General features: G+C 28.8%; 3 protein-coding genes across 4 annotated transcripts; 1 reads left to right on the top strand and 2 right to left on the bottom strand.

The window, feature by feature from the left end:
- Nucleotides 1-739: 739 nt before the first annotated feature.
- LOC129960729 (leucine-rich repeat-containing protein 49-like) lies at nt 740-14,943 on the bottom strand. Of its 2 annotated transcripts, none has more exons than XM_056074327.1 (10): nt 14,863-14,943; nt 14,100-14,243; nt 12,252-12,335; nt 11,758-11,951; nt 10,824-10,940; nt 8,361-8,604; nt 7,662-7,844; nt 5,985-6,094; nt 5,114-5,234; nt 740-1,246 (listed from the first exon to the last, which is right to left on the bottom strand). In XM_056074327.1, the coding sequence occupies exons 2-10, from the start codon at nt 14,157-14,159 to the stop codon at nt 1,022-1,024; spliced, it is 1,338 nt and encodes a 445-aa protein (XP_055930302.1). In that variant the 5' UTR covers nt 14,160-14,243; nt 14,863-14,943; the 3' UTR covers nt 740-1,021. The 2 variants fall into 2 exon arrangements, with proteins under 2 accessions (XP_055930302.1, XP_055930301.1); XM_056074326.1 differs by lacking the exon at nt 14,863-14,943 and adding an exon at nt 14,401-14,798.
- A 31,451-nt stretch (nt 14,944-46,394) lies between these two features.
- On the top strand, nt 46,395-49,436 carry LOC129959669 (uncharacterized). The gene is made up of 2 exons (XM_056072557.1): nt 46,395-46,404; nt 48,763-49,436. Exons 1-2 carry the CDS (start codon nt 46,395-46,397, stop codon nt 49,434-49,436), a joined length of 684 nt encoding a protein of 227 aa, XP_055928532.1.
- Nucleotides 49,437-60,975: 11,539 nt separating this feature from the next.
- On the bottom strand, nt 60,976-70,035 carry LOC129960564 (cytokine-like nuclear factor N-PAC). Its single transcript, XM_056074054.1, has 3 exons — nt 69,900-70,035; nt 63,185-63,247; nt 60,976-62,639 (listed from the first exon to the last, which is right to left on the bottom strand). The coding sequence occupies exon 3, from the start codon at nt 62,608-62,610 to the stop codon at nt 61,042-61,044; it is 1,569 nt and encodes a 522-aa protein (XP_055930029.1). The 5' UTR covers nt 62,611-62,639; nt 63,185-63,247; nt 69,900-70,035; the 3' UTR covers nt 60,976-61,041.
- Between the last annotated feature and the right edge of the window lie 2,054 nt (nt 70,036-72,089).

The following is a 72,089-nucleotide window of genomic DNA, read 5'->3' as shown; positions in this document are numbered from 1 at the left end:
TATGCTACAAAATTCACGCAAGTCGCATTTATTTACTAGTTGCTTAAAAAGATTTTTCCATAAGTTTGACGCATGTTAAAAAGTAACACCAAAAACAGCTTAATTTGAAAACAAAAATACTTTGTACTTTTCAGAACATAGGAGTCTTTAGACAGAAGCTAAGAGGAAGAATTCTGTTAGAAAATAAAGGACATGAAAAGATATTACCAAAGAAGATGCTATTACAGCAGACTGCTGCTAGATGCTTAATTGAGATACTATTGATAAAAAAAAGAGATAAAAATGTACTAGAAGAAGTAAAAAAGAGAGAAGAAAAACTGTCTGCAGGCAGTGAATACAGGTCAATAACTGAAAAGATTTAAGATTTAATAAATACAAAAACTTAAATATTAATTTTTCATTGAAATAAAATTGTCATTTTTTTTAATTACTGTTACAGTATTTACAAAAAAATCGAATTTAAATTTGCTGGAAAAGTGTAAATGGTGGATAAAAAATGACGTCATTTACTTTTCAAGCATACCATGAAATTAAGACCAACTAAATAAAACCCAGGAAGAATATATATATTTTTTAAATTTCAAGCATGTGTTATTACTAGTAATTATAAGTTAAGAATTTAAAGCCCAATTTTCTCTCAATACAATAAAATCACACACACACACAATATGAAAGTTTTTTAATTTACAAATGCTTCATAACTCCTAACATAAGAAAAACACATTCTTATTTTCTAATTTATACAAGGAAGCTGAAATAAAATGGTCTTTTCTTCTCAATTGTTACAAGTATTAAACCTGAAAAGACATTCATTCAGAAAACTGAGATAGATAAGCTTTATATAGAACAAAATTCATATTTAACAAGATTTAAAGTGATACCCGAAATAGCAGTGTTTATCTAGATAGAACTTCGATTGTCTAAAAACAATTGAAATTGAAATTTCTTTTATATGAAAAGGTAAACAAATTGAATCAGATGATAAGGAAAACATTGTTTTAGCAAAAAGATTAATTAAAACTTAATCAAGATTTTCTTCTAGAGATTTGCCCTTTTTAAGCAAGCTTTGCATGGACAGTTTCATATGGCGATTAAGATCAGTATAATCTTCTAAAGCATCATTGACTATTCCTAAAAACATGGACGGCCAAATCCTGTCGAAAAGAAATCGTTTCTTCATGATTTCTTGAACATATCCGATGTTTTTCTCGATGATTTTTCTTGATTTGGGTCCAGGTAGAGAGAACTGAAATTAATAAAAATTCAATTGACATATACTATAGCATAAAAAAAATAAATCAATGAACAACATTTGAAATAAAATATAATATAAACTGAAAGAAAAACTCCTTAATTCAAGTTTGTATATTTGTCTTTGAAATTCATTTTAGAACAAAAAGTTTGATTATTAACTTGAAATAACTAATTGTAGTTGGGAAATGCAGTGAACAACTTTATCAAAATAAAAATAATAAATTCTATGAATAACATACCATCTATATCCAAGTTCTATATAGCAGTAGAAAAGAAAAGAAAAAATAAATCTTATATACATGTTATATTGTGTTTAAGTTTTCAGCAAGTAGCCCTGGTCTAACTTTAGGCAAGAACAAATGAAATATTACAAAGAAAATAAAATCATTCTTTTTTTTTATAGATGATCTTTGAGATCTTAGTATGAAATAATATTTTATTATTAAATCACTTTGCAATGAGCTGATGACAAAAACATAATGATTTCATGCATTTAAAATTACACAAAAGATTTTAAAATTTGTAAAAATAAAAAAACCTTCATTGCAATAGAAAATTTGTAATCAGCAATCCTTGAAGAACGATACAATAAAAATTTAAGGTGACTGACTATATGTTCAAAATTGCATTTTTCAACCATATTGAGTAAATAATGTTATACAGTAGACTCCCGATTATCCGCGCCTGCCGCACAAAGTTTTTTTTTTGCTTCCAAGCAAACAGAAAATGCTTCCAAAGCAAGAAGCAAACACAAATGTCTGATTTCTTCAAAAACGTGTAGTTTTACAGTTATTCTTTTGTAATTACATAATTCATTACAGTATTAAAACAGTACATATGTATTAATTTTTCTGTGTATCCTTGACGCCTTTCGTAAGTACAAAGCACTTTCATGTTTTCATTAACAAAATGCATTTTAGGTTAGTTTTGAGTGATATACTAAAATATTAAACGTTAGTTAAACATTTCCTGCTGTTTATTTTACGTTTTATTGTGCATAAAACGATTTTTCAAAGTTGGAATGATTGTTTTCTCTTTTGCTATACCCGTTTTTAGCTTTTTTCGAATTATCTGCGATTTTTGTTATCCGCGGCGGCCGCACCACTCAATTCCGCGGATAATCGGGAGTGTACTGTATATTCAAAAATTAAAATATTTTCAATCAAGCATTTTGTGTTCAAAACCGTTTTTCTTTTCATATTATGCCATCTAGAAGGTGATTAAAAAATATAGGTAATAACGAATTGGTGCTTACTGCTAAGTTGACTGGATGTTTGAGTCTACAGCTGGAAATTGCAGTTTTTAGCTTATTTTTTACCATTTTTTAAAATTTTAATTCAGAAATAATATTTTTTAATGTTATTAATACACAGCCATAACTTTTTGAATGTATTTTTTTTTTAAATTTCTGGACATTAATTGTCAACATCTTTACTTTTTTGAGCATTTGTTTACTTTGTATTTTTTATTTCATGTAAATTTGTGTAAAAATTAAAAAAAAAAAATCAACAAAGAAACTGGGAGGGAAAGGCTAAGTAAAAAATTTTCATAAACAAATCACAAAACTATGATGAGATTGCAATTTGTAGCAATCCTGATAACCTTAAAAGTATACAAGCTGGAATCATTGCAACTTTTTGTAACTGCTTTTCAAACTCTAAACATTTTATGCATGAATAATGTTTAGCTACAGCCAACAGCTGGTGCAAATATCAATAGACAAAGTACAGGGAAAAGCATTTATTGAAAAAGACTCTGGACATATTCAAAATATTATAACACCAGTATACAAGAAAGAGTTATCAAAAATTGCTAAAGCATCCTTTATATACAATGATGGAAAATTCCAAGTGTTTAATCATATTATCATCCTGTTATAGAGCTATAGTAAGGATATTGGGCTGGACCACACAATTTTGAACTTCGGTCAGATCACAGGGGCGTCACCTGAACTGACACCTAATTTTCCAAACTGCCCCACAACACCAATGGGAGGGGATTTTGCTAAACGGTTTTAGTTTGCATTTACAATGAAATCAGGTTTAGAACTTGGAACTCTCCAGCCCTGATGCCGAAAATCTGATCACCAGCTCACCACAGAATACCAGAAGTAGTTTGAATGTTTTAATGGTTTTTACTCTGAAATCTAGCTCTGAAACAACTTTTCTTTTAGCTTTTTTTTCAGTTTAATGAAGGTGGAGCTGGTATAATAAGTGTTCAAATAAGTTGCTAGTGAACATTAGCAGTTATGTGCAAGCAAGTCTAGAGTATTTTGATTATGAATATATCAGCACTTCAAAACGACACTTTTTATCACCTAAAAAAACCCATAGAAATAAAATACAAGTTCAGTTACAGAAAAATGTTGGATATATGAAGAAAAAGAAGATTTAATTTATAAATGGGGAAGATTTTAGATTATTTTTTAAAGGGGAAATACTTCATAATAGTAACTATAAACGTGTTTTTCTCAAAATAATCTTTTTTGAAATTAATTATCAACCATTAACATGATATCAACAAAACTAATTAAAACTTGTTAATGAAATTTTCAAAGAATATTTCCTGTATTATTTTTAATGAATTAAACTAAAAGTTTTGATGTATGCTGCATACTTTATTTATAGCTTTTTTATTAAAAAAAAAGTGGAAAATTTAGAAAAATGTCTATATTGTAACATATAAATATTTATAATATTTTTGCATTTTAGTCCATCTTTTAAATTTTAGTTCATTTTGAAGAAAATTGTGTTATATATTAAGAAATTTAAGATTATCCTATTAAAATTTTATACAGACTGTTATCCATTTTAGTCAAATTGTATTCAAATTTGTCAATTAAAAAAGAGTTTGTACAGAATTTTTTAAAAAGATTTTTATTATTTTTATATACAATTTAATTAAAAACATCAAACAAAACAAAATTAAAAAAAAAATGGCTTCGAATATAGGCAGTCACCTTAATGCAGACTTTATCAACTTTTGAATTAGAAGATAAAAGGGAAGAGAAATGAATTTTACAGAAGATTAATATAAAACTTTTGTAACCTAATTATGTCTATATTTTATAAAAAAAAAATAATAATCTTACAACAATTTTGTATGTAGACTTCTTAACAAAATAACTAATGCAGTCATATTTCTGAGCATAGAACTTCCATATATTAAAAATTTCTAATATATGTAAATATGAAATAGAAAAACAGTTTCTGATTATCAATAAACAGTGTCTTTATATACCTATTGTAAACAAATTTCATGATTAATTTCAGTTACGAGAAAGAAATGCAAATTTCAATTTAAAAAAATGCTTTCATTGATTCAGGTTGCAATAAGGAACAACATGAATTATCCTACAAGCCTGGAAGGCATCGACTTGCATTGAGTTGTATATTAACTTGTATTCTACAGATCTCTTTCCTAAATTGAAGCAAGGTTTTTACATTAAATTCAGATTTGCTTTAGATTATTTAAAAGTGAGGTTGGCTCATAATCTTGGAATTAAAATTATCAAGCATGACAAATAACAGAAAAAGGATTAAAAAATAAATAAACAAGCAGAAAAAAGTATGAAATTGACAAATACTAATATCAGCAATTTTGAAAATCATTGTTTTTCACACACTATAAAAAATTTGATATTAATTAAAGCCAAATTAATTGTGCAGTTTTTAAGAAAAAAAATACTCTAAAATTTATAATAAGTAATTATTGAAAATTTTATATATCAAAAGTATTTTCAAGGAATTTTTAAGTTTCATATATATAGAAGTCTAATTGTATAAAAAAGAATCAACATTTTGGTAAAATATAGGAAATAAAAATTAATTAAAGCTTAATACATTAGAATAATATATACCTCAAAATCTGGGTTATAAGTAAATGCTGATTTCATCACTTCATTTGCCAACTGATATTTGGATTTCCTCTCTAAACTGTTCGAAGAAGACTCCTTTTCTTTCAAAAACATTTGTTTTACTCTATTTAAGTAAAAAACACAATCTTAAGGAATTTTAGACAGAATTAAAACTTCAGACATTCAACCTTAAAAAATATCAGTTTATATTATAATTTTAATTTAAAAAAAATCACTATGAGCATTTTTGCATAGAATTTCAATTTTGTTAAGAATTAATTGTCAAGTACACATTTAAGTGAAATTTAATCATGGAAAAATGATCCAAAATATATCAAACTCACGAGAAGGTCATTCTCTTATATTAAAAAGATGGCAAGATATTACACGTACCTTTAATTACAATATTTTGTTTTATAATATATAAAAATATACAGTTAATTTATACAAATATTACTTTTCTTTAACACAATATAAAGGGGGAAAAATCAGTATTTTTTAATTTTGTAGAATTTTATGCCTATATTCTATATATGTAGCATATTATCTACATTTCTCAGAAACAAAAATTCTATAAGTTTCAATAAAAGGGTTTTTGTTAAACTTCTTTTTATAGATAATGTTAGAAAATATGTTTTATATCTTCTATACATTAAACAAGAAATATTGACATACACATAAATTAAATCATAGTAGAACATTCAAAATCTGTTTATATGGATGACTAGCAAAAGGAAATAAACCATAGAAAAGAGATTTCAATAAAATATGACAAAAGTTCTATAAATGTTAGAGGATCCACTTTGAAAGATATTTTTTTTATATTTTATCAAATCTCAACCCCATACCTAGAAAAGAATTACACAAAACTTACCTTGGACTATTTAATAAAGAAGATAATCTATACTTTGGCAGAAATAAAGATGCAGCAAAGCCAAGACCACCAAATATATCTTCCGATTGGTTTCTTTCCAATTCAGTCACCTAAAAAATAATAATAAAAAATTATATTAATCTGTAATTAAGGAAATTATGAAACGCTGAAGGAAAATATTTCATTTTCTAAGCATATAAAATAATAAAATCTTGAGTACAATATATAAGAAACAAATTATTTTCAGAATCTGAACTTCTGAAATTTAAATCATTTTCACGGTACTTTTTTCCATCAGTAGACCGCTAAGTTTTTAATAAATTTATTACTATTTGTATGAATAAAAAGGTCAACTATATATTTTTTAATTAATTATAACAGATATTTTGTATTAAGTTTGAAATACTGCTCCTTTTAACACAAAGCTATTTTTTTTTATTTTTTATCTTTTACCAAATTAGAATTTTTTCTCACAATAAATAAACCTGTTTCTATAGTTTAAGCATTGAACAGATTTACCAAAATAATAATAAAAAAGTAACTGTCAAGAAGTAAAGATGGAAAATAATGAATTACAAAAAGTCCAGGTAAATGTTTCCTATTTCATATAATGCAATAGGAAAACATTCTTGAATTGCACTGTTATTAGAAGTGCAGATGAAATCAGCTTAAGAAATAAACATTCTAGAATGCACCATTATTAAGTTGAAAATTATTAGCAAGAAAAATTATACCATACAGAATTTTAGAGGGAAAAGTATTTAATTGACTTCTTGGGATTAACAAGATATTAAAGTTTGTGAACTGTGGCATTGGGATTTTGAAATCTGATCATTAAAATTAAGTTTAAAATCTATTCACAATTAAGATCAGAATCTGTTCACTAAATATTAAAATCAGTTCAATGAAGTTCGCTGTAAAGGCTGAATGATATTTTTCACCAGTAAAGGAATCTATTATTTTATTTTTAAAATTAGAACCTAAATTTAATTCAAGTTCCTTATACTTTGTTTTGCAGGAGAACATGGGAAATAATTATTCACGTGAAATATTAAAGATTCAACATATGCAAAATTAATAATAATGTTTACTTAGATTCTCCCTCTCCAAATACCCATATGGAATTTTATAACATTTGAAATTCAAAACTGAATTCTAAATTAAGAATAAATTTCATTCTTTCAATTTGTTCCAAATTAAAACATATATCAGAAATTCAAATATTTACAGTTGTTACTAATATCACCAGTATTTAAATTTGCAATTATTTTCAAAACTGTGAATCTTTATTTACAAAATTATATGATCTCATTGAATATAATTTAGAACTGGAAATTTACAAAATACTGAAAAAAAAAAAAAAAAAAAAGCATTAATTATATAAAAAGCAACACATACCTCCATGTTTTACATTTTTCTTAACAAGCAATGAAACAAATGGATACATAGAACTTTAATATGCATTCAGTGTGTGTTATTAGCAATATCTTTATAAAGCAATAGCCTTTTCAACGATAAGTTTTTCAGATTTTCTTGTTTATTCAATAAAGGATAGGATTAAGATAGTGTTTCAAAATAGCAACTGAGTTTAGGAATTATAAATATGAAATTTTGTATATAATAGTGACAGGTTAGTTAAAGTAATGGATAAATAAATAAGCAGACAGTATTACTTGCCATTGATCCATTTATTTGTTCAATGGTAGGGCTAAGCCTGTAAACTGCGTACAATCTCCACTCGGGTATTAGTAATATAGGATTACCTTCAGTCTCAATTGCTAACTTTTTGAGTCCTGGGATTTGTCCTAAAGCGTTCAGCTGTGCTAGAGATTCCAAACAAGCACATTCAAATGATGCTGCCTACATAAATATTTAAATGATAAGAACATTAATATTTTATTCATATATTAACATCATGCATATTTTGAATGAACTAAATTTTAACAAATATTCATTTTATTATTGTTATATCACAACAATAACATTGTATTGCAAAATTATAGTTACAAAATACATTTTTGTTTAAAATACATCTAAGTACTTATTTTCCTGCAACAATTTTAAAATTAACTTGTTGCAGGAAATTAACTTAATATTTCATGAAATAATTGCATTTTTTAAAAAAATCACATTTAATTTTCAGTTAAAATGTTTTATACTCTGCAATATGTGGGCGATTATTTTTGAGTTTGCTTTCTGCAATACTTGTAATAATAAAGCTAATAAGGTGTATAATAATCATTGGCAACATAAATAATAAATACAATTCATGAGTTGTTTTTGAAACAGAGTTATTAAGGAAGAATATCAAAAAATTAGTAATTTCTAAAAATATTTCAGTAAAACAAATTTTAGAATTATTAAAATAATACATACTTCAATATTTGGGAATTGAGTTTTAAATTTTCCAAGCAGATGAGCAATATCATCAAAAACCACAAAGTGGAATGACACTATCTGTATAAGAGAAACAGTTTGGGGGGCCCAGGCATGACTTATAGTAGCTGCAACAGCTCCAAGGCCATACAGATGCAAATTCTCACATTCAACTTCTGCCAAGTATGTCAGCTTGGAATCTACAGTTTCAAGATCCAAGGATAAACAGGGTCGTATTCTTTTACTGAAAATAAATAAACTATAGCTTAACACAACTACGCTAAATTATGCTAAATTTTAATTTAAATACATTTGTAAAATATCAATGACACAAGGAATAAACTGTACTCAAATAATATTAGATTTATTAATTATTGGATAACACACTGGCTGAAAAATGTTAAGGTACAATCAGTCTAATGTTTAATTTAAGAATGTACGAAATAAAAACAAGGAATCTGGAGGAAATGTGCATTAACCAGTTCCGAAAAAAGAAATGAAAAACAGACATGGAATAATCTTAGTACCAACTAATCTAACAATTTTAGAAGGAAATTTAAAGCAGTCACTTGCCTACCACAGTAGTACCAAAGATGCACTATCAGAATCAAGTCTGAGGATCAAACTAGCCATTCCATTTGCTCCATACTGTGACTCTCAAGATAGTCCTCAAAAAGCCTACCATTAAGAGTGGCATGAGCGGATATATGAATCAAGGATTTCATCTTGATATCTAACATTGTTCAAAGTTCTTCCGTGGAACAACAAATGCATTCAAGAGACACCCCCAACCAAACCTTACAACCACCATCTCTGTAACTGAGGCTTTCAACAATGTTGAATTAGTTGTATCTGGTGTACTGTTGCCATTCAGATCATTTGACAACCTGAATTATTCTATCATATGAATTTGCACTCATCTGTGAAGAATACAGAAGCCTGTTGCTGACTGGTCCAGGAGGCATATTCTCTTGACCAATGTAAACGGGCAAATCTACGTTCTGGTTTCAAGGGACAGCAGTGCATCTTGCAAACAGACCTATATTATGAAGGTGTCTTTGCACTGTAGTAATGGAGATACTTGTCCCTGATGATACAAAATGATCTGTCATGAGCCAAGGCACAGTAGCATTTCTCTTCATTTGGGCCAAAAGGGCTAAATAATAACTCCTTGCAGATATTGTAACTTGTGGTTTGTCTGAAACATGTCTTCTAGACAGAGAATCTTCAAAATGAAACGGACACCATTATCACTTGGCCATACCATGAAACACAAAGACATCTTGCAGCATCAGCATGTGACAACCTCATTTCCATCCATCGAACTGACCATCACTTTAATAAATTGGGCAAGCGACTTCTCTTAAATATTGGTAGATTCTCCTGGATATTGTCAACAAAACTGTCTTTAATTATTGAAATCCATAACATGCAAACTTACACATGAAATTTACAATGGTTAGATTTTTACACATTTTCTCACACTTCTATATAAGTATACAATTCTTTAAAATAAAAACAGTAGCTGTAATTTTTGCATAAATTTTATTAAAGTTTGTTATTATTATGCATATAAACTGTGATTTAATGTCACTACTGTTCTTTTTTTAATGATGAGGTTAAACATATATGGAATACCTTAACTTTTTTTTTTGGAAGGAGGCAGTATATTATAAAACACTGGATTAATAGGACATTAAAATACTAATGTAGGTATGTAAAAATATCAAGCCTGATAAATGAAATCTTGCATTAGAATTTCCTTTAAATAAAACTAGAAAGATAAAAAATTTCAAAAATTAATAAAAAATAATTTAATTGTTATTTTGACAATTCCTTCATAGTTATTTAGTAAAACAATCCTAAAACGAATGTATGGCAATCAATTCCGGGGAGAAAAAAACAACAACCCTAAAATGATTTGTGAAAACTTTTTTTTAATGCAAAAATATCAGTTTCTCTTTCCTAACAATTCAAACTGAAAGAAAATTTTCTTATATGCTTTCAAAACTACAGAGTATCAAATAAATATATTAAATTTCTTTTATTTAACATTAACTATGAAGTTAATTAAAGCATTAATTACATAATTTGTTTTTGCATTAAAAGGTTCATAATTAAAAACATTAAGATTATTTCATTTAAGTAATTACAGTCATTAAGTTATTGATCAAATAAAGAATGGTACTCTTGGAAAATATTTCAGAATATTTCTATTTCAGTGTACAGATAATTAATCAATGAAGATAAGCCAAGACATATTATTCATAAAAGAAATTATCTGTTAAAAAACAAGCAAAAATGATAAAAATGAAACTACAATAAATTACAGAAATTTTTAAATATATATTTTGCATAACCAGCATATGCTAATTTATAAATATAATTTTATTTTGCATTTGGGTAGTATTAAGATATTTATTTCACATGAATTAGTTGAATAGTAGAAAAAATCATTCATACTTTTTCATATCTTGGCTTCGTTTCTGAGACCTTGATTTTGGTATGTTTGATTTTGGACTTGAAATAATTCTAGTTTTTCCACTATCACACTCACTGCAGTCAATACCTTGACCTCCACTGATAAAATAAATAAATATTTTCTAAAAGCTGAAAGGTGGTGAGTGACAGGCTTTTATAGAATTGTTGATATGAGAATAATAAAACAAAAAAAAATTTCAAAACATGACTGCTGTGGTACATGCAAAAGATTATTTTGTTAAAATACATTAAAATAAAATTTAGAATAAAATTAAAAATTGAATTTTTTAAAGATAAACATTTTAAATTACACACTGAACAAATAAATGAAATCATTACCAAAATGCATCAAAAATTAACTCTAAAACTGTTCAACAATTAAAACTTAATTGTTATAATTGATTGAATGAACTTAAAGAATGCACAAGCAGAAATTTATTTACAAATATTTATAGTTGATAAAAGCAAACACAACCTTGTCTTCATGAGACTACTATAGCTCGAACTGATAGAGCAAAAGGAAAATGTAAAATTATATGCCACAAATCAAATAGATACTCAACCAGATTCAGTAATTTTATCTTTGCTCAAACACTGATGATTTTATGTCATACAAACTCAACAAAAACAGAATAGTAGCCGACTGATTGGCAATCACAAAAAAACTTTTAAACATTCTCAGAAGATCTCAAATTTTCTAAAAGAGAAATGAAATGTCGCAGTAAAAAGTATATTGTTAACTCTGTCACCATATTTAAATTCAAAAACCTTGTTAGTAGCTAAAACATAATAGAAGCATGTTCAATGCAACATAGTATACTGTAATAAATGCTTTTACACACATATAACATTTCCTCTAACAAACAAAACAGAATGCAACTTCACATTCATTTCAATTTATAAAGACAATACTTACCAACATGAACAAAACATATCATCTTCTTCCTCGCTACATGAACGGCTATATCTTGAGGCAAGTAAGTGCAAAGGAACTGCAGAAGCAATATATGAAACTGAAGAAGATGTTTCTTGGGGTGTCTGAGAAGACGGTTCTTTGCAAGAAGTTTCCCATAACTGTCGAGCTGTGGCTATAGCTTTCACTTTGGACTCCTAAAATTCAAATTTGTAAAAGTAGGTTATGGTGGGAAGATTTTATGTGAAAATTGTTTTAAGTTTGTGTTACCACTTAAGTTGATACAAAATATATTATTAAATACAGTAAGGGAAATTTATTATTAATGCTTTTAAAAAAATTCAGCACAGAAATGACAAGACAACCTGGTAGATTGGAATCGACTGAGAGTTAGCTATCCTTATTTTCTTTAAATATTATACATGATATTTTAAAATTTATATGTTTTTATAATTTTTAAATAAAGCAGAAAGAAGAATTTTAAAATCAAACTTTACTTTGATTTTTCCCAATCGAATGCCTTCCTGTCTCTTTTGCTCTTCCTTCCTCATTAAGGAATGTGCTGTGTGTAGCTCTTCATCCTTTAAATAACAACAACAACAAAAAAAAAATTGATAACTTTTTCTTACTTAAATAATCATACTGACCTTTTAAAAGAAAAGATTTGTTTAATTATCAATTTAACTTTTATTTTATTCAAAGTTAGATTTATTTTCAACTACAGCCTTTATAATGATAAATAAATAAAATGAACATAAATGACTAAATAAATACATTCAGAAGTTTAATCAAGTCAAATTTATTTTTAGTAAAACTTACAAACATAAAACAAATAGTCTGTTTGTTTTATGCTAATAGAAAGTGCTTTAGGAAAATCGTATTGCTTTAGAATATAACTAATTGGTTTAATCATAAAACTATGCTTTATATACCATAATATTAGGATTAAATAAAAAGAAATGATAAATCCGCAACAGATTACAGGTAATAAATTTATGAGGGGATAGTCATGGTGCAGAATAAATGAACAAAATCAATAAGTGCTTCATGTTAAATGTGCAATATAGTGCAAATTAATACATTAATCTTAAATAAATTATTAATCAAAGCAGAAAAATCAATTATAAAACACGTACTGCAGAATTATCATGTATTTTAGGCTATCATTATTTAGAAAGGTCAATATTTTAATTATTCCAAAAAAATAACTTTTCAAGTTATCTGAAATATGAAATAAAGAACTGTCATGATTTCAGAAGTTTTAAATTTCATTAAAATCCACTTCATCAAACGGTATCAAAAAGATAAGCAAATATGGATAATATATAAAGTCATTATATTAATAATAAATTTATAACATATTTAAAATTGTTACTTGTATCGACCATTATTTTCATTACAATAACCTGCAACAGAAATTTCAATATCTATTGCTAATTACAAAAATGAAATCTCACAATTAACCAATGTAAAATCAAAATGATTATGAAGAAAAAGATTTTTATTTTTATAAAGGAAATAAAATGAAAAGGGAATTACAAAAAACACAGAAGCAAACATTTTATGATTTATAAGGCTTTTGAATCTTCATTATTTCATATAAAAATTATAAAAACTAAATAATTTATTGACTTGTGCCATCAAAAAAAAATTATTTAAAAACTTTTTAGCTGGTGTGGAAAAATTCTAAAATTCAATATATATCTGTTAATAGGAAAAAATTTAGAATTTGACTTATCAATAGTCATTATAATCTTTCCACTCATGATAATTCTGCATGAGGTTAAAATAGCAAAATATTAGTAAGTGAGGATGTTATATCAAAGTTTGTCTTGAGTCCAGCACTTCCAATTGGGGTATATTATACATGTCGATAATTTGGAAATGCAGTTAAAGGATAGCCTTCTAAAGTTAAATCACAAAGTAACGGAATGTTGCTCACACATTTCATATCTTCAAACCTAATAGCAGTTTATACACAAGGCATATTATTTCTTTTTTACAAAGTAACAGTATAAACCTTCTTTATTATACAAAGCACAAATTTTCATCAACGAAGATCACACAGATTTAATTTAAATAGAATATAAAATATTTGTAATTAATTTTTGACCTTTTCCATTATAAAAGGTTTGATAAATTTAAAAAAAAAAAAAAAAAAAAAAAAACAATTTTAAACCTTTCAATCGAATTTTGAGAAAGAAAGAGCCTTTGTAACCAAGGTAAAATATTGACCTTTGTAAAATGTCACGAAATCACTCTTTAATTTAACTATAATCAAAGTTTAATTTTTTATAAAAAAGAATAAATAATAATGAATTATTATTTAAAAATTGATCACTCACTACTTCTGTAATGAAGTTCTTGGATAAATTTAATTCTCCCAATGATTTTAATCCACTCATTCTAACTATATGTGTTATTTGATTTGATGACAAATTCAACACTCTCAGCTCGCAGAGATGATTAATATTAGAAATTTCTTTAATCTAGAAAGAGAAGAATGTAATATAAACAAAGAAATTTTTGCTATCCAGAAATAAATGAAATGAAATATAACAAGACATTAAAAATATATGCAGAGTTAAATCTGATTTTAAACTATATCATTTATGTATATCAGAATAAAAATAAAGTACTAATTACAGGTAGTTATTTATTTCATATAAAGTTTCATAAATAGTGCCTCAGGACATAATATTACTTTCATTTAGTAAAATTCTTAATAGAGTGAAACAGCTGCATAAAAGTTGCTTATTATGCCTGAAAATGTATGCTCTACACTAGCAATAATAAAGGAGCTTTTATAGTTGTGGCTTGATATGAAATATGATACTAGAGTCAAACTTGTTATAATCGGAAAAACAATTTTTGGACAAGCATTTATGTAGTTCTGAGGTACAAATAATAATTAGCTACAAAGTGAATTCCGAGAAACAAAACTATTTATTTTTAAAGCAATTCAGCCTTTAATCAATATTAAGTGTATATTAGGGTAAAACGAAAATGGTCTTGAAACTTATTTTTTAGATTTTAGTTTGGTAATAGTGCGGAAAAGTTGCCTTATAGGTTCAAAAACAATATTTAAAAATTTGGTTGTAATCTTACATTATCTTGAGATGCCGCAAAGAGCTTGAAAAGCGAGCGCCTTTACGTCACTGCCATACGTGTTGCCATCGCTTGGGACCTAAATCTATCCCACACGGGCCGTCCAGCATTACAGATGCATAATCGACGAATTTTTGAATAACAAATAATTTTGCTATTGTTATTTTTAAATATTTGCTCCAAATATCTGTTATTTCAATCATATTGTTAATTAACAATTATTACTTAATATTAAATATAAAATTTATTAATTGTAATTAATACTTAATTTACTGATTTAAGTAACGTGTGATTGAATTAATTTATCTATTTCAGCTTACTTCTTAAATTTGATTTTTTTCAAAATTATTTATTTAATTTCTTTGTTGGAGTAAACCATTTTCTGAAAAATTTGAATTAAATATAAATGTTATTTCTTTAAATTGTTTAATTTAGTTCTATATCCTACAAATAGATGGCGCCAGCAGTAAATGGAGTATATGCAAAATCAAGTCACAAGCAATTAAAAATGATTTGTATGGCATAATGTATCATCAAATGCGAATATCGGAAAGTCAAGATCACTCTCATGAAGTGGAGCGGCGACTTCACACTTTCCAGTGAAGTCACCGCTCCGATAAATTTCAGTGATATACAATTCAATGATACGATGATTCCAATAACCGGTCCGTTCACTTTTCAATCCATTCACAGATTCTCCTTTTCTGTTTTGTTCGGGAGCTTCCATTGGACAGATCGTATCGATTGTTACTTTCCAGTGAAGTCACCGCTACGCTAAATTTCAGTGATATCGTATCGATTGTTACTTTCTTCGTGATCCAGAACCTGTAATCGAAATATCGCCAGGAAGATCGTAGCAAGGATTTGAATCCCACCCCTTTTTGAAAAGTATTGATCACTGGTATTTGTGACTTTATGATATTGGTTACGTAATAACCGCTCGTAAAATATTCGTCATCCCTATCCAGCATACCAGATGTCTCCGGCTGAGTTGAAGTTGAGAACAATGAGGAAAGAAAAAAAGAAAGCGCAAAAAAAGAAAAAAAGATTAAAAAAAAAACCCTCGCAAATTTATAATGATGAATGCTTAAACTAAGCACAATTTTTTCATTTATTAGCAGCAGTTGATGTTAAGATCGGGCCTTCGTGAAGTCCTTAACATGATATCGATCGTTGGGGTTAAGTCCAAAATATCTTGGGAACAACTTTAGACCTGTACCAAATTGAGTACGCTGCATAGCCACTGTATCGCCGAGATTATATTTACAGGCAGGTTTACGGCTTTCATTGTATTGCTGTTTATTTTCCTGCTGTAATTTCGAATGTTTCTCTTCGCTTCGACGCTTAGTTTTTCTCTGTCATGAATAATGTGTTCATAGTGTAATATCCTCTTCAAGTAGCGTTTTCATCTCGATACCCTCTTTTTTTTTCATCTGAATAGCAGCCAGCGATTTTAATCCGCTAATAACTTCATCAGAAGTATCTGCTAGTTTCCTTAAATTAACAAAATCAGGATTTATTATACAATGGGTTGTTCTAGGAATGTTCTTACAAGTGGAGTAACTATTTGATTTTTATGATCGTACCGGGACAATAATTTACTCCATGCCTCAACATATGTTGTTTCTGAAATCGGAATATGCTTAATGATATTAGCTGGCTCGTCATTTAAAAGTCCTATCAAATACTGAAATTTCTGAATATTGGCCAACGAATGATTATTATGCACTGTTGCAATATACAAATCTTTAAAATTGAGCCAATCGGTATATTTACCATTGAAACTAGGAATGTTTAAACTTGGCAGTTAGGTTGACATGGTCTAACCGATCTCTAGAAAGTGTCAATTTCTCTCTCGTTGAGTTTGATCTTTATAATTTCATAATGTCCAAAATATCTTGGGCGCAACTTTAGACCGCTACCAAATTGAGTACGTTGTATCGCCGAGCTTATATTTACTGCTTTTATTGTATTGATATTTATTTTCCTGCTGTAATTTCATGATGTTTCGCTTGGCTTCGACGCTTAGTTTTTCTCTGTCATGAATAATGTGTTCATAGTGTAATATCCTCTTCAAGTAGAGTTTTCATCTCGATACCCTCTTTTTTTTTCATCTGAATAGCAATTAAAAGTTGAAGAGGTGTAAATTTTGTACTACGTGTTGTAGTGCTGTTTAAAACTCGTTGTAACCGTGGTACATATTCCCTAGTAGCCCCACAATATTATAGAGATGCATAATCCACGATTTTTTGAATAACAAATAATTTTGCTATTGTTATTTTTAAATATGCGTTCACTTTTCAATCAGTTCACAGATTTCTCCTTTTCTGTTATGTTCGAGACCATTGGACATATCGTATCGATTGTTACTTTCCAGCGAAGTCACAGCTCCGGTAAATTTCAGTGATATTGTATCGATTGTTACTTTCTATCGTGATCAAAAACCTGTAATCGAAATATCACCAGTAAGATCGTATCAAGGATTTGAATCACACCCTTCTTTAAAAAGTATTGATCACTTGTATTTGTGACTTTTTGATATTGGTTACGTAATAACCGCTCGTAAAATATTCGTCATCCCTACAATATTGTATAATATTTCGGAAATATTGAACAGTATTGTGAATACCGAATAGCGTATCTACAATATTATACAAAAATAATATTAAAGATGACCTAAAATATTTGTAAGTACTTTAAACCTAAGATTTCAGTTCTAATGTATTAGTTTTTGCTTAATAATTCAGTATATTTGAGACTTTGAAGAAATTCACTGGCACAATTTTCATTAAAAAGCCGACAATTGTGTAATTTTGTACAGTATTGTGTAAACTATATTTTAAACACAATATTTAGCATGTTAAAGTATATTGCAAAAACTATATTATGAATTCTACGTAAAATAACATCGATCAACGTTGTGATGACAGTATGTTTAATTTTGTATTTAATGTTATGATACAGAATATTACTTTTATCTTAATATGTTTTCAAATGACTAGGCAATTTGATTTTAAAAAATATCCTGTTTTATTAATAAAAAGGATTTATATTGCCATGTATATTGAAAATAAAATTAATTAATGTTAATTTTAAATAAACTAATTAGGTATATTTGTTTATAAAATATTGAAAAACTGTGAATTTCCTTATTTGAACATGCCAATTTTTTTTGTCTCGTCTGGCCAATGCGTGTTATAATATACAATAGTGTAATTGAATTCTATTTTGACCTGAAACAAATACACAAAAGCAATTTCGTTGCTTTAAGCTGTTATGCTGAATTCCAAAACAAGAAATTTAAAATTGCGTATTTTCACAATTTGTCACGAATGGTTTTTGTCCTTTTCCCTCCCTATAAAAGGAAAAAGACAAAAATTGTGAGGTTTCATCAGAAAATTTTAAATTTTTGACTTTCAACATGCACAAAAAATAATTTAAGTACCCAGAAATAAAATAAAATATAGGAGATACAGGTTTTGAAAATTAATGTGCGTTCGAAAAACAAATTATTTATTTGCATTAAGCATTACTTACAAATTCTGCAAAATTTTTTTTAACATGTAGCATGGTTTTAACTCATTTATATCTCTGAATGTTTTTTTCTTTCATTTTTATATGATATCATTAATGAAAAGGCAACTTGTAACTTGGGGTTTCTTTTGTAAAATTGTTGAAATAAAGAAAAATAGGTAATAATCAGTTTAATTATAGAAAAATCTTAATGTTGTTAGCTTGAAAAATTAAGACATCTAAAGGAAAATATTTTTTCCCTTTCTAAAATGTGAAAGTTTTTCGAAAAACAAATTCCGATTAGAGTTTAGTTTCGAACTACATTCTGGTTATGTTAGAAAAAAGTTGGGGAGTTAATTGGTCAGACAGTAAGTTAAGATAACCAGATGGATAAAAATCCATTTTCCCCACTGTGTTAATTGGACCCCTGCGGCTGGGAAGGAAAGGGAGTGAAAAATGCTGTTTGTTTTTCGAACTCTCACTCGCGTGAATCTGATTTTTTATTAAATAATCTTTTGTCGAATAGTGATAAACTTTAGAGAACCATACTCAAAATAATTAGGTGGTCGGAGGGTAAAATTAAGATAATTAAGTATTTCTTTGCTAATTTAATTTTAAAAAATCATTTAATTTTAAATAATTATTAGTAGTAATCATTTTGAATATTACATAGTATTATGTAATAAATTTTGCCTCCAATTTTAGACAGTTATAATTAATATACGGGAAAACATTTCTTAAAATACTTCAAAATTATCGTGAATAAAATTAAAGTTGAAGATAACTTTATAATTAATAGTAACAAAAAAGTTTTGGATTTTCTAAAAGATAACAATATTAATAAACTTAATACTTATGATTTTAAAAATTTATACACCAATCTGCCTCGTGAAAAATTTATAAATGTCTGTACTTTTATATATGACGAATATTTAAATGAAGATGTTATTACAAAAAATAACTGGCTAGCTGTAACTGTAATATTACCGAAAATTACGTTTTTAATGGAATTGTTTTTTATAAACAAGTAAAGGGCATACCAATGGGAACAGCTTTCTCAAGTGCTTTAGCCAATATTTTCCTACATTACGATGAGAAAAAAAATAATTAAACAAAATGTAATAAATGGTTGGAGATATATTGATGACTTACTTTTGGTAAACTTAGATAATACTAATATTGTTACTAATTGTTATCCACAAGATTTAATTCTAACTGAAACAAATAAAAATCAACTTGAAGCTACCTATCTGGATTTTAAAATCGAAATTTCTAATGCTAAAACATTAATTGGTATCTACGATAAAAGGAATGAATTCAACTTTAAAATGATTAAACTCAGTAATTATCATTCTAATATACACTCCAAAATTTTCAAAATTTTAATTTTCTCACAATTTAACAGGATTAAAAGAGTTTGTAATAACAAAATTTCCCATATTGAAGCAACAAATAATCTCATTAAAAACTTTACTACTAATGAATTTCCAAGAAACTACTACAATATAGAAATTTTAATAAAAGAAGGGCTGTTTCACAACACAATAGAAAATAGACCATAGTAACTAACTCAATAGAAGGCGCTGAGACCCTCCAATTATTTATTACTTTGAATGATGTTGCATTTCTAACAAGGGGAGGTCACGGAGTTGAAATCTGAGATCAGGATGAGATTTAGTATAATGATAGAATACATTTAGAATGTTCATTCATGAAAATATTAAAATGCAATGGCCAGCCAATTTCGAGAAAATGATCCTCAAACTTTTGATAAATCTTAGATATTATACTGATAACTTGACTCCCGTTCCGATGATCTCGATGGCATGGCTGTCTAGGTAACCGTCTCGTATAAGGAAGGACAGCGTTCGAACCTGGCTAGGAATTTTTTTCTTTTTAATAACAAAATTTACAAATACTCTTAATTAATACGTTTTTAATTTTTTTCATCCTAAATAAATATTTATTATTGAAATACATAATAATAAAATTAAAATTTTAAAAGAAAAAATTATAAATACAGATGCATTTTTTAAGCAAAATAAAATTATTTAAATTTAATTAACTATTTACAGATAGTTTTAATTAATATGCTACTTATTTTTATGCAAGGAAAAATGCTTATTCTTTTAATACTTAAATTATAATTTAATGTTTAAAGGAAAAATAATTAAAAACATAACATTATTGTCTAAAGGTAATTTAACTTGTTTGCATCATTTTCAAATAATTAATTTTCAAATTCTAGGATTTTAATATTAATAAATTATCAATTCTAACTCAACGAAGCTGTATTTATATCAAAAATTGAAGGGAGCAGCTGATGTTTGTTAAATATGTAAGCAAAGTTCCCCAGTTGCAGTAATCAAAAGAAATAGTAGAGAGCAGGTGTTAATTTATTGAATGCGTAGGTAGATGGTTCATAACGTATTAAGCGTATATAAAATTCTTATTTAATCGAACATGATCAAGAAATAAATTCTTGCGAAGATAGTGTAAAAATTCAATCAATTGTACACCATCAATTGTCATCACCAATTTTTAATAAGATGATAAGGTATGCATGGTACGCTGCCCAACTTTCTGATGAAAGAAAGATTTTGTAAATGCAAATGAAGTTGTTTTTCCATAGATCTCTTAAAGAAACCTTGCTCTTGTGGACAATCATCATTTATCAGTTTGCAAGATGCCGAAATATATTTTGTTTCCAATGTTTTTGCTATAATTACCGTTCTGGTTCTTGTATATAATCGAAAGTAAATGTATATAGGATAATTTTTTAGAAATATTGAATAAATGTTTTTACGATATGAGTATTTATAATTAATAATTTTCACCACTTATATTATATTTATTACTATTTTTTAAAAATATTAAATTACAATTTAAGTATTAAAATAATAAACATTTATACTTGCATAAAAATAAGTAGCGTATTAATTAAAACTATCTGTAAATAGTTAATTAAATTTAAATAATTTTATTTTGCTTAAAAAATGCATCTGTATTTAAAATTTTTTCTTTTAAAATTTTAATTTTATTATTATGTATTTTGATAATAAATATTTATTTTGGATGAAAAAAAAATTAAAAACATATTAATTAAAAGTATTTGTAAATTTTGAATTGAATAAGAGTTATTCAAAAAGAAAAAAAAAATCCTAGCCCTGTTCGAATCCCGACCTTCTGTATACGAGACGGTTACCTAGACAACAAAGCCATCGGGATCATCGAAACGGGAGTCAAGTTATCAGTATATAAGCTTTACCAAAAGTTTGAGGACTATTTTCTCGAAATTGGCTGTCCATTGCGTTTTAATCTTTTCATGTATGAACATTCTAAATGTATACTATCATTATACTAAATCTTATCCCGATCTCAGATTTCAACCCCCTACCTTTTTCTTGTAAGCAGGAACAGAATAAGACGCGGGAAACAAGAAAGAACACGATGGGGCACTTTTTTTGTAGATGTTTTACCTGTTACTGGTTTGAACTTTCCTTTTTGTTTTTATAATTAATTGTGAGTGTTCTTTTATAGTTTATAATATATTATTGTAATTTTCGCTTAAATTGGAGGTTGTATTTTATTGTTTTATTTCTGTAAAAAATGGTGTATCTCATAGGCCTCAATTTCAGGGGATTTTCGTGTCACGAGGGCTCAGTATTGTTGGACTAAAAAGTCAAATTCCTCACAGAAAAAATCCCTTGTTTTGAAACCCTGCCTGAGGGTGACCCTTGAGAAAGTCTTCAGGCCGGAATCTTATTTTACTTTTGATTCTATTTTTATTCCTTTTTATTTTTATTAATTTGGTTATGTTCATCTGTGTTTTAGTAGAAGCAGCATTAGAGCTCTCTAAATACAATTATGCTTTATTAGTTTGATTCAGAAATATTTTTAGTTTTTTTAGATTGCTTCTGTTTCTGAAATAGTTTTTAATTGGAATTTTCATAATGCTTTTATTTTTTATTACATATATATAAATGTTAGATTGATGTTTAAAAACCTCATCAATTTAAAAAAACCAAGTTAATTTTATAAGTCCCTGCCGTATTTGAAAAGTGTTTTTGAAAAAGTGTAATACTATTCCTCTTTTTATGATCAAACCCATTCTATTCAAATTTATTAATTCTACAACACATGAACTATATTGGTCATGTTAGGATAATTTTCGAGCAGAATTGCGAGATAAAATGCGGCAGGGTCTATAATCGATATCTAAACAAAACAAAACAAAAAAAAATTTCTTAAATTATCATTTCTTAGCCATCCGTAATACACATAATTTTTGTTTAAGTTGCTTTCTCGTAGCTACACTTCATGGATGCTGCCTGAATATGTTCTATTTATGATCATATTGCATAGGTTAGCAATCTTATTCTCTGGTATAAGCTTATGAAAAAATTTATAAGCCACAATTTCTTAAATTATTTTAAAATAGGAATAATATGTCAGTAATTAGAACTACTTTTCAAAAGTTGCAAAAAAAAAAAAAAAAAAAAAAAAAAAAAAAAAAAAGGAAATTTAATCTTTTGAATTATATTTGACATAACAGTAAATATTAAAATTTCTATATAAAATGTATGCAAATTTTAAAACAATCGTAGTTAAAGCGGCATTTTTAAAGTTAACTCATCTATCTAAATATCGTTGCCAAGTTTTTTGATTAACCATAATTGTAATTTTTTTAGGCAGGCTTTTACTGGCAATTGAGTTTCAGTTTTTTTGTTTATGAGTTGTTTGTAAAATTTGTAAATTTAATATTAATTATTTCACCCTGACAAAAATTTCTTTTTCCGCATTTTTAATCTAGAAAGATTCCAGTTAAAAATTCCGCATAGTTAATCTACAAAGAAAAGATTCCAGTTAGGTGTTGAAAAGCGCAAAAAACAAACAGAGAAGGAAAAAAGTACAGAAAAGCAATATAATTTCTTAGCAGCTTTTAGCGTACAAATAAATACAAATATAAGAGAAAATTCAATACTTAGCACTGAGGATGAATAAACTTCGCATGCAAATATTGAAGTAGGAACTTTTTGTGAAGTCAGAAATGAAGATGAATTTGTGATGGAAAAGAGGACTCCGAAGTATGAAGGATGTGTTATAAAAAATTAGGCGTCTGATTCTAACTAAAATAATCGAAAAAATAGGTGTCACTGATAATTCAAAAGAAGTAAGAAAAGTAGATGTTTCTGATAATCTTAAAGGAGTAGAAAAGATAGGTATATCTGATAATTTTCCGAATGATATCGCTCTATGGCCTCATTCTATATTCAATGCTGAAATAGATTATTATTTAATAAACAGGCTACCGAATATTCGAAATATAAAAATACATACGGTAACAAGGTATATCATAGAAATATATCAGAATCCCATTTTTGCTGTTTCAAAGCTAACGGTCAATAGGAACATTGTGAATGGCTAAAATTGTCAATATTATATATGTAGAGACATGTTAACTCTGGCTCGAAAAACAGGCCTCTACTAATCGGATCAAATCAAATATCTCTCACGGGCCCTAAGGGAAAGCTCGGTTGAGATTAATGCTTAGAGATGGCTCATATTACAAGAATCACACACTACTTTAACATAAACGAATTTAATGAACTGGACGAACGGTTGAGACACTTTTTTATCGATGAACGCTATTACATTACTGAATACAGTTTTAATGGCGGGAATTAGATAGCTTCTTATTGGCTGTTGAGTGATGACGCAAGCGCCGCCTGGAAGACGCTCCGTACACTACAATCGGCCGTCCTGATGAACTTGATGTCCTCGTCAATCTAAGAAAGAATCTGAAAAACTCAAAAAAGAAAATTTTAAATTTTTGCAAAACAGAAAAAAAAGTAGGTGCTTTATGCAGTTGTATACCAAGGCTTCGTATAATCTGCTGCTGTAGAGGTATGGTTGGGGCCTTTGTGGATTCCCACTTTCTCCACTAGGTACTTCTAGTGTGGCTTCTTATCTGTGATGCGATAGGGACCATGGAACTTCGGGCGAAGCTTCAAACCGCTGCCGAATTGGGTCCTCTATATGGCCACTAAGTCATCTGGATTATATTGAGTAGCTTTCTTCCTGTGCTTGTTGTAAGCTCTTTTATTCTCTTCTTGAAGGCTGTAATGTCTTGAGAAGGAAAACATAGTTTTAAAAACCCACAAGACATTTATTCACAGACATAGACTCAATTAAAATTAAACATAAATAAAAAACATGTTTAACATTTTAAAATCTCTGGGGTTTTCAAAACCAAATTAATTTAAAATCGCTAAATATTAAGAGAGTTCAAGATTCGGCCATCACACAGTGCAAAAACCAAAATCTCTCCTCTCTCGTCTCATCCTTTCTTTTTATATCATCGAAGCTCAGCTCACTTCAGTTGAAGTTCCAATAAGGCTGAAGTGGTTCGAACAAATTTGACTCCAGAGCGACTTGATTTCAATTGAACGGAGGACGGTACAAGGCGCAACATGCTCTGTCGTGCTTCTTCACGAATGTCCTCGCGGCTGTGGATGATCATTTGCTCATATTCTTCCTGTAGGGTGTCGAGAATTTTCTGGTCATTTTTATGCCTCATTTGCACACCGATAATAAGTTCGAAAGGAATAAATTTTGTGCTCCGTGGAGCAGTATAGTTAAATACACGTTTAACTGCTTGAACATGAGTGTACCACTTCGAGGGATCATTGATGGAAAGTTTGGCAAGCAGGGGAATAAGAGTTCCACGAACCCTCTCCACCTGTCCATTTCCTCGAGGTATTCCTGAGGTAATTTGAATGTGATTTAAATTATGATTCGCGCAATAGTCTGTGAATTCCTTGGAGGTAAATGCGGAACCTTTATCCGTAATGATACGCACGGGATTTCCGAACACTGCTTCCTGCAATTGCAGTTTCGTAATTGCATCATTTGCAGTGACACCTTTAACGGGATATAACCAAACAAACTTTGAGAATGCATCTATTACGCTGAGAATATGATTGTAATTTTTATTGGTTGACACTAAGTGTCTAAGAAAGTCAACATGGTAAGTACTTAGAGGAAAGTTTTCCTTCGGAATCGGATGTAAGAACCCTTCAGGCTTATCACGCTTTCGGTTGACTAGGATGCATTCGACACAATTCTGTATTACCGATTCAATACTTTTTTGCATATTCGGGAAAAAATAGTCCCGTTCGATAATGTTTTTAGTTTTCTCTATGGCGAAGTGCCCTTTTGAACGCGCATTCTTAATTATTTCGCGTTTCATTAGTTCAGGTATTACAAGCAAGCGACGGTTGTCCTGACATTTATACAAAATATTATTTTGTACCACGAAATCAACTTGGTTGTTATCTTTACATAGTTCTTTCACTTGTTTTATGTATTCATCTGACATCTGTGCCACTTGCATTCATACTGTTAAATCCTTACAAAGTGCAGTCATGACTGTTGGGTATCTACTAAGTGAATCAACGTGACACATTTGACTGCCTGAGCGATGTACTATCTCATAATCAAAATCTTCGAGGAATAAAACCCAACGCGCTATTTTAGGAATTAATTCTTTTTTTTAGAAATAGTCTGTTTGAACGCAGAGCAGTCAGTGACAATTTTAATTTTAGTTCCTAAAATGTAAGTACGGAATTTTGTTAATGTTTTAATAACAGCTAAAACTTCTAATTCATAGCTTGATAAATTTTCTTCGTGAAGTGTTGTTTTTTACTCACATAAGCTATAATATGTAAATTATCCTCGTCGTCAGCTTGAAGAAGGATTCCACCGTAACCTAATTTGGAAGCATCTGTATGAACTTCCAGTTTGGAACCTGGTTTGTACAGATGTAAAACTGGATCTTGCGATAAAGGGTCTCAAACCCTTTTATTTGAGGGGGGGGGACCGAATTCAAATGTTACATCATTTCTAAGTAAATCGCTTAGAGGTGTAGCTATTAAAGCATAATCTTTAATGTATTTTCGAAAATACCCCGTTAAACCCAAGAAACTTTGGATTTGTTTTTCATTACGTGGTTGAGGAAAATTTAGTACTGCTGAAGTTTTTTCAGTTGATGGTTTATTCAGTTCCTAATTTATCCATTTTCAATGACTTGACCAAGAAAGTTAATTTTTTCTTTCAGAAACTGACATTTTTTTAGATTTAACTGTAGGCTAAATTCAGAAGCTGTGTGTAAGACGCGTTCCAGTTTTTGAATACCTTCAGAAATGGTTTGGAAGGGAATGATAATATCATCCAAGTAAACAATTAAAGTTCTGTCATGTATTAATTCTTGAAAAATTACTTGAATATAATGTTGAAGCATAGCAGGTGCATTCGTAAGTCCGAAACAACATTTTTTAAACTGAAATAATCCTTCATGGCTAATAAAAGCCGTGTACTTTCTGATGCCTGGAGTAAAATCTATATGAAAGTAAGCATTTTTGAGATCTAATGTGGAGAAAATTTTGCCTGAGTGTAATTTATCAAAAATATCGTCTATGTTTGGTAGAGGAAATTTATCTTTGATAGTTTTTTGTTCAAAGAACGGAAATCAATACACAGTCTGTGTTCGCGATTTTTACGTTTCACTACGAAAGCTGGAGACGCATAATCAGAATAGCTTTTTTCAGTGATATCCTGGGCAAGCCATTCCTCGATTTGTTTTGTAACTTGTTGTTTTTCTATGGGAGCAAGTCTACGAACCGGTGAGGTCACAGGGATGTCATCAGTTAAAATAATAGACATTTGCAAATCTGTAGTACAGATTTTATTTGGAGAATAATTTGAAATTAAATTAATTACATGATATTTCATATTTTTATCAGATAAATACCCTATATCAAGATCATTTTCAGAATAAACATTTAAAACATTTATGCATACTTCCTTCACTAACCATTCAGAATTTACATCAGAAAAACGTTTTTCAAAACAACTATCAGTTATTAAATTAACATCAACAAATTTATCTTTATTCAAAGATATATCCTTACTCTGTAAATAAAATTCAAAGTCAGCATTCCTTTTCGAACAAATAGTAATATTTTTATTTCATTTAGAAGAGAAGTTGAATAATTATCATTTTTTATACAACAAGCAGAATGAGAAGAAATATGTTTTCTTTCTTTTTTATTCTCATGGATTAATTTTTTCGATTCGTTTCCGGTATCAACAGAAGGAATTATGCAACGTTGGTATTCTTTTTCACTTGATTCATGCTCGGATTTATTTTCAGAAACGCATTCAGTTGTAGGATTTTTGTTGGAAAAAGTATTTTTAAGATCTAAATAGCTATTAGATGGTATAATACATTCAAAAGAAATATTTGTATTGCAGCTGCTAAAACTCTTTTCGCTTTTGATTTTTTTATCAACATGATTAATATGTATCGCCACTAACGGAAGATTGACAATTGAACTGTTCGCTAATTTAATCGTTGTGCTACGGCCTACATAATTTAATTTCATTACGTAATTAGGATTAATAATCATTAACACGTTTCCGCTATTAACCAAAGTTTTAATAGGAACTTCGTTTACAATAATGTTTATGTATTCCAACTCAGCTATTATTAACTCTTGTGGAATTTCGTTTGATTTAAACATGGAGTTTACAGGATTTGAGTTATGGGATCTTCCCTGATTGTTATGTTGTCTAGCATCAACATTTTGGGGACGGAATTTTATTAAATGCAATGTAGAATTACATTTAAAACAAGTTTTCCTATCAATATTTCCATCGTGTACATGACCGTTATTTTGGCGGGAATTATTGACGCGCGACCTTGAGCTGTAGTCATGTGTATTTCTGCTCTCTTCCCAAAACAAACTTCCGTTTCTTGCGTGGAAGTAAATGTCTATTTCTTTTGCTAACGTCAGCGGTTTTAACCAGTCAACCAACCTTGTTTGTTCAAAATGTGCTCGGATATGTCCTTGTCAAAATTGCTGGTTAATTTATCGGTTACAATTAGTTCACAAAGGGTTGCAAAACCTTTCACTTTTCTTAGTTCTAAATAATATTCTAAATTCGCTTTTAATCTTGAGATGAATTGCACGTGATTTTCTCCTTTAAATCTTTTGGCGGCTTAAAATTTATCCCAACATTCTTTAGCAGATGGTTGGAATTCTCTTACACTATTCTTTTGATTTTGTCATAATCTTTTATTTCGCTCCCGTTCACGTATAACAAAACATGTCGGCATTTCTCGCCAAACAAATTTAGAAGAACTTCGGCTTTGTATTCAGTTTTCACCTGTTTTGTTTCGAAAGCACGTTCCAAAATATTGAAAAACAAATTGAAATTTTCTGATTTAGTTGGTATTGGCATTGTCAATGTGTGGATGCTTTTAATTATTTGCTCGATGGACTCCGCATAACTTTCTAGAGGAGGTCCGTTAGGACTACTTATTCCGGTCGCTTGAACGTCTCTCAGACTTTCTTCATGAGATAAAGTTAGTTTTAATTTTTCTAATTCAAACTGTCTTTCCTTTTCAGCCTCTATTTTTCCGCGTTCCTCTGCCTCTATTTTTTCGCGTTCCTTTACAGTTGAGATAATAATGTCTTTAACAAATTCCAAATCATCTTTAGCCGCTTGGTTATATTCTATAATTTGTTTAAGCTGCACAATATTTGTTTTTTCCGGAACTACCTCATTTATTGCTTCAGCGACAATAATTAAATCTTTCTTTTTTTGTATTTTTAAACATTTTGAATATGCTCTTATTTTTCCAAATAACAAATGTTAATATAATAACGATAATAATAACAATGCTAATATTTCTTCAAAACGGAAATTTCTAAAATATACTCGTTCAAATAGTTTGTTTTTCTTGAAAAAGTCTTTCTCAAGTGTAAAATCTTAAAATAAATGCTTGCAAGATTCTTTATTCAAAATGATATAGAAAGTTCTCCTACCTGTTCTTCTTCACTTGTATCCGTTGAGATAATATTCTGCAGGAACTTCACAATTTGCAGGCCACTGCCGAACAGAAGATTTTCTTGAACAATTTTGCCGGCCACTGCCGAACCGAAGATTTTCTTGAAAAATTTTGTCGGCCACTGCCGAACCGAGAATAATTTGACAAAAACCCATGGTGAAATTTCTGGATTCTTACCGGATCGAAGATGATTTTTCTATTTCTGAAGTCATTGCATCCAGGACCGAGCCCCCATATGTAGAGACATGTTAACTCTGACTCGAAAAATAGGCCTCTATTACTCGGATTGTGCATCAAATCAAATATCTCTCACGGGCCGTAGGGGAAAGCCCGGTTAAGATAAATGCTTAGAGATGGCTCATATTACAAGAATCACACACTACTTTAACATAAACGAATTTAAGGAACTGGACGAACGGCTGGGCCGTTTTTACATCGATGAAAGCTAGGAGAATTACAAAATTCCCTCGCCGCCAGGATGACGCTCCGTACACCATATATACATATGTGTGTGTGTGTGTAACATTATTTTATGTTTGATGAAGAATGCAATTTGAAGACAGTAAAGATATTTTTGTTTTGTGACGTCGTTTCATTTCATTTTGAAGAAGCAGGCATATGTACAAGCGATGAGCACACAGAACGACACAGAAAGGAAATGAGGAAAAAGCTCTTACCCTCATTTTATCCCTGGTCTTATATAACCTATGATTTTGATAAGGAAAATATTTCTTTACAGTGCTAATATATTATTAAGATTTCGATAGGGATTTTCGTCACACACGTCGAAGAGGTAGGGAAAACACAGGGAGATTTTAAAAAAGAATTTGTCCAGTCAGCGGTATTTTGTCTCTTCACGCGTAGTGTGGGAAAGTTAGGCTTTTAGCCGATTCAGCAATTTTACAAAGCTCTCTTGAATTAATTAAGTAAAGACAGTGGAATTGGATCAAGAAATAAGAGAATATTTTAGAAAATTGGTTATTATGGGCTAAATTAAGATAAAATCTTGGAAATTAATTAAATTGAAATTAAAGTTTAAATTATCATTGCACACACACACGCACGCATATAAGCATTATTTTATGTGAAGGAGGATGCAGTTTTGAAGACAGTGAAAAGACTTTCGATTTCGTGACGTCGTTTTATTTTATTTTGGAGAAGCATGCATATGTACAAGCGATGAGCACACACACAACGCAGAACGACACAGAGAGGAATTTATCCCTGGTCTTATATAACCTGAGATTTTGATAGTGAAAATATTTCTTCATAATGCTAATATATAATGAGATTTCGATAGGGATTTTCACTACACACGTCGAAGAGGCAGGGGAAACACGGGGATCTTTTAAAAAAGAATGTGTCTCGTCAGCGGTATTTTGTCCCGTCACGCGGAGTGTGGGAAAGTTAGGCTTTTAGCCAATTCAGCAATTTTACAAAGCTCTCTTGAATTAATTAAGTAGAGACAGTGGAATTGGGTCAAGAAATAAGGGAATATTTTAAAATAAAGTTACTATGGGCTAAATTAAGATAAAACCTTGGAAATTAATTACATTGAAATTAAAGTTTAAAATATCATTATATATATATATATATATATATATATATATATATATATATATATATATATATATATATATATATATATATTGCTTTTTTTGTAAATCGTTTTCAACATCGAACAGCAAAACTAAATTTATAACAGCTTAAAACCATTTAAAGAATTTGTCCCGATTCCTAAGAGAGCACGAAACTTCTCCATATCACATCGAAGCAATGTTCACTTTGAAGAAGTGTTTTACGATTTTAGGACGCATTGATACTCAACTGGCCAAGCAGTTCAATTCACAACAAAACTACTGGCAATAAGTCCTGACAGTGACAAGTTCACAGTGGCTATAGTGAAATTATCTAATTTGGGTATCGCATTTCGAGGACACCGGGAAAATGTTGATTCTAAACGAAAAGGCTACTTTTTGAGCTGCATTCAGTATCTTTCTGAATTTGATAATTTTTGTAAAGAATCACAGAAAAAGATACGATAATGCAGGTTGAGGAAATGTGAATTATTTGTCATATACTGTGTGTGTTGAATTTATAACACTAATAGCAAGTGAAGTGAAACAGCATTTAATTACAGAAGTTAAAGAAGCCATGTACTATTCAATTACCGTTGATTCTACGACACATCAGTTAACGTTTATTTTGAGATTCGTCGACGAAAAAGGAAATATAAAAGAAAGATTTTTTGAATTCCTTCCAATTGAAAATCATAGAATCTTCTTATCTTGAAAATATTATTTTAGAAATTTTAAGCAATTTTTAAATTGAAGTAAAACACAGCAGGGGACAAACATATGATAATGCATCTAACATGTCAGGGAAATATACTGGCTTACAAGCCAGATTGAAAGAACACTGTCAAACAGCTACTTACGTTCCCTGTGTGAGCCACACTTTGAATTTAATAGGAAATCGTGCAGCAGAAGCTTGCACGGCTGCAGTGAGTTTACTTTAAACTCATTCAAAAGATATTTGTATTTTTGTTTTCTTCGTCTACAAGACAATGTAATTTTCTGCTACAAATTCTATAAGACAATGATTTGAAAAGCGTCAAAAGATTAAGTGATACTAGATGGTCTGCCAGAGCAGATGTAGTAGCAGCGTTGAAGCGAAATTATAAACAAATTAAAAATACTTTAATCGAAATAAGTAATAATGTAAATGAAAAACAAATATATAAATTAGAGGCTAAACACATGCAAAGAAATTTGATGAGTATGAAACTGGATTACTGACCGTGATTTGGAACAAACTTTTGAAAAGAATAAATTGTACCAGCAAATAAATATCTGCAAGATATTCAAGCAAATTTACTAAAAGGCTCATCTCTCCTTAAATCCTTATTAGATTTCATATTGGAAGTTAGGAAAAACTTCCAAGATATTGAAACTGAAATCAATCAGATTACTGATAATAGGAAATATAAAGAAAATAGAAAAAGGAAGAGAAAGTAACTCTTTGATGAAAAGAAAGGAGAAGAAACTTGCTTTAACGAAAAACAATCATTCATAATTAATGTTCATAATGTAATATGTGATACTCTTATGTCAGAAATTTCTGAAATTATGAAAAATTATGAAAAATTATCTACAAATTCTCCAAATTAAAAGCAAGAAAAGTAATTTTTTTTTTTACTTGTTTCTATATTTTCTTGTTATTAAATACTTGTTTCTGTATTTGTAGAAATTTTATTTCCATTATTTTTTGCGTTTGTTTCATTTATTACCCTTTATCATTTTAATATTATCTAATATATATTTTTGTCCTTCCTAGAACAATATAACTTCTTGTTATTATTTAGCTTTATAATTTTTATCATCACCATCCAAAAAATATAAACCTAATTTTATTTTCCATATCAGAAAATATGTGAATAAATTGAATTTAAGATATCAGTGCATTTTGTGATATATTTTTGTTTTATTTTGGAGTTTAATTTTGGAGTTAATTTGGAGTTTTATTTGGAGTTAATTATTTTGGAGTTTAATGCCCCCCCCTTTTTTTTAATAATTCATGACTTTTTAGAAGATAAGGTGAAAATGTTTTTAGTGATCTGTTTGGTAGAGTTTCAACTGGATAATATTTTTAAGAACTATTTTAAAATTTTTCTAAGTATTTAATCTTACAAGAGATAATTTTATTTATTTTCTTTTTTATTTGCATTGTTAATAGAAAATACCACTCAATCCTTTGGCCAAAGGATGTTGACACAGTTTCGAATATTTGAAATCAAAAGAAATAGTCTTAGAAGTATTTTCTTTAATACAAACATTTTAAGTGAACGGTAGAATTAAAAGTGAAATATCAAAATGAGAATGAGATTGAATATTCTGTTGCTGCAGCAACAAGCATAAAGAATGAAAAATACAAATAGAAAGTGGCAAGAAGCAAAAAACATTGATTTTATACCATAAGTTCATGATTTGTTGCATCAAGACACATTTCTCGAATTCATGAACAAAGGTCCAATTTATAATTCATGTTACTTTTTTCTGATCCTTTACAGTAGAACACATTTAAATATGAACACAAAGTGATAATTAAATTTAAAAAAAACTTGAAAATATGAAAGACAAACAAAAATATACACACCTGATTAATGTCTTAAGATTAGTTTAGCCCCTGCTTTGCATTTCAACTAAGTCCCCTTCATAACTTTTCATACCTATAAAAAGAAATGCAAAAATACAGATTAATATTAAGTTTATTAGAGAGAAAGCAGATTTCATTCTGCTTAATTAATATGTAACAGAGATTTTAGATATAATTAAAATTCAAATGTAATAACAACTGAGCATACTTTTCTTGATATGCCAAAAATAATAAATAAACTTTACATTTTCAAATACATTATATCCTAAAAAAGCAATATTTTTAGTTTTTAATTTTATAAAATGGCCGAGGAAAGAATATACTGGAATGAGAAACATAATCAGTCTTAATAACACACAGAAATATTCGAATATTTGTTACAAATATCTAATATTTTGTTGCAGCAGCAACAACCATAAAGAATGAAAAATACATATAGAAAGTGGCATAAAGCAAAAAACATTGATTTTATACGATAAATTCATGATTTGTTGTATAAAGATACATTTCTGGAATTCAAGAACAAAGGTCCAATTTATAATTCATGTTACTTTTTTCTGATCCTTTACATTAGAACAAATTTAAATATAAACACAAAGTGGTAATCAAATAAAAAAACTAGAAAATATGAAAGACCAACAAAGACAGAATACAAAAAACAGAAACGTTAAGTCGACGCACGTACTCTAATTTAAAATTAATGTTAATTATTTCTCATTGCTTACATAAGAAAACATTTAAAATTAACAAAGTTGTGATTGTGGTGAATTCCATATAAGCCAGTAACAGCGCTTCTGCCCGAACAGCTGTTTTGGCAAAATCGGTTAGTTACTGGACTGCTATCGAAAGGTCACAGGTTCTATCCTCACGCGTCTTATACCTCTAAAGATTAAACAAAAGATATCATAAAAAAGCCTAAGACAAAAATATATGGGCCAAAATAAACCAAAAATATATGGGCTGCATAAATGTGACCAGAAAATGAAACTGATAAAGAAATAATAACCCAAGCAGCAAGAGAAGTCGCTAAACGATTGGCCAAGCATCGCAGCCATCTGATATACGCCGCCCGTATTTTGCCAATGTCACCTTTGCATTGGCGCGATATCGGATTTTGACCAAATTTTTTTCTGTCGCCTCTGAAGATCGCTTTTTCATCGGGGCGAACTTCTACGGCGACTTAGTGAAAAAGTCCGGCTCAAAGCAATCGGCCCATAGTCCCCTCGATGTCGGGAAAGTTGCTTTTCCTAGGTGGCGCTATGCGAACATATTTTAGAAATTTCCCATGAATCACCTGGCGTGTATTGGATTTTGAAATTCAACCAGCAACGCATACTGTCATTTCAAGAAACTTGGTAAGTGTAAAGTTTTTATTATTATATATTTGTAAATAATATATTATTTATTCTAAATAGTGAATAAAAAAGATTATTTTTGTTGAAGCCGTTCGAATTCGTTGCTTACCTGAAACATGGAGTTGCACGTGATATTATTAGCGTTAGGCGTAAGCGACCATTATCATTTCTTTTCTTGTTTGTATTCTTTTCAAGTGATTTTATTTCCTATCTTTTTTTTTTTTTTGTGTCTGTTCTTAAATTATTGCAGATATTTTTCCATTTCATTTACAATGCCTTTCCTTTTGTTAACAACAATTTCTAATGAAAAAAGTTTTTAAAAAAATATTAAATTGCGTTCTTATGTTTTGATTTTGCAATAACATTTGTGTTATTATTTTTATTTCGACATAAGGCTAAAAAAATAGATTAGCAAAATATATTTATAGTAAATTTCAAAAAAAAAAAAAAATCTTTAAAACTTGCAATTATGTAGTTATATTTGAATACTCTTATGTGAATAGTTTATAATTATTTCACCTTTCATAAAATAGTAACATAAATTTTACACCCATTAGTTTATATTATTTTTCTCTATTGTCCTAAACATTATTATAATATTTGCCTATATAGTTCATTATCAGATTGAAAACATTATCAAGCTTATGAAGTTCTATATATCTATTTTACTCCTTAATTACATATCTCCAATTGTCAACAAATATTTTATTTGTACTTTTAAAAGAAGTGAAAGCTCAATCATTATTCTAATTAAAGAATATGTTTTTTAGGTTCATCAAATCTGCAAAAAGAAGCTCTTTTGCTTGTTAATTACTCATCTCCAATTGTCAACAAATGTTTTATTTGTACTTTTAAATGAAGCGAAATCTCAATTACTATTATAATTGTTTTCTAGGTTCAGCAAAAAGGAAAAATGAAATGTATAAATAAATGTATAGTTTTTTATATGTAGCTGAAGATTCAGTTATACATATATATAATATTTATATAAATGTGTGTGGATTTTTAGAAATTTCAAACTCTTCAAGTATTACATAATAAATAAAGTTTAAATAAATTTTTTATAAATTACTTTGTGTCAATATTATTTATTCTTCTAAATTATAAGTCATAGTTTCAGGATTTTGCTTGGGTTTATAAGTCATTACAGAAAATTCAGTAAAAAATTTCAAGTAAATTATTATTTTACTTTGTATTTCTAAAATATTATTTAATGAAGGTCTTTGTAAATAAATTGTTTTGCATAGTTGTTTTTCTTTTCTCCTAAAAATAAAGAGGGGAAAATAATAATTAAAAAATATTTGTCTAAAGAAATTTTGTATAATTGAAAGTAGTGTTTACATTTTTAGGTATGGAGTTTTTGTGAAATATTCAGAGTTAATCATAGATCAAATTTGGTTCTTGTGCCATTAAACAAAACCAAACTAATCATAGATTTTTAAAAAAATTAGAAATTTGAAGTAAATTGTTAATTTGTGCTTGTAAAATGTTATCAATTGGACATTAGCTAACACTAACATTTGTAATGAGGTATAAAATTTCTACACCATAAAGTAACTTTGTAAGTTAATAATAAATAAGATTTCGCATAAGTGAAAGAAGTGTTGTATTTTTGAGCATGGAATTTTTGTGAAACATATTTTTCAAATATTCAGAGTTAATCATAGATCAAATTTGGTTATTTTGCCACAAATCTAAACCTCACTAAACATAAATTATGAAAATATTAGAAATTTGAAGTAAGTTATTAAATAAGAAGTAAGTTTGTGCTTGTAAATTGTTGTTTATTGAATATTAGCTAACACTAACATTTATAATGAGGTTTAAAATTAATGCAATATGAAGTAACTCTGTAAATTAATAGTAAATAAAATTTCCTATAATGGGAAGAAGTGTTCCATGTTCAGGGGATTTTCGTGTCACGAGGGCTCAGTATTGTTGGACTAAAAAGTCAAATTCCTCACAGAAAAAATCCCTTGTTTTGAAACCCTGCCTGAGGGTGACCCTTGAGAAAGTCTTCAGGCCGGAATCTTATTTTACTTTTGATTCTATTTTTATTCCTTTTTATTTTTATTAATTTGGTTATGTTCATCTGTGTTTTAGTAGAAGCAGCATTAGAGCTCTCTAAATACAATTATGCTTTATTAGTTTGATTCAGAAATATTTTTAGTTTTTTTAGATTGCTTCTGTTTCTGAAATAGTTTTTAATTGGAATTTTCATAATGCTTTTATTTTTTATTACATATATATAAATGTTAGATTGATGTTTAAAAACCTCATCAATTTAAAAAAACCAAGTTAATTTTATAAGTCCCTGCCGTATTTGAAAAGTGTTTTTGAAAAAGTGTAATACTATTCCTCTTTTTATGATCAAACCCATTCTATTCAAATTTATTAATTCTACAACACATGAACTATATTGGTCATGTTAGGATAATTTTCGAGCAGAATTGCGAGATAAAATGCGGCAGGGTCTATAATCGATATCTAAACAAAACAAAACAAAAAAAAAATTCTTAAATTATCATTTCTTAGCCATCCGTAATACACATAATTTTTGTTTAAGTTGCTTTCTCGTAGCTACACTTCATGGATGCTGCCTGAATATGTTCTATTTATGATCATATTGCATAGGTTAGCAATCTTATTCTCTGGTATAAGCTTATGAAAAAATTTATAAGCCACAATTTCTTAAATTATTTTAAAATAGGAATAATATGTCAGTAATTAGAACTACTTTTCAAAAATTGCAAAAAAAAAAAAAAAAAAAAAAAAGGAAATTTAATCTTTTGAATTATATTTGACATAACAGTAAATATTAAAATTTCTATATAAAATGTATGCAAATTTTAAAACAATCGTAGTTAAAGCGGCATTTTTAAAGTTAACTCATCTATCTAAATATCGTTGCCAAGTTTTTTGATTAACCATAATTGTAATTTTTTTAGGCAGGCTTTTACTGGCAATTGAGTTTCAGTTTTTTTGTTTATGAGTTGTTTGTAAAATTTGTAAATTTAATATTAATTATTTCACCCTGACAAAAATTTCTTTTTCCGCATTTTTAATCTAGAAAGATTCCAGTTAAAAATTCCGCATAGTTAATCTACAAAGAAAAGATTCCAGTTAGGTGTTGAAAAGCGCAAAAAACAAACAGAGAAGGAAAAAAGTACAGAAAAGCAATATAATTTCTTAGCAGCTTTTAGCGTACAAATAAATACAAATATAAGAGAAAATTCAATACTTAGCACTGAGGATGAATAAACTTCGCATGCAAATATTGAAGTAGGAACTTTTTGTGAAGTCAGAAATGAAGATGAATTTGTGATGGAAAAGAGGACTCCGAAGTATGAAGGATGTGTTATAAAAAATTAGGCGTCTGATTCTAACTAAAATAATCGAAAAAATAGGTGTCACTGATAATTCAAAAGAAGTAAGAAAAGTAGATGTTTCTGATAATCTTAAAGGAGTAGAAAAGATAGGTATATCTGATAATTTTCCGAATGATATCGCTCTATGGCCTCATTCTATATTCAATGCTGAAATAGATTATTATTTAATAAACAGGCTACCGAATATTCGAAATATAAAAATACATACGGTAACAAGGTATATCATAGAAATATATCAGAATCCCATTTTTGCTGTTTCAAAGCTAACGGTCAATAGGAACATTGTGAATGGCTAAAATTGTCAATATTATATATGTAGAGACATGTTAACTCTGGCTCGAAAAACAGGCCTCTACTAATCGGATCAAATCAAATATCTCTCACGGGCCCTAAGGGAAAGCTCGGTTGAGATTAATGCTTAGAGATGGCTCATATTACAAGAATCACACACTACTTTAACATAAACGAATTTAATGAACTGGACGAACGGTTGAGACACTTTTTTATCGATGAACGCTATTACATTACTGAATACAGTTTTAATGGCGGGAATTAGATAGCTTCTTATTGGCTGTTGAGTGATGACGCAAGCGCCGCCTGGAAGACGCTCCGTACACTACAATCGGCCGTCCTGATGAACTTGATGTCCTCGTCAATCTAAGAAAGAATCTGAAAAACTCAAAAAAGAAAATTTTAAATTTTTGCAAAACAGAAAAAAAAGTAGGTGCTTTATGCAGTTGTATACCAAGGCTTCGTATAATCTGCTGCTGTAGAGGTATGGTTGGGGCCTTTGTGGATTCCCACTTTCTCCACTAGGTACTTCTAGTGTGGCTTCTTATCTGTGATGCGATAGGGACCATGGAACTTCGGGCGAAGCTTCAAACCGCTGCCGAATTGGGTCCTCTATATGGCCACTAAGTCATCTGGATTATATTGAGTAGCTTTCTTCCTGTGCTTGTTGTAAGCTCTTTTATTCTCTTCTTGAAGGCTGTAATGTCTTGAGAAGGAAAACATAGTTTTAAAAACCCACAAGACATTTATTCACAGACATAGACTCAATTAAAATTAAACATAAATAAAAAACATGTTTAACATTTTAAAATCTCTGGGGTTTTCAAAACCAAATTAATTTAAAATCGCTAAATATTAAGAGAGTTCAAGATTCGGCCATCACACAGTGCAAAAACCAAAATCTCTCCTCTCTCGTCTCATCCTTTCTTTTTATATCATCGAAGCTCAGCTCACTTCAGTTGAAGTTCCAATAAGGCTGAAGTGGTTCGAACAAATTTGACTCCAGAGCGACTTGATTTCAATTGAACGGAGGACGGTACAAGGCGCAACATGCTCTGTCGTGCTTCTTCACGAATGTCCTCGCGGCTGTGGATGATCATTTGCTCATATTCTTCCTGTAGGGTGTCGAGAATTTTCTGGTCATTTTTATGCCTCATTTGCACACCGATAATAAGTTCGAAAGGAATAAATTTTGTGCTCCGTGGAGCAGTATAGTTAAATACACGTTTAACTGCTTGAACATGAGTGTACCACTTCGAGGGATCATTGATGGAAAGTTTGGCAAGCAGGGGAATAAGAGTTCCACGAACCCTCTCCACCTGTCCATTTCCTCGAGGTATTCCTGAGGTAATTTGAATGTGATTTAAATTATGATTCGCGCAATAGTCTGTGAATTCCTTGGAGGTAAATGCGGAACCTTTATCCGTAATGATACGCACGGGATTTCCGAACACTGCTTCCTGCAATTGCAGTTTCGTAATTGCATCATTTGCAGTGACACCTTTAACGGGATATAACCAAACAAACTTTGAGAATGCATCTATTACGCTGAGAATATGATTGTAATTTTTATTGGTTGACACTAAGTGTCTAAGAAAGTCAACATGGTAAGTACTTAGAGGAAAGTTTTCCTTCGGAATCGGATGTAAGAACCCTTCAGGCTTATCACGCTTTCGGTTGACTAGGATGCATTCGACACAATTCTGTATTACCGATTCAATACTTTTTTGCATATTCGGGAAAAAATAGTCCCGTTCGATAATGTTTTTAGTTTTCTCTATGGCGAAGTGCCCTTTTGAACGCGCATTCTTAATTATTTCGCGTTTCATTAGTTCAGGTATTACAAGCAAGCGACGGTTGTCCTGACATTTATACAAAATATTATTTTGTACCACGAAATCAACTTGGTTGTTATCTTTACATAGTTCTTTCACTTGTTTTATGTATTCATCTGACATCTGTGCCACTTGCATTCATACTGTTAAATCCTTACAAAGTGCAGTCATGACTGTTGGGTATCTACTAAGTGAATCAACGTGACACATTTGACTGCCTGAGCGATGTACTATCTCATAATTAAATACTCTAATTTAAAATTAATGTTAATTATTTCTCATTGCTTACATAAGAAAACATTTAAAATTAACAAAGTTGTGATTGTGGTGAATTCCATATAAGCCAGTAACAGCGCTTCTGCCCGAACAGCTGTTTTGGCAAAATCGGTTAGTTACTGGACTGCTATCGAAAGGTCACAGGTTCTATCCTCACGCGTCTTATACCTCTAAAGATTAAACAAAAGATATCATAAAAAAGCCTAAGACAAAAATATATGGGCCAAAATAAACCAAAAATATATGGGCTGCATAAATGTGACCAGAAAATGAAACTGATAAAGAAATAATAACCCAAGCAGCAAGAGAAGTCGCTAAACGATTGGCCAAGCATCGCAGCCATCTGATATACGCCGCCCGTATTTTGCCAATGTCACCTTTGCATTGGCGCGATATCGGATTTTGACCAAATTTTTTTCTGTCGCCTCTGAAGATCGCTTTTTCATCGGGGCGAACTTCTACGGCGACTTAGTGAAAAAGTCCGGCTCAAAGCAATCGGCCCATAGTCCCCTCGATGTCGGGAAAGTTGCTTTTCCTAGGTGGCGCTATGCGAACATATTTTAGAAATTTCCCATGAATCACCTGGCGTGTATTGGATTTTGAAATTCAACCAGCAACGCATACTGTCATTTCAAGAAACTTGGTAAGTGTAAAGTTTTTATTATTATATATTTGTAAATAATATATTATTTATTCTAAATAGTGAATAAAAAAGATTATTTTTGTTGAAGCCGTTCGAATTCGTTGCTTACCTGAAACATGGAGTTGCACGTGATATTATTAGCGTTAGGCGTAAGCGACCATTATCATTTCTTTTCTTGTTTGTATTCTTTTCAAGTGATTTTATTTCCTATCTTTTTTTTTTTTTTGTGTCTGTTCTTAAATTATTGCAGATATTTTTCCATTTCATTTACAATGCCTTTCCTTTTGTTAACAACAATTTCTAATGAAAAAAGTTTTTAAAAAAATATTAAATTGCGTTCTTATGTTTTGATTTTGCAATAACATTTGTGTTATTATTTTTATTTCGACATAAGGCTAAAAAAATAGATTAGCAAAATATATTTATAGTAAATTTCAAAAAAAAAAAAAAATCTTTAAAACTTGCAATTATGTAGTTATATTTGAATACTCTTATGTGAATAGTTTATAATTATTTCACCTTTCATAAAATAGTAACATAAATTTTACACCCATTAGTTTATATTATTTTTCTCTATTGTCCTAAACATTATTATAATATTTGCCTATATAGTTCATTATCAGATTGAAAACATTATCAAGCTTATGAAGTTCTATATATCTATTTTACTCCTTAATTACATATCTCCAATTGTCAACAAATATTTTATTTGTACTTTTAAAAGAAGTGAAAGCTCAATCATTATTCTAATTAAAGAATATGTTTTTTAGGTTCATCAAATCTGCAAAAAGAAGCTCTTTTGCTTGTTAATTACTCATCTCCAATTGTCAACAAATGTTTTATTTGTACTTTTAAATGAAGCGAAATCTCAATTACTATTATAATTGTTTTCTAGGTTCAGCAAAAAGGAAAAATGAAATGTATAAATAAATGTATAGTTTTTTATATGTAGCTGAAGATTCAGTTATACATATATATAATATTTATATAAATGTGTGTGGATTTTTAGAAATTTCAAACTCTTCAAGTATTACATAATAAATAAAGTTTAAATAAATTTTTTATAAATTACTTTGTGTCAATATTATTTATTCTTCTAAATTATAAGTCATAGTTTCAGGATTTTGCTTGGGTTTATAAGTCATTACAGAAAATTCAGTAAAAAATTTCAAGTAAATTATTATTTTACTTTGTATTTCTAAAATATTATTTAATGAAGGTCTTTGTAAATAAATTGTTTTGCATAGTTGTTTTTCTTTTCTCCTAAAAATAAAGAGGGGAAAATAATAATTAAAAAATATTTGTCTAAAGAAATTTTGTATAATTGAAAGTAGTGTTTACATTTTTAGGTATGGAGTTTTTGTGAAATATTCAGAGTTAATCATAGATCAAATTTGGTTCTTGTGCCATTAAACAAAACCAAACTAATCATAGATTTTTAAAAAAATTAGAAATTTGAAGTAAATTGTTAATTTGTGCTTGTAAAATGTTATCAATTGGACATTAGCTAACACTAACATTTGTAATGAGGTATAAAATTTCTACACCATAAAGTAACTTTGTAAGTTAATAATAAATAAGATTTCGCATAAGTGAAAGAAGTGTTGTATTTTTGAGCATGGAATTTTTGTGAAACATATTTTTCAAATATTCAGAGTTAATCATAGATCAAATTTGGTTATTTTGCCACAAATCTAAACCTCACTAAACATAAATTATGAAAATATTAGAAATTTGAAGTAAGTTATTAAATAAGAAGTAAGTTTGTGCTTGTAAATTGTTGTTTATTGAATATTAGCTAACACTAACATTTATAATGAGGTTTAAAATTAATGCAATATGAAGTAACTCTGTAAATTAATAGTAAATAAAATTTCCTATAATGGGAAGAAGTGTTCCATGTTTGGGTATGGAATTTTTGTGAAATATTCAATGTTAATCCTTAATTAAATTTGGTTCTTGTGCTACAAAACCAAACAACTAAATATAGATCAAGAAAATATTAGAAATTTGAAGTAAATTATTAATTTGTGCTTGTAAAATGTTGTATGTTGGACATCAACCGACACTAACATTTATAATGTGTAAAATTTCTACAACTTGAAGAAACTTTGCATGTTAATAGTAAATATAAGGAATTTTGTAGAATTGAAAGAAGTGCTGCATTTTTGTGTATGGAATTTTTGAGAAATATTCAGTGTTAATCAAAGATCAAATTTAATTCTTGTGCCATAAAACCAAACTAATCATAGATAATAAAAAAATATTAGAAATTTGAAGTACATTTTTATTTTCTGCTTGTAAAATGTTATCTATTGGACATTAGCTAACACTAAAATTTATAATGAGGCATAAAATTTTTTCATGAAGTAATTTTGTAAAATCAATAGTAAATAGAATCAGTAAAATTGCAAGAAGCGTTACATTTTTGTATATGGAATTTTTATGAAACATATTTGTGAAATATTCGGGGTTTAACATTGATCAAATTTTGTTATTTTGCTACGAATCTAAACCTCACTAAACATAAATTATGAAAATATTAGAAATTTGAAGTAACTTATTAATTTGTGCTTGTAAAATATTTTCTATTGAAGAAACATATAATAGGAATTATATAATTTAGTGTTTTAAACTATTTTTAACCAATGCATTAAATTTTAGGGTGTTAAAATAGGAATTTGTGTTTTATTCATTATTCTTTAGGAATTATTTGTTTATTGCTCACATTAAGCAATATAAAAGTGTGTATAGTAAAAAAAAAAAAAAAAAAAAATTAATAAGAAGTATATATTTTTCTGTTTCGAATTTTTATAAAATAGCTTTTAAAAACAGATGATATAGGCAATATATATAATACATCTACTTTTAAATTTCTAATATTCAGGTAAAATCATACTGATTAATTATATAATTGAAACTATGATTATGTTAACATTTCTTCCCATGCATTAAACAATGAAAATAAATAGGAAATATCAATGAAGGAAATAAATCTTATATGTAGATAGATGTTGAGGTGATCAAATTTAAAATTATTTCAGATAATTTTAACATTTGTTTATTTTTTTTAAAGAGCAGTAAAAAAATGTCATTTAAACATTTTATAGGGTAAGATTGTGGTAAAATCTATGCTATAATAATAGTTAAAAAAAAGTTGGAAGAATTGTTAGAATGACATTTTCCATGAATTTTTATCGAAAACAAGTATTTTATGGAATTTTAAATTTATCAAAATAAATAACAAACACTACTATTAATAGGTAAAAAAGAAAAGTAAACTATTCAAAATATCTCGCATTTTCAGTCTTTTGACAAAAATTTTTAAGTATGATAGTTTTAAATATTATGACACTAGTTTCTAGAGTTTGAGAAAATTGAATAACCATTAAACTAATATTTCAATTTGACACCAGCAAGTGTTCAGAAATAAATTGCCTATTGATTGGCATTTGGTTGCCCATTGCTAAAATACATGGGGAAATGATTGGTATTGGGTCGCCCATTGCTAAAACACATGGGGAAATGATTGGTATTGGGTCGCCGAATGTTAAAACACATGGGGAAATGATTGGTATTGGGTCGCCGATTGTTAAAACACATGGGGAAATGATTGGTATTGGGTCGCCGATTGTTAAAACACATGGGGAAATGATTGGTATTGGGTCGCCCATTGATAAAACAGGTCGCGAAATGCTTGGTATAACGTCGCCCGTGATAATAACAAGTCGCCAAAGGATCGGCAAATTCGTCGAAAACAAGTCGGGGCGACCATCGCGCGGCGTACCGCCGGGGGACATGACCAATGTCGGGGCGAGATCGCCTCCGATCTCGCCCCAATCTCGCTCGTTCCATGGGGCGATACTTGGCCAATGGTTGGCTAACGATCTTTTGCTGCTTGGGAATGAAATACCATTAACTAATATTGATGCCTATAAAGAGAAATAGTAACTATATATAAATAGTTGCTACAGTATTTGAAAAGAAATATTTAAAAAAAAACTTTTGCAGATAAATATATTTTTAAAATTCAGTCAAAGCTTAGAAATATATACACATATATACATAAAAAAAAAAAATGGGACATTCAGACATTCAAAAGGTAACATTACTAGCAAATAAATAAATAAATAAAATAAAGAATAAAGTTAAAAAAAAAACTGAATATGGTACAAAATCGAAAGTAAACAAAAATTCTTCTGCGCCATTTCTTGTATCTTCGACACAGTTTAAAAGTTACTGAAATTCTTGAAACTAAACAAAAATAATTGAAAACAGAGAATGCAAGGAATAATAACTTTTAACTTTTAAAAAAGAAGGAAAAAAGCTTGACCCAATCAAGATTTTAAAATAAGAAAATTCAAGGCAGATACGATTGGGAAAAAAAGCAGTCAGATTTAAAATCATTTAGCATTTTTACTGATAATTGCTTTAAGATCATAATTTTGACATTAAAAGAAAACATTATTCAAGAATTACAATTTTTCAAAAAAATACCAAAAATTATCATTGATTTTCTAAGATGTTATTTGCTTTTGTATATGACTCCTTGAAAGGCTCGTAATCTACATGAAATGAATTAATAACTATTTACAAATCATGTTTACTTTATTTTAACAAAAATAAAATTAAATATGTATATATTGGTGAGCATTTAAAACTAACATCGGAAATGAAATGAAAAAATAGGGGAAAAAAATGCATACGTTCATATGGCATTCTGAAATCAAACAATTCCATATTTCGATAACACTTACGAAAACGATTGGTCCTTCGCTACGTTAATCAAAATTCAGTCCAATATATAAGAACTCATCTTTAAGTCCTCAACCTTAATGGCAACCGATTGCAATAATTTTGGTGAACGTACTCTATTTTGAAAGAAATATTAAGCAAATTCAATATTAATATTACTGAGATATTACTACGATAAAATTTTTAACTGTCATAAAGGAAACTTGCCCATCTTAGCTAGAAATAAAAATAATTTGAAAATGTATAAAAGTAATATTTTATTTTTTCAGTTCACTTCACTGCCTTGAAATGAATATATTTTACCACAAATGTCTTACATTTTTTTAAACCATCGCTTTGTACCAGGTACATATGTTTAAATTTACTCATTATTTTCTTTCCTCTTTTCTTTACGGACAGAGCATGATGATACCGAGTAAGTTTGTGAATCGATATTTTATATGGGAATCATTCTTTATATTCGAAATTTCTTGTTCGTTCATTTTAGCATTTCTTAAAGTTACGAAGACAAACTTCACAATAAATTATTAGTGTTTATAAGAACTTTACATCTATAAAAGGAATAACGACCTTTGTAGACTTTTCCCATATTTCACCATTTTAGACAAACCACTGAACCAATGAACGTAATCGTATGTGCGATAGTATTGTTAGAAGATTTCAACTTTGTATACATGCAAAAGTGTTCATTTCAAACAAGTTACTTTCCTTTTTTTATTTTATTTATTTATTTTTTATTTTGATTAAAACACTAGTTCTGGTATGGAAAAATATTCCAAGTTCTAATGTTAAGATCATTGGAAAGTTAAGATCATGGAATCATTTTTTTTTTTTTTCTTCTTGCCACTTTCTATTTGTATTTTCCATTGATTGTGCTGGTTGATGACACTTTTTCCTCTGTTCTAAACAGAATATTAAATATTATTTTTCTGTATTTAATAGTTTCTTTCTGATTATACCATTCACATAAAGTGTCTCTCTGAGAGAAAATATTACTAAGACAGTTGGACTATCGGTTTTCCTTTAAAATTTTGGATCGCTCCTCTGTTATATTAAGAAAATCTGTGTTTCTCATATCTGTACATTCTTTTCTGAGCTTTTCCTTTATAAAGCATTAAAAATTTTGCCACTTTATGACACTCATCAAATACTTTCAAACGAAAATTGCTTGAATATTAAACCAAGAAATGCATGATCAGTTGTTATTGCACTTCTGTTTTAATTATATCTAATATCTCTGTTTCGTACTGATATTAATGCATTGTAAATATGCTTTTACTCTGAAGAATATAGGTAGTTTATCTGAATTTAGAAAATCTCAGATTGGGATTTAATGTGTATATGTTGAATGTCTGAACACTTTTTTATAATTATACATAAAAGTGTTTATGTTTTACATTTCTTTAACAATAATCAATGAGAATTTAAACTTTTTTTGCTATTTCTTTTCATAGGCATCAAAAATTAGCATTGGATCTTTGTTGAGATGCAAAAAAAAAAAAAAAAAAAGTTAAAATAATCTTGTAACATGAATTAGGTCTGTATATTTTTTTATTTTTCTTTCTGTTTAGGAAGATTTTTTATTTGATTACAATATTAAGTTAACATTTAAATGAGTTCTAATGTAAGGAATTAGAAAACATTAAATGAATATTAAATTAAATCTCTTTTGATCAATTAAAGTAATCTGTATTGAAATCTCGTGTGATAAACTTAATCGTATCTACGATAGTATTGTTAGAGGATTTTAACTTTGTATACATGCAAAAGTGTTCATTTTAAACAAGTTACTTTTCGCTTGTTTCTTTCAGAAGATTCATTCAGTTCCGTTGCCAATTTTGTAATGGTAGCGCGAAGTGTTGTTTATTTATGTTTATGTATATCAAGCTTTTCTTTAACAGTTGACATTATAATTCAGGCCCGTGTCGAAAGTTTAAATTAACAAATTTAGTATGACTTTCCCTAGTATTTTTTCTGCACGAAATGTTAATTTGTAGGTATTAAATTAGACTGAAAGTTATCAACCTATATCTTGCTTATCTAACTGAAGAATTATGTACTCAATGTCATTAATGCGGCTACACTTATAACAAAATGGATCCTTTTGAAGGTTAAATTGATTCAAAAGTCTTGGTGTTATAATTGTTTTGCTGATTAGTGTGGCCAAAACAAAATAACAAATTGATTCTGAATTAAAAAATTTAATCGACAATTCTGCAACATTACAATTTAAAAGAATTGCGTTTCCAAATTGCGAAACTCCCATTTATTGTGATGTATCAACAGGTACAGCTCGACCTTATATTCCTGAATCATTTCGTCAACAAATTTTTGCATCATTACATAATTTATCTCATCCTAGCATTCGCAGCACTTCAAAATTAATTCGATCGCGTTTTATTTGGTCTTCCATTCGAAAAGATTGTAACAATTGGGCTAAACATTGCATCCCGTGTCAAAAATCGAAGGTAATTCGCCATACTAAAACCCCAGTAGGAAAATTTGTAGACCAATCACAGAGGTTCGAACATGTGCACCTGGACCTTGTAGGTCCTCTACCGCCTTCTCAAGGAAACTATTATTGTTTAACAATGATAGATAGATTCACGAGATGGCCAGAAGCCGTACCAATTCCAGACATGATAGCACAGACAGTAGCACAAAAATTTTTTTAAGCACTGGATAGCCAGATTTGGTTGTCCTGTAAGAATTACTACTCACCAAGGCAGACAGTTTGAGAGTGACTTATTCCGTGCTCTCTCTCAACTACTAGGAATTAAAAGGATAAGATCTTCTCCTTATCATCCTCTGGCCAATGGCCTGATCGAAGAGTTCCACCGCCCATTAAAGGCAGCTTTGAAAGCCTACAACACAGATCAGTGGTCTGCAGCACTGCCCACCTTGTTACTAGGATTCCGGTCCGTCTTCAAAGAGGATCTGCAAGCAACGACAGCTGAGCTGGTGTATGGCAAGTCTCTGCGACTACCAGGAGAATTTTTCGATCCAACACCTGGAGACGCATTACCCAAGCAGCTCGTAGAGGACTTGAAACACCATTTTGCAACGATGAGACCAGTTCCAACTTCCTGTCATGGACAAAGAACTATCTTTGTACATCCTCACCTCAACGAGTGTTCACATGTATTTGTGAGACATGACGGCGTACGCAAACCCCTACAAGCCCCATATGATGGACCGTACAAAGTTCTTGTCAGGCGACAAAAAACGTTTGATCTCGAGATCAAGGGAACTTCCCATACCATCTCTATAGACCGTCTGAAACCTGCTTTTATTATTCCTCCTGAGTGTTCCAGTATACCACCAGCCAAGCAAGAAGCAAGTTCTACTACTGAGTGTACCAAGATACTTCCAGCTAAGGCATCCATCGTCGTTCCAGCAAGACAAACAACTCGCACAGGGCGACAAGTTCGACCCCCACGTCGTTAGGTCCATTTCCAATGAGACTGCGGATGGAGTGTGCAGCGGCCAAACAGGCGATAAATGACTGTTTGTTTCGCCAACTGGCGATAAGCATCAATCATACTTTTGGAGATAAACTTTGCTCTCCAACGGATACGAGTGATTCACTTCCTGCCTTCGCCAGCTGGCATAGAACGTCTGTCTCCTGCTGGTCGATGGAATTACGGCCAATGTATCATATTCTATATTTGTTAACTTAATTTGTAATTAAAATTTATTTTTGTTATTTACATGGCTGGATGTTTTCATTAAGTAAAAATGTTCTAATACTTTAATTTAAAGTAAATTTGGCAATGCGTGTTAAACCACGCACCAAAAGATGCTTGAAATCTAAATTTTTGAATAGAAGAAAAATCGACAATTGAAATTGGTTTGGAGTGTGTTTTTTTTTTTTTTTTTTTAATGTATCAGTAGCAATAATAAATTGATCTGGAAAGAAATTTCGAATGCATTCTTTCAAAAAATTATAATTTTTAATCAAAGGGAAATTATTTTGAAATTTAGAATCAGTAAGTGAAATTTCGATGAGATTAGAGTTAGTCAAGGCTAGTTCAGGCTAGGTTTGATTGGAAGATACGTTTAAGTTTCTGAGAGTAAACAAAATGTTTTTTTCCTTTGATATTTAATTGAATTATTCGATTATTCTAGGAGTCTGTGTTCGAAGTGAGGAATGTAAATCATTAGCTATTTGCTTTATGAAGAATTAGGAAACCAGCTGCTTGATTTTTTTCAGAAAGAATTTCCCGTGGAACAATTTTCAGGAGAACAATATTCGGGGTCCATTTTGGGAGACATAGATCAATTCACAGAGCTGTTGTTTGAATAGTGATGCATGTTTTAAATTGACTCTCACAAAACTTACTGTTTAGGCTACAAGCATAATAAAATATATTGAAAATTCTGTTATTTGTAATGTTAATAATACCTTTAGTTCTGTGGACATGTTTTTTGATGCAAATACCTTCAGACTATTTATCTTTGCGAGTGCATGGTTCATTAGAAATACTGTTTGGATTCCTTTTATAGAGAATACATATAAAGAAATTTAATAATTTCATTCCGTTTTATTGGGTATTCATGTTCATCGGCAATGAAAAAGAAACCACGGGTTTGCATTATTTATGGGGCAAATTGCAGGAATTATTTAGATTTTCCAAGCAATTTAAAGATAATAAAAAATGTGGATGTACTGTTCATTTATTTTTTGAAAAAAAAATTAGTTTTCCTTGATATATATATATATATATATATATATATATATATATATATATATATATATATATATATAAAGGAAAATAAAAAAAAAAAAGAATGAAACGGTTGCGACTAATTCATTTGAATTCCTTTGTCATTAGAATTCTCTTTTTAGAAAGAATCTCGAAATATCTTACATGCTTTTCGAGTGAGTAATTTTTTTTCAGAGAAATGTTTCGAGTCATTGAAAAGTTACGGATAACAGTGTATTGTGCAAATATTTCTGGACTGACATTCTTTTAAAAATTCAAAAGATACTAACATTAACAAGAAATGAAAAGAAGAAACACAAAAATAATATTTAGAGTAATAAAATAATAAAAGAATCTGCCAATCTTTTCAAGAATTCTTTATTTTTTTATATACTTTGCTTTTTGGTTTAAATTTAAAAATATAGATAGCGCCATGAGCGTTGATATGTTGGTTTGTTACAGAAATAATTTCTATCGCGATCTCATATCAGAGAAAGGGAGAAACATTTGTGTTTTTATAATTTAAATTATTAAAAAACTATATTAATTAAATGAAATTTATTTGAAATTAAGTTAAAAGTAACCATTTAAAAAGTAACCAATAGTGGGTCAGATGAATGGACGAATCCAAGTAGCGTATTTATATTATTTAATATTCTAAAATTTGAAAAAAACAGTAATTGCATGAATCGGATAATTTTTATCATAACTTGTAAATTCTCATTACATCAATATAATGTTATATAAAATCATCTTACTTCAAATAATAAAAAGAATTGTTAAATATGTTGATAAACAATACTGAAATTTTATTCAATATGATGTAAAATTAATCTCTGCAAAAAGAAATACCCTTTTGAACTTTTCATACAACAAAATAGTGCACACGGTCACTTACAATCAGAGGAGTATACTCACATGATGTGACAATGTAGGGGACAAAACGTTTAACCGGAATGTAACTGCATGCTATCTTAACGTTTATCTTCTGAAAAAAGGTATGAATGCCAATATTAATTGACATGTATCATATAAGGCATTAATGGTTCCCACTGTTTTATTCAGTTATATAATATTTAAACGACACTTATAAATGACAAATTAAACTGATAACTGTTTAATTAACATTTGAGATATGATCTGTTGTAATTTATCGTTGTCATCTCTTCTGAGTTGCATAAAGTTAGCAATAATGAAAAATCAAATAATTTAGAATTTTAATATAATATTTAATACCGCGAAATGTACAATTTATCAACAAACGATTTCAGCTATACATGTCATCTAAGAAAAAAATTGTTTTCTTCTCACTGTATTGCAGGCCACTGTTAAAAGATTTGATTGAAATCTTTTTAAATTACGAATAATAAATATTATTTATAGTTTTCATTAAGTTTTAGCTTTGAATTTATACAATTTTTTAAAAAAAACTTTCTTTCTTTAATTTTTTTTTTTTATAAAAATATATAATTTTCTCAATTGAATCATTTTCTATGACAGCATAATCCTATCATCTGAGTTCATGTGTTTCGCAATGACGTCATTTGTCTCTAGGAAGATGCACAATTTCATTTAAAATTAAACTGATGCGAAGTGTTTAACACATTCCATTTGAGAATAAACTGACTCTATTATTTAACCCAACAACTGGTGGAAGATATAATATTACGAAATTCCTGTGCATATCATCGAAATCGAAACACCATTGCATATCATCTGTCCGCACGTTGTGTTTGTGCAGTGATGTCATTTGCCGCCTGCAATATGCCCAGTTTCTTTCAAAATTAAGTAGGCGCGGAACACTTGATACATATCACGTGAGAATAAATTAACTCATTTGCTTATCTAAACATTAGATGGCAGATATAATAAATCAGAATTCCTGTGTTATCATCGAAACTGAAACATTGGTACATACCATCCATGTCTAAGATAAGTTACGGTACAATGTCATTCAATTCATTGTCTGCCAGTATGTTCATTTATGTATTTGTTAACACGATACCTCCCTCTAAAAGGAAAATGCTAGATGGGTACCTTTGAATATGTTGCCTTTTAAGAAATATCTAGACCTGTTTCAAATTATGAAATCAATGTCTCAAAGTGTGTACATTACCGACCTGTTTGTCTCATCATATGAAGACGATAACTCACAAACGATATTAATTACAAAAAAAATACGGCGAATATGACACAGTCGAAGGAAGAATTAACTAACTCCAACTTGTTAATTTCGTTTTTTTTTTTACAGTATAGTGCATTAACCATTTTCGTATCGTTATCCTTCTTTGGGGGAAAAAATCGCAATTTTCTCTATCTCGGAAAAAAAAAAAAAAAATTGCGACCTCAAATGTGAAATAAAGTATTTCGCCAGAGGCAACTAATTCAAGGATGAATAAAATTTTGAATATATCTTCTGATCTAGTTTTTTTTTTTAAAGAAATAAACAGAAAGAGCTATAACAAGCCTTATTCATTTATTTATATTTGATAAAGGCTTTGAATTTTAAAGCGATCTTTTTCTAGAAACATACTAATCTAGACTAAAATTAATAAAACAGTTATTGTTTACAATTAGAAACTAGTAGTATCTGCTCTCTTGCTTGAAAAATTTAAGTTCATAAATTAGAGGAGTCAAAACATTAAAAAAAAAATGTCTTATTTATTTCAATTAGGATCAACTTGTTTTTAAGCAGTTAGTCTTGTTAAATTTTAAGGTGATTAGAGCGTATGGTTATTTCAAATTTCAAGACCAATCTCTATCCCTTTAGGGACGGGAGGCATCTATCCGAAACGCACGTACGGGACGGAGTATTATGTCAAAGGACTTTGGTTTTGCGTCGCTAAGCCTAACTTTGAAAAAAAATCACAAAAAATAAACTTTAATTCCTAATGTCGTCATTTTTGCTACTTTTCTAGATTGTTAGTTCATTCATAATATGGGGTCATTCTTCCTCTGACAAATAGCGTTTTCATGCCATAAAAAACCGAAAGCAAGGCTTTCCGTAATAAAAAGAGAAATGAGCGAAATGCATCCGAAAGCTACGAAAAATGCAACAAAGTTACAGTTACACAGTTATAACATGAAAAGAAGAAGGGTAAAAAAAAAAAAAAAAAAAAAAAAATAGAGAATTCGGAGGGAGACTAAAAACGCGATTGTTTCTATCAAGTGGAAAGTTACACAACCCAGTTTTGCTTATGTACAATACTCTTACCCCTCCCCCGCAATGAGTAAAATACCAAAGTCAGGCTGAATCTGAGTAAATTGAAGGTTATGATACTAAAATTATATTTATTACAAAAATAATGGACACAGGGAGCCATCTAGTGTCATGGAAAGATTGTTCCAATTTAAAATGCACATATCCATCATCGTCCCATGAATTCGATTTCCAGAAATGTACGAGTGATACGCACGGCTGAGAGACGTTCGTAAGTGATGCATATATAGCACAACCGTCGCGAAAGGGCTTTGAGAGGACTTAGAATCCAGTTATTGTTAACAGAAGTAAAATTACAACTGTTTGATTTGCAAACTTTCATTTTTCAATGGTATAAAAACTACATAATCCTAAAAACAATATTTTTAGTCAGTGATGTTTAGAATTAAGCCGAGGAATGGCAGATTTTTATAGTTTTTCCCGATTGCTCTAGCAACAAGTTTGTTTAAAAAGTGAAAGACACTTCTATTTTGCAGCCATGGCGTTCTTCTAAGACATCATAACACCTATTGATCATCTCCGCCGTTACGTTTCTTTTGGCAATAAACTAGTAAGTTATTATTAAAATATTTTGCAATGTTTATTAAGCTATTTATTATATTGTTTTTCACAGAATAACAAACAATTAGATAGTTTATTTCTTATGCATTCGTTGATATATATTGCTTAGAAAAATATAAAACATTTTTATTTAAGAACTGAGATTCAACGATCGTATGCAGTTGTAAAATTATATATATATATATATATATATATATATATATATATATATATAATCTAGAAAAATTTGGAAACTGGGTTTTCGCAAGGTTGTTGACATGCTTTATATAATGAACTAAAAATAATCCTTTTTACTTAAATCTAAATACATCCGAATATTTTTATAAAACGAACGAGGTAATACTTGCTACCCTGCAATAATAATATCTTGATCTGTTTTAAACCAATATCAAAGCATCAAATATGTATAAAATATCAAACTCTTAACTTTTTATTCAACAGGTATGAAAAAAAGTATTTTTTCAAGATAGAAAAAAAAAATCTTTTTTGTTAGTTCTTCGGATAAAAGAATTTTCGGAATTTTAATACTTCAAAATGTTTTTCGCATATCTTAGTTCTGTTTTGTATTATATTATATGAATAATCAATGATGTTTGAAATAAAAAGAAATTAAGTGTAATTAGCTATAAAAACCCCACCATAACAGCTGGTGAAAGAGTGCTTTCAATTATAGAAACGTGAGGCTTAGAAATGATGATAATATCTAGGAGATAAACTCAGAATTTTTTTGAGTATTAACTGAAATATTCATCAATAAATGAATGGAATTACAAATCGCTTGTACAGTGAAAATAAAAAATTCATGATATCTTTTGCTGTTTTGAGAAAAATATTCTTTTCTGAATCCTTTTAATCAACAACAACAAATAAACTAAAACTGTTTTACTGTCATATAAAAATTGTTAATATAACAACAACAACAAAAAAAAAACCCTGTTTACTTTCTGCCAAGGTTGAACGAAATAAAAACTCTTTGAAATTTTTTGCGTGTCAGCTACAATATTCACTTTCAAAAGAATGAAAACCGCTCTGAAACTTTATTGAAAGTTAGCTGAAATGTTGACATACAAAGGCATGAAATTACAAACTACTTGTGCAATGAAAAGTTACTAGAAAATAACGATTTCTTTTGTCAATTATTAAAAGGATTCTGTTCTGAACAAAAAGTAGTTAATTCGGCCAGAGCTGAATTAAATTGGAGCTATCTGAAACAGCCCAATATTTCTGAATAAAATTTTATGTAAATAAATCATGTTTTAACACTTTTTCTCACAATTTTACTGAAACAGCTATTTCAAACCACATCTTTTGGATAGAAAGAGACTAAACAATTTCTTGGAGTAAAAAATAAATGCACTTCGTTTTAAATTTACACTAGTAGCATGGCATTGCGATGAACTAACCAAATGTCACAGATATGCGGGATATTCCTGAATTACGATTTTTTGTCCTGGATTATTCTTTCTTCTAAATAAGTAAATACTTCATAGAAACTAAATTTAATTTTCAAAAAAAGTTACATCTTATTACATAAATTGCTTACATTATTACTAATTACTAATTATTCGACCTAACTTTTACTATGCACGAAATACACTCATATTAATGATTCCAATGTAAATGAATCAGCCTGGATGAAAAATATAAAAATTATAGCGAATTACGGTATTTAAGCTTTTTTTTATCGCTTTTTACAATTTATCTCTTTTATCGCTTCTTCAATTACAAACAATTTTGTAATTTTTAAATTTTTTGCTAGTAATTAAAATAATGTAGTTTTTCGATTTTGTTCATTGATTTCGAGTCGGAATGCATTTCCGAAGTCTAGAGAATGTCGGCTGTAACTCAGAAAATCTTTATTATTGGCTACTTCCCGTACTTCGAACTATTTGGTGGTGTGAAATATTACTTCCACAACTTCATCGAAACTCCATATAAATATTCAGCAGTGTTTCAAAACACGGCTTTGGAGATCAATAAGGTTTTTAGGCTCTGTCGGTGATAAACTTTCTGATAAATAGGTTTTCACGCTACTTAATATTTCTTTACTATTTGAAGTTCATAAATTTGGCGGCAGAATAACATGTTTCAGTTCAGGAAAGTCGTTATGTTGTTTTTTATTCTTAGCTTGGTACCATTATCAATTCTAACTCTTAAGTTCATCTCGATAAATAAATAATAATAATAATAAAAGGACTGAGTTGTTTGTAATTTTCAGTTCACAAACTCGATTAATGGATCCGAGCTGCCGAGACTGCTTAATCGTATTACGCAATTTCAGCTTTAAAGAGACTTAAGGATTAAAATTATTGAAGTTAAAAGTAAAGAGTTATTTTAAAATGCTCTGTTTAGAGGAAGGAAATTAAATATTTAGCGGATTCTTTGTCTGCATATGTTGCTGAATGCAACTCACATAAGACATTTTTATATTAACCCTTTATTTATTGAGGGGACTCTTAAATCTCCTCATTTTTCTCTTGGCCTACAGCATTAATATAAATACCTTGAGACCCACTGGATCCTTGTAGTCCAGTTTCACAAAGCTTTATTTTCAGTTCATGGATGACGGCACAAGTGTGCGGCACTATTTGAAATATATGTCTCTTTACGAGGAAGGCATGAAATGAATGCTTTTAGGGAAGTTGAGTCAAGACAGCATTCAAAGTGTGTAGAATGTAATATATTCCTGCCTGTAAATGATAAAATTTTTTTTCTAAAATCATAAGAAATCTGCTTTCTGATCGCAAGATAAAGTAATAAATAAAAAATATTGAAATTTGTTTCTATATTTTGCGCAAAATTGTTTAGTAAAATTATTGTTTAATTTTTTATATCTTGCAAATTACCATTGAAATTTCTCTAATATTTGATACCTTAATGGTAATAATACAATATTTACATTACATCGGTCTTCATCGCGAATTCGTTTAAAATGCTGAAAAAGCAATTTATACTTAGTCAATGTAGATCTATTTTCTCATCAGAATGTTTGCTTCTATTTTACGCTGCTCTATTGCTGCTAACAGACGTATGTGTCTTTGCTCTAATTCTGCAATGGATCATGATGAATAACTTTAACAAAGGCAAGGTGGCGAAAAATAATTTAAGACAAAGAACAACAACAGCAGCAAAAGAAAAACAAAAAATTAAGACGATTAAAAATTCCGGACATTGCTTTTTAAAGTGAAAAATAACATTCACTTCAAGAAGCAGAGTCCGAATTTGTTAATTGTCTCTTTTTTTCCTTCATTGTCTTAAATCATAATCGAATCACTTATTTGATCAAATACTTCGTGTAATATTTCTTATATATTTAAAGAAACATGTACAGTACTACCTTGTGTAATAAGCGTAATTCCTTCCAGAATCTTAATCGAAAAAAGACTACATCCTCGTAGCGAGCGCAAAAAATAAATAAATAAATAAATAAACCTATCTAGAGAAAACCATCTAAAATAGGACAATCTGTTTAATTCCAGAAAAAAAATTATTATAATACAAATTACTATTTTTAATGCACGCTTTTTTTTACAAAAAAATTGTCTAAAGACATTTGTCTTAGGATACGCTTTGAAATTTGGCGAATATGAAGCACAGCATTATTCGTAAATTAATTAGGAGTGTGTATAGCTACTACATTATCAAGGTGATAAGACAGTAGCTTTAGCATCTGTCTTATTTCACTGGAAGGCTGCTGCTTTGTTGAAGCTATTATTTTCTTCTTTTCAGATCAAATCTCCACTGCAACTTCTTACTGCGGTACAGAATAGACTTCCATAAGTTTTTCCTGAGTTCTTTCTATATTCTTCCGAAAGCTCAATGATGTCTTTGCTATCCATCTTTAGCCACGTAATCTTGACTTTTATTTTTCAGGCGAAAAAAAAATTAATGCGTATGCGTAAAAAATAGTATATTTCTTCTTCCACAATGCAAGATCAGATGTATAGGAAAATACATAAAAATTCCATCCGAACACCATTAAGATTCAGAAGAATATCGGCATTGAATTAAGTTGAATTTCAGTACTTCTCTAAAAGAAGCTAAAAAACGAGAGGTTTCCTATCAAAATCTCTTTAGTTTTGATTAGGAATATTTCTTTTTTTGCACTATAATCCTGTTTCCTTGTTACATTTTGGCGAACCACAAAATATACTTAATTTTTATATCACAAATCACAACTAAATCTTTTATTTATTGTTCATTTGGTGTCAAATCGTCCCTGGTTTTTAATTTAACTAAAATTCAGCTTTATTCTATTGCGACAAAAATATATTTCTCTACATAGATTACATATTCATTTGAACTTAAAACAAAAACTCATGTTCAATACACATTTTCATTTTTCAATTATAGACAAAAAATTACATTCTGCATTATATTTACACAACTGTTTAATAATTGTGTGAATATTTAAGAAATTATTTGCAAACTACTATCATTTCATTTTATTTATAGCATGAGTCTAATTTTTATTATTTGGCGCAATTTTTTTTTTTTTAATTTCATAGGTATTTGCTTTTATTTTCTTTTGTTAAATGCTTAGAATGAATTGCTCTCTTATTTTAATGGAGTTGATAATTTGTCATATTTTATATGATACCAAGTATCATAAATGATTTACATGAATATTAAATTGGACTTTATGCCACTGATAACTTAAACAATCTGATTGATTTTACTCCTAGTTCAGCAGATTGGTCTAATATTTTAAATATCTGTTTTAAAATATTAGTTTTAAAATCTGTTAAAAAATATACTCCATTTATATATTTGATTTTCTGTTATTACTTGTAATTAGATTACTAAGAATTCAAAATAATTAATTTTTTTGCACAAAAAGCTTGTTTCTTTGGTACATTTCGACAGATACCACATATCAAAGATAATTTACTTAATTAATATATAACACATTTTCAGTGAATGTCCCGTTAATTGTCAATTTGGTGTCAAATCATGTTTAGTTTTTAATTCCACTAAAATTCAACTTCATTCCGTTGCAATATAAAATTTCTCTCTATGCAGATTACATAATCATTTGATCTTGGAATAAAAATTCATGTTCAACACACATTTTCTTTTTCCAATTATTGATTTAAATTACATACAGAAATTTTATTCAAAAAAGTGATAAATAATTGTATAAATATTTAAGAAATCACTTAAAATGTCACTTAAGAAATCACTGAGGAAAATGTTTTCCATAAAAGTTAAGGTTTGTATATATTTCTACTAAAAATATACTCCATTTATATATTTGATTTTCTGTTATTACTTGTAATTAGATACCAAGGATAATAAATGATTTACAAGAATATTAAAATGGAATTCATATCATTGGAAGTTTAATAATTTGATTGATTTTGCTCCGAGGCCAACAATTTGAACTAATATTATAAAAACAAATATAGTTTTGATTCACTAAATATTTGATTTATTTTGCACAATAAGCTTGTTTTTTTGCTACATTTTAAATAATTCAATATAACAAAACTAACTTGCATAATTATTATTTCGCACATCCTTGATGACCTCATTTATTGTTCATATGGTGAAAAACTTCATTCAGTTTTTAATTTCTGCTTTCAAAATTCAGCTTTATTCAATTGCAATATAAAGTTTTCTCACCTTGTAGTTTACATATTCAATTGATCTTGGAATAAAAACTGATGTTCAACACGCATTTTCGTTTTACATTTATTGATATAAATAGCATACTCCTACTGTATTCAAACAACTGTTTTTTAGTAGTTGCCTAAAATTTAAGAATTTATGTGTAAATTATTTTGATTTCATCTTATTTACAGCACAGATGAATCAACATTTTATTATTTGGAGGCAAAATTTCTCTTCAAATTATTCATGTGTTTTATTTCATTTTTGTTAAATATTTAGAAAAAAATTCTTCTCTCTTTTAATGGATTTGACTACTTGTTATATTTTATTTCATACCAAGAATCATAAATGATTTACACCAATATCAAATTGGACTTTATATCATTGATATCTAAATAATTTGATTGACTTTGCATTTAGGTCAACAGATTGAACTAATATTTTAAAAATATATTTAGTTTTGATTTACTAAGTATTAAGAATATTGCTTTTCTGTACTTTACAATTTTATTCTTTCTGTACCTGCATCAGAAGGGGGTGGGTTCATATATATACAATAAGATAATTTATTACTGAGAATTAAATATCTTTTCTTCAGCTCAGAACAATGCATGGACTAATTTTGCAAACCATGTACGTAAATTCTTAATCAAAATTCAATAAACATTAAAAATCAAACTTTAAGAAATAAGGTGCTTTATTATTATTCAATATATTTAATAATTAAGCTGTTCTGGTTTCAGAATATAAAATGAACAATGATGATAAAATGAAAATATAAAAGTTTAAGACTAAATATTAAAAAGACACAACTAAATGGAAAATAAAATTGTATGAATGATATCTTTAATGGATTATGAAATCTTTTATAACATTTTACAATGAATTGGGATAAAAAAACATAATTTTCCTTCAGGCATATAACATAGTATAGCAAAACAATGAACTGACACTAATACTTAGTTCCCATGTAAACAGCAGATACATCATGGTCAGAATAATTTCGAAGTTTAGCACGTTGGAACACTTCATTTGCTGCTGTCGAGACTGACATTGGGTGTCCACAGTCATTATCCAGTGTAAGAGCCAAAGTTATATCTTTTTGTTGATACTTAAGAGAATTATTAGTTTTAAAGATACGTGATATTATGGCTTCCCCTTTTTCTGTAAGAAGAGGTGAACATATTGGTCCAAGTTCCATAATTTCTAAGAAGTCAACCTGAGAAAGATTGCAATGCTCAACAAGTGCCATGGCTTCTGCCAAGGCAACATATGATACTCCCACAAATGTACTAAGAATCAGATTCATCTTAGAAGCTTTGCCAACATCATAGCCAAGATAATGCATAATATTTGAAAAGGTAGCTAAGCAACTGTAAGAAGAGTAAAAAACTTCCTTTTCGCCTGCACACAAAATTAACATATTTCCATCTTCTACATTTTTTATAGATCCACTGAAAGGAGCTTCAAGATATCTTCCACCTGCAATGTTTATAGCTTCTGCAATGTCTATTGAAGTAGTTGGATCCAATGTAGTCATTTCAACATAACTTTTTGATCCAGGTGGCGACTTTTCAAGACCTGACAGAATGCCACATTTTCCAAAAACCACACTTTTTGAGGCCTCAGGACCAGAAACACAGCAAAAAATTATGTCACAATTTTCAACCACATCACTTGGAGTCTGTGCAAGCTCAGCTCCAACTTTAGCAAAATCTACACATTTCTCAGGGGTTCGATTCCAAACTGTGACCTTGTGATTGGAAGTAAGCAGATTTTTAACAAGCCTTTGACCCATCATTCCGAGACCAATAAATCCTATCTTCTTTTGAGATGGTATGACAATTTGTGCTTTTCTGGTTTCATTGGGTTTATGTAAATCAAAAGTAGGAAATGGCTGAAATTCAGTGCTGGTAATTCCTGTTCTTTCATATTCTGATTTATCCTTACAACGTCGTTTAGGTAAAATCCTCTTGCAAACTTCCTGGCTTTCAGTTTTCAGTTTCTTTCTTTGTACTTTAGCCATTTTCTTTTCAGTACCACTTGTCAATGCTTCAAGAGATTCATTTTCTTTGACTAGTGATTTAGCTTGTGTGGGTGCTTCTTCAATGAATTGTTCTTGTCTTTCAGTTTTCACTTTCTTTCTTTGTACTTTAGCAATTTCCTTTTCAATACCACTTGTCAATACTTCAGAAGACTTCTCAGGATATTTATTTTCTTTGACTAGTGATTTAGCTTGTTTGGGTGCTTCTTCAATGATTTGTTTTATTGCTAATTTTAAAAGGGTTGATTTTTTCTTACTGGAAGTAGACTGTAGCATTTCTTCAGAATGACGGACAATATTTTCATCTTGTATCCATGAATAATTTAGACTTCCAAAAAAGAATACATAATGACGTGACTTTTTAGGAGTAGATTTTCTATCTGTAGGAGGTTCTACTATCTTGGCTGGCCATAAAGGAAAACCCTTCATCTTGGCCCAAACCAGATCTCCAATATTCAAATCTTTTTTGGCAGCCATCTTCAGTTAGAAGCCTGCTGTCTTTAAATCTATGATTAAACAAACGAAACAAGAGAAGTCAGTAATTTTTTACATGATTAAGTGAATAGGTTTAAGGCATACTTCCAGTTTAAGGAACTGACAAGTCATTCTTCTTCTAAACATACTTTATAAACAGAACTTTTGCATGTGTAAATTTATTTATGTTAAAATTTAAATAGATAGCATTTCGAAAATAAGAGAATCTGGTATTCATGTGAGCAAATTCGAACAAGAAGCCATAAATTTGTAATCAGCCATCCTATAAATTATACTTATTCCTTTTAGAATAAAATATAAACTTCAATTAAATAAAATCAAACTAAGTACATAAAAAAATTGAGATGTATTCCACATCTACCTATTATAATTTTAACTGTACATGTAGATTATACAGTTGCAAAATAACACCGTCCCTCCTTTTTTTACTAGACAGACAGTCTAAATTGAAAAAAAAAAAAAAAAAAATGCTTCCTATAAGTTTTAACTTATATTAAAACAAAAACTAGGCTCAGTCCTATTCACTGAAAGTATGCCAAATGAAAAATCAGTTTACCTTTTGTAAATATCAGTCTATATCTTCTATTTCTTAAGTTTCTTTTGAAGGTAATAGACTTCCCTGGAAAGAGAAATTTGTTCAGTATATAGAAATTTTCAATGTTTATGAAAAACTATTAATAAAGCAACTATTAAAAATGATATACTTTTAAAAAGCTTATTGTTTTGAAGGATTTATTAGACACTATAAATTCAGTTAAATTAAAATATTTACTAGGCATTTTAATTTTATAAAAGGCCAGAATTTATAGAAATTGTGACATAATAAAATATAGACGAATTCAGTTTGATATATTTGCAGTAACAGGAGGCAACAACACGTAAATACTGAAAACTATTTATTTTGATAATTTAAACTTATAAAATTCAATTATAGCTTAATACGTTCATAGATAAATAGTTATGTATCAGTAAACTCTGAAATGCAAGAACTCTAAGACAACAGCAAAAGAAAAATTATGCAATTTTTAAAGCTTGCTTTCATTTTGCACTCTGAATACTTCAACTACTCTCACTACTGTCATTTTCACAGCAATGCAGATCCTTTAAAGCAAAAATTAGCTAGCCATTAATCTGACAGAAATTAAATATTTTGATATGAGAAAAAAGAAAGAAATGAAAAAATGTCTGAATGAAGAATTTCTTAATCAAAGATATGATTCTGAAAGATTAAAATTCAGTTTATGACATCGTGAATCATATAAATTCAGATGCAAAAGATTAATGAAAAATATTACAGAAACTAAATTCAACAAGAAAAGTTTGATAATATTCGAAACTAAAAATAAACCACGAAGAACAATCTCATGAACCTGATAATACATTTAAGCAATACAAATATAAAAAATTGTAAGAAAAATTCCTATTAATTTATTTAATATGAATGGAGTATTTTTTCTTTTTCATTTTTATTTGAAAAGAATTCATAATGAAACTCTTATTTAGTTCCAAACCTTTTATATTTTCCCATTATTGTATCACTGAAAGTTTTGGTAAAACATAAAGACAGCAAAGAGGGGGGAAAAAAATTCAAACAAAACACTGTGATTGAACAAATAGAAATATTACTGCATATAATATAAACCAATCCAGAATGAACAAAAAAAAAAAAAAAAAAGTTACTAGCAATTCATGTTTAAATATAGCTATTCATTTTACTTCAGTATTTATCAATTAAAAAGATGAACAAATACTGTAAGTACAGAAATTGTAATAAAACACAGAAAGAAGACTTACATCACAGATTAAAAAAAAATCACCAATACACACAATTTGTACAAATAACTAAGGCAAATATTTCAAAGATTAAAAATAAAATAGCAGATATCATCTTTTCAAAAAGTTTTAAAATTACAATAGTAGTAAAAATTAATTCAACCCCTCTTTAGATTTGATGACCATCCCTCAAATAACATTTTTATTTCCATATTTACAGTACATTTTGTACTATATTAATTTCTAAAAAATAAAACAACTTTTATTACTTCAAATTTTAACACATTCATTTAATCCAACAATGAAGTGTTTATATACGCTTTGTTCAAGGTCCGTTCCATTTTCTTCAAATTTAAGAGTAGAAAATCATTAAAAAAATTATAGTAAGTTCAGCAATGTTCTTTAATTGTTCATACCTAAATATACTGATTACACCAATAGTCCTATTAATATTGAAAAGAAATTACAAGTTCAAAACAACTGAAAAATATAATGAGCAAAATGGGTAATTCAGTTCGGTATGTATTTATTAAAAGCTAAACGTTATTAGGTACATTTTCATACATTTATGAATTTTCCCATCCATTAACACAGGAAGCAAACCAATAAATGAAGCAATTTAGTTTGGTTAATGAAGAAATTCAGTGAAAAAGCTTAAAATAAAAATAAAATTATATTATTTGATACTTCTTAAAAGAAATTCCTCACAAAAGGTTAAGAACATCAGTAAACAAAACTAGAATATAAAATTCAAGTACATTTTATAAAAGTCAATTTTCTCAAAAAAAAAAAAAAAAAAAAAAAAAAAAAATCCAACTCATGTAAATTTATTAGTAGTAAAAATTTTCTAGCTTGCCAAACAAGTGAAATGGTTTTATATTCAATTTCAGCATTTTCCTTTTATAAGAGAAATTTCTTTCATCATAAAGAGATCAAGAAATCAGATTCTAACTTTATGCCATTGCCTACTTCTTTTACCATCCACAAAAATTGGCAATATTTTAAATGGGCTGAATTTCTAAAATTCTCCACTTTTTTATTAATGACTACTGATTGGATTCTGCCAGACTGCTTTATGTAGTCATAAGACTAATTGTTGCGAAATATTTTTCATTCAAATTTTCCAAATCAATACTTTAATGATTGCTGAATTCTCGTTCAACAGATAATTTTTCATGAGAAAGAATGAAACTAATTTTTATAACATTATAGTTTTTTTATTATTATTTAAGATCATTCAATTAAAGGATAAAAATAGCTAGTTCATTCTCATTTTCCAGACGTTAAAATCAAAACTGTGTAAAGAAAATTTGAACAAGAAATCAATAAACATTATGAAGTCTGGATTTTTCTAAAAATCCTTTCTGATGAAAGTGCAATACAGAAACTGGCTTTTTTTTTTTTCACCTTTACTTGTTCTCTGTAAAACCTAATTTCTTAGCAATGCAAAATTTACTGGAGATAAATTCATTTTGTATTCCAAGGCATTTTTAAATAAGCTAATGACAATCATGCTAGAAAAGCAAGCCAGGATCATTCTAGGATTGTAATCACTCAGACACATTTGAAAAATTGATTTAATATGCTCTGCAACACATGTAAACCAGTTGAAAACGTCCAATTCTTCATTACATACACTCTAAGAAAGATATTATCACCTCTCTTTCCAGCATAAAAAGTAAAAACCTTCAGCAAGGCTATGAAAGTCAAGAGTACAAACATATTTTATTTTCAGAAGTCTAGTATAGTATGAAAAAGAAAAGAGGGTGCAACAAATATGCTCCATAATATTTGGTTCGGACAATAAAAATAAATTTTCTTCTTAAACTTTCTTTTAAAGTATACAATAACAGTTTTATTAATTTATAAATATCACATGCATAAAAAGCCCATTTCATTCTGGGTGGGAAATCACTCAGACACATTTAAAAAAAAAGGTTTAATACACTCTGCAGGACATATAAACCAGCTAAAAATGTCCAATACTTCATTGCATACATTCTAAGAAAGATATCATTACCTCTCCTTCCATCATAAAAAGTAGGAACTTTAGGCAGGGCTATGAAAGTCGTACAATTATATTTTATTTTCTGAGGTCTAGTATAGGATTAAAAAAACAAACAAAAAGGGGTGGGGGAGAGTAACAAATATGCTTCATAACATTTTCGTCAGCCAATGGAACTCAAAATTTACGATAGCACTACAATTTTTAAAAACAGGATTACTTACCAAATTTCATTTATCTAAAGTATTGTGTTTCTCAGTTATGATATTTACATGCATGTGAGGAGAAAGACTGATAAAGTTCAACTAGATGCTAAAATTGACGCTAAATATTACCAGTGTTGTTAGTGCTTTGAAGTTGTATTCACCTGTACTTGGATAAACAAATATAAATAAATAAACAATGGAAATGGATTTCTTTCAAAATTTGATAGAAATCTGCAAATTTGGCATTTCAAAGAAAGAAAATTCAACTCTTTCAGCCTTCAACTTCGTCAGCCAATGGAACTCAAAATTTACGATAGCACTACAATTTTTAAAAAAAGGATTACTTACCAAATTTCATTTATCTAAAGTATTGTGTTTCTCAGTTATGATATTTACATGCATGTGAGGAGAAAGACTGATAAAGTTCAACTAGATGCTAAAATTGACGCTAAATATTACCAGTGTTGTTAGTGCTTTGAAGTTGTATTCACCTGTACTTGGATAAACAAATATAAATAAATAAACAATGGAAATGGATTTCTTTCAAAATTTGATAGAAATCTGCAAATTTGGCATTTCAAAGAAAGAAAATTCAACTCCTTCAGCCTTCAACTTCGTCAGCCAATGGAACTCAAAATTTACGATAGCACTACAATTTTTAAAAACAGGATTACTTACCAAATTTCATTTATCTAAAGTATTGTGTTTCTCAGTTATGATATTTACATGCATGTGAGGAGAAAGACTGATAAAGTTCAACTAGATGCTAAAATTGACGCTAAATATTACCAGTGTTGTTAGTGCTTTGAAGTTGTATTCACCTGTACTTGGATAAACAAATATAAATAAATAAACAATGGAAATGGATTTCTTTCAAAATTTGATAGAAATCTGCAAATTTGGCATTTCAAAGAAAGAAAATTCAACTCAAAGTTTTTTTGTGTTTTATCATTCACAGACATTTACAAAAATGTTTTATACGGAGATTTGAACCAGGAAGATTGGACGAAAAAGAAAGTTTCCACTTTCTGGTGATTAAATTTCTTTTTCTCTTATACTTACATACCAGTAACAAATATTCTTCAAAGAAGTAATGATGTGTAGAGAAAAACCAATTCATTGTTAAAAATCAAAACTAGAGCTTTTACGTGAATACATAAATTCATCTCTGAGAGGAAAGGACTTTTCTCCATGTCTAAACAAGCAAAAGGTGGGGAGCCTAATAAATGAAAGGGATATATGTTCCTTATTCAATCAGTATTTCTCTAACTTGAGATAAAACTTTTCCCACTAACATCCAGATTCGCAGAAAGATCCGGCATAGCAAAGAAAAACAGTCTGTAATCAGGTAAATCTAGCATAAGGGATTCCCTCACCCAACAGAAAGAAAATATAAGTACTTGAATAAAAAATAAGCACTTTTAAGAACTCTTAATAATGATACACATCCTGTTATAAACAGGGTTGCCATTCAAATCTGGAAAAAAAAAAATTATATCCCGGTATGTATATTCAACATACGAGGATACTCATGTACTAGTTAAAATGCAATATGATTTTAAAGAGTGTAAAAAGCAAAGAACAGAAGTAACAATTTAACATTATTTGAAATAATAGCATTTTTAAAAAGGGTTCATACTTACATAAAAAAAAATTTCTCTTTATTTATGATCTAGAATTTAGCAAAACAAAATTTATATATTAAGGGAAAGGGGATTTATTACCTCTCATGTTCTTTAACTGTAAGACACACAAAATGAAGAATTCAGGTGAAATAAAATACAAAACTTTATTGTTGTGATACAAATCGTTTGATGATTAACCTTAACAAAAAAAAAATTTTACAAAGCAAGATTAATTTTTTTTTATTTATTTTTGAAATTTTACATGTTTGTATCCTGAAACAAGAGCAAGTTCCAAATGCAATTTTTCTTAGAATACATCAATAACAGTAATTAATAACTTTGTTTTAATATAACTATCAAAGTAAGGTGCCTTCAAATCAAACGATGAAAAAGGTTAGCAAGTTTTCTGACCAGTATTATAAAAAGAAGGAGAGCATTGTTGCATGCCTAAACATTTAGAAATGGGAATGTGAAGTAAGTAACATACAAAGGAAATTCTGCTTTGTACCATGGCCATCCTTGAGATGGTCATAATACAAGGGCTACCTTGTTTCCCCCTTATTATGATTATATGCTCTCCACATCTATACAGAAAAATAATTATAATATGAAAAAAAGAGGGTGCAAAACACTACTATAAAAATTGCTTCTGATCTGATTAACTTTAAAAAATAGAACAGTTGATAGAATTTCTTAAGTGTATTTTTTGAAAAAAAAAAAAAATGGCAAAAACAACAAAAAGTATATATTCTAGAAATTATAATAATTTATTATATTAGAACAATAAGTATCTAAGAATATAAATAAATTCAACTGTAGTACATATTCTTTCACTGGATATGAATAGAAATTGAAAATATGAAGTAAGTAAAATATGACAAAATTGCTACTTTTTAAATTTCTGCTTGTAAATAAAAAATATATATATATATAATCCTATATGTTTAAAAGATCTAATTTCATCAAGAATTAAGAAACTAAATTGAACTGACTGAACATTACTGAACATTACTGCAAATAAATGATTTAAATACAAAATTTTAGTTTCTGCAGAATGGAAAATAATGTGTATATACTTATTAATGTCTTTCAAGAAAATTTAAGACTACCTAAATTAATTAACCAATTCCTTCCAATTTAAAAGAAGGAATGAGAACATTTTCTTTTCAAAATTCTAAAACACAAATATAGAACAGATACATTTTTGCAAGCATTTACTTCCTTAAGTGGATAAAATTATAATGAATAAATTCTGCATCATCTCTACAATCCAATAATAATAAATAAAGCATGAATACTTTTCTTTACACTGAAAAACATAGCCAACATTGATGAAGCAGAAATAAACTCTTTATTCATAAAACATAAGATGTAAATCATATATATACAATTTCTTGCAAAAAAAAAAAAAAAAAAAAAAAAAATCCCATGCAATATGCAGCCATCATAATTAGTATAAAATTAATTAATGTGTCTAAATAAGAGATGAAGAAAATTAAAATAAGTAACTAATTCTACGAAATGCATGATAAATTAATTCTTGAAATGGGGAAATAACACTAAATAAAAATAGGACATGCTTTCAAATAAAAAAGTTTCGACACACAAAATTCAAGTCATAGTAATGGAACAATTCTTTAGTTAATAAAAAAAAGCTCATACCGATTAAATTTCTATGTAAGCTAGCTTATTTCTCAAAAAGTGTTGAATATTTAAGTTAAGTATTTAATATAACATGTTTAACAAACTAAAAATTTGCTGAACGTTATTTTGACAATAGTGAACAGCTGATGCTCCCGCCTTTTTAATTTCGGATGGTCACGGTTACAGTTAATGTACCAAACGGCATGTGTTTAATATATGCGTGGCAAGTTTAAAAGTAAAAAATTAATCTAAGTGTTTTGCTTGAAATTTAAAGGAAAAGAAAGCCTGGGGATGTAAAATATTATTAGGTAAATGATGAAAAATTGAATTCTTATTGAACAAACCAATCTTCGGAAATTATCTCAATACATATATGAGTAATGTCATCGTACTTGTGATTGGTTGATTTGCAAATGTGACCCGCTATGTCTATTTACAACTAGAAATGCATAATCCACGCTTTTTTGAATAACAAATAGTTTTTCTATTGTTATTTTTAAATATTCGTTCCAAATATCAGTTATTTCAATCATATTATTAATCAAAATTTATTAATTATTATTAAATATAAAATTTATTAATTGTAATTAATACTTAATTTATTGTTTTAAGTAACTTATGATTGAATTAATTTATCTATTTCAGTTTACTTTTTAATTTTAATTTTTTTTCAAAACTATTAATTTAATTTATTCATGGGAATAGAATTTCTGAAAAGATGAATTTAAAAAAAAGTTATTTCTTTAAAATGTTATTTTTAGTTCTATATTTTGCCAAAAGATGGCACCTGCATAGTGAATAGAATATATGCCATTAGAGAGTCATGTCACAGGCAATTAGAAATGATCGTCATGGGATAAAGCATTTCAAATGCGAATATCGGAAAGTCAAGAACAGCAGTTATCATTAAGCATAGCGGTGACTTCACAATTATGAACACTTTTCTGTGATAGCTCCACTTTCATTGATATGTAGAGATGCATAATCCACGATTTTTTGGATAACAAATAATATTGCTATTGTTATTTTTAAATATGCGTTCCAAATATCTGTTATTTCAATCATATTATTAATCAAAAAGTATTACTTAATATTAAATATAAAATTTATTAATTGTAATTAATACTTAATTTACTAATTTAAGTAACGTGTGATTGAATAAATTTATCTGTTTCAGCTTACTTCTTAAATTTTTTCTTCCTAAAAACTATTTATTCAATTTATTTATTAGAGTGAACCATTTTCTGAAAAAGGTGAGTTAAAAATATATGTCATTTCTTTAAAATGTTTACTTTAGTCCTATATTCTACCAATAGATAGCGTCAGCAGCAAACAGAATACATATAATCAAAGTCAATCATGTCACGAGCAATTAAAAATGATCCGTATGGAATAGTGCAGCATCAAATACGAATATCGGTCACTCCCGTAAAGTGGAGCGGTGACTTCGCACTTTCCAGTGAAGCCTCGCAATTTCCTGTGAAATCACACCTCCGATAAATTTCAGTGATATGCAATTCAATGATACGATACGATAATTCCAATAACCGGTCCGTTCACTTTTCAATCCAATCACAGATTTCTTTCGAGAGCTTCCATTGGACAGATCGTATCGATTGTTACTGTCCAGTGAAGTCACCGCTCCTGCAAATTTCAGTGATATCGTATCGATTGTTACTTTCTATCGTGATCCAAAACCTGTAATCGAAATATCATCAGTAAGATCGTATCAAGGATTTGAATCACACCCCTCTTTGAAAAGTATTGATCACTTGTATTTGTGACTTTTTGATATTGGTTACGTAATAACCGCTCTTCAAATATTCGTCATCCCTAGTGATATGTGATTCAGTGATACGATAATTCTACAAATAACCGGTCCGTTCACTTTTTTTTTCTGCTTTTCTCTTTATGATTTTAGTTAAGAGAACGGGGCATCCCCTGAGGACACAAGATAAGAATATTTTGTATTTCTGGCGTTTCCTCTCCTCCTCCGGCGGAGCGGAGACCCCTTCTTTTCTTTGAGATGTGTCCGCTGACGGACGTCATGTCAATACGGGGAGTTGTTCTTTTGCAGTTTTAGTTTGTAGGAAGTCCGTGACTCTTTTTATTCCTTCTATACTTTCAACATATTTGCCTATTACAGACTTTAAGATATTACATTAAGATCGCACATAAAATTGTAATCGACTCATTCCTTCGATGTCT

The sequence above is a fragment of the Argiope bruennichi genome, chromosome X2 (assembly GCF_947563725.1).
Source record: "Argiope bruennichi chromosome X2, qqArgBrue1.1, whole genome shotgun sequence".
Classification (NCBI taxonomy): domain Eukaryota; kingdom Metazoa; phylum Arthropoda; class Arachnida; order Araneae; family Araneidae; genus Argiope; species Argiope bruennichi.
This window is presented reverse-complemented; position numbering and strand designations above follow the sequence as displayed.

Coding starts and splice junctions, on each gene's coding strand:
- LOC129960729 (XM_056074327.1), bottom strand. CDS start 14,159: ATGAGTGGATTAAAATCATTGGGAGAATTAAATTTATCCAAGAACTTC. Junction 10,941..11,757: donor GATATGTTTTGTTCATGTTG/GTAAGTATTGTC, acceptor TTATTTTATCAG/TGGAGGTCAAGGTATTGACT. Junction 5,235..5,984: donor TCTTTATTAAATAGTCCAAG/GTAAGTTTTGTG, acceptor TTACTTAAATAG/AGTAAAACAAATGTTTTTGA.
- LOC129960564 (XM_056074054.1), bottom strand. CDS start 62,610: ATGGCTGCCAAAAAAGATTTGAATATTGGAGATCTGGTTTGGGCCAAG.